The sequence below is a fragment of the Convolutriloba macropyga genome, chromosome 1 (assembly GCF_964194025.1).
Source record: "Convolutriloba macropyga chromosome 1, txConMacr16.3, whole genome shotgun sequence".
NCBI lineage: Eukaryota > Metazoa > Xenacoelomorpha > Acoela > Convolutidae > Convolutriloba > Convolutriloba macropyga.
Window position 1 is genome coordinate 58678503 of NC_134468.1, and position 60948 is coordinate 58739450.

Genomic DNA, 60948 nt, shown 5'->3' on the forward strand with positions numbered 1-60948 from the left:
TCTTTATTACATGTTTTACAAAGAATGAATTATTAGCCGATTTTTTTCTTTGATAGATACCAATCTCTTCTAAACAATTTTAAATAGAATTTCTACCAAACCAATGGCACGGTGATCGTTAAAAGCACGGATCGTCAATAATTTCATTGTTTTATTACAAAAGGACTTTACTTGATTCCCAATAAGGAATTTTGCTTGATCTAATCGAATAGAACGAGTGACTCCGTGATATTCATTTTGCGTGTCCAAAAACTTCAATGCATTAGGTCCATTGTTTTTGATAAATGCATGCAGTGGGATACTTAGAGAAACGATCTACAGCAGCTAAGAAAAATACTTCTCTCCCCTTTTCATCAAAAATTGGTCCGCCAAAACCAATTTGAATTTCTTGATTCGGTTCAAGGCAAGCAATATGAGATTGAAATTGCTTGGCGAGAATGATAGACTTGAGATTCTTGCTAATTGCCGCGAATGGTTTCCACTCTGTTGCTTCAACTATCAGCTCGCGGTTCATGAATGACCACCAACAGTGCGTGGCCATGCATATCATTCCCCAGGTACCTGGATGGCCTCCATGAATATCCTCTATTTAAGGCTTCGCGGAGGACGTTGAGGATGGCTACTTTTTCGTCTACACGGAAGCGGCCAGAAGGATTACGGGGGTCTCTCCAATAAGAGTGGATGTAGGGATTAAGCTCTTTGAGTCGAGTTCCTTTGTTGGTTAAAAAACAGTCGCGGACCTCTTTAAGGTCTGCATCTTTGCTGATGAGTGATGCGATTAATGATTTACTAAAAATTTTTAATTATGATGTTGTCAAATGGAGGATTTGATGGCTAGATAGGTGAGTTCTGACACCAAATAAAACTGCTGGGGAAATGGGAGTAGTTGAGGTAGGAGGGGGATTCGCGGTGCAAGAAGAGGTCGAGGGAGTTGAAGGTTGATTTGCGGTGCGAGATGAGGTTGGGGAAGTGTGAAGTGGATTTGCGGGCGGGAGAACTCATTGCTTCGGACTCTTGTAATGCGTTATTTAGAAGGCATTTTAGTTTGACTTAGACTGATGAAATTAACATCAGAGTATGTGAAATACGAATGAGAGTTTGTTTGAGATTTATCCGACTGAATTCCAGGTTGATTTGAAGCAAAAAGTACTGGTTTTACTTTTGGGTGATGACTGTGGAAAATATTTTAGGAATGTTTCTTTTTTGGCGGGAAATTAGGCTTAAAGAAATGAGTATCACGCTTCACGAAGCTCTTTTCATTCCGATTTTGTAAAAAGTGATTGAATTGAGATGAGCATCGCTTAGCGAGTGAAGTCTTAATTGGTATTTGTGACGCGGGATTTGCATATTTTGATTTGTTTAATTTACAGCTAGTATTTGTAATTTGATTTTGCGGCGCTGAGGATAAATAAAATTCATGCTTGTGTGAACGAGCGGCAAGTGTGTTAATTAAATTTAATGATTGTGGTGCAGGTTCACTTTTAGCTGAGATTTGAGGTGAAAGATGATGTGCTTGTAATAGAGTATGTAAATGAGCAGTTTGAGTAAACTGTAGGTTTAACGAATTCACAGATGCGGAAATAAGATTTAATTTGGGAACAATAAATTCCTCATCGTATGCGGAAATACTTAGCTTTCTGATTTGGATGTCCTGAAATATAATCCAACAATCCCACATTTGCACCTGGCATATGTTCGATATCAAACTGAAATGGTAAAGTTTACCAATCCAACGGGTTAAACGACTATTGTATGACTTATTGGAACGGTTTTCTTTCATTATAGAAAGAAGGGCTCTGTGTTCTGTAATTAGCAAAATGTTTGCCAAATAGGTAACTTTTGAAATAACGGATACAACAAACTACATCAAGAAGTACTAATTCGTTAACACTATTATGCTCTTCGCATGAACTCAGAAATCGAGATGTAAACGAAATCGGTTTCTATCCGACGACTGTTAGCTGATCAAGTGCCGCGACAAGACCAGAACAAGATGCGTCACATTTTACGCGTTTTTCGAGTTGCGGTTTGTGATGACTATTTTCAGTGGCATTGGCAATGCGATTTTCCATTTCCGAAAAGCAATTTTCATGTACATCAATCCGTATAAATTTAGATGACTTTTTCAAGAAAGGACGCAGTTGGTGGCTAATTTGTGCAAGTTAGGAATAAATTTATTAATGTAGTGTACCGAACCCAGAAAAGAGCGAAAGTTGTTTAATGTCTTCGGTGCTTCAAGGTACAAAATAGCTGAGGTTTTGCCCTCAAAAGGCGAAATACCCCATTGTGAAGCATGATATCTGAGCCAATCAAATTCTAATTTAGAAAAAAGACATTTTGCAAGATTATTCATAAGATTTTTTTCGTCCAAACGATTGAGACAATTCAGATTTTATTGTTTGTGCTCTTCCTCCGATCTTTTGATTACAATGAAAATGTCGTCGAGAAAACAATAGGTATTCTTTAGACCAAAGAGGGTGTAGTCCATGTCTTTTTGAAATTCTGCAAGTATATCTGTCAGGCCGTAAAACCCAGTGCAAAATTTATAGGTACCCGTCATATGGCCGCTGATTATATTAAAATTGCAGTGGTTAATTGCTTTAGTATCTAATTGCAATTTAGTGTACGCGTACTTTAGATCTAGTGTGGAGAAATAGGTAGTGTTTTGCGATGCGGGAGCACTAATCTGTTGAGATATAGATTCGATAAGCGTATCAATGTTGGGCAATTGATATTTATTTTTATGAATGGCTTTTTAAAATATTTTTGAATCAAGTAAAAGTTTAAATGACTGGTTTAAAAAACTATCATTGGTGAAATAAAATAGTTATCGGGACAATTAGTGAGTTTTATTATGTGTTTTTCAGCTAATAATTTCTTGAGTTCATTGTTAAGTTTATCCAGTAGATTTATGGGTATATATCTACCCTTCTGGTGTCTTGATTCAAAGGTTTGTGAAATTTTGATATAGCAAGATGGTTTTTAGACAGTCCAATACGGGATATTAGATTAGGGAACGTTAATGCAAAATATTCTTTGAATTCCGAATATGGTGAAATAGTGTTGACTTGATTACCTGAAGACGAGGTTGATTGCGTTACTGCTAGTCCTAATTGGTCGAACAGGTCTCGATCGATTAATAATTTCTGACCATCGGCGACGACCGTGAAAGTAGCCGAATGTGAAGTTCAGCCCTTGCTCGATACCGAAGCTTGTACTTTACCTTCGATACGGATTGGTTTGTTCGAAAAGGTCCTGAGTTGTGGATTTTTGTTATCGTGAACCCAGAAATTGTGTGATATGCTTTTTACCACTTGCAACAAGAAAGACCGATTGAGAATAGTGCTACACGCACTACCGGGGTCCACAATCAGTGTGGTTGAGATATTGCAAATTTGATTGGCATGTTTAATGGTTCTATTTTGGCAATATCGTTTTGAATGAGAACTACCATATTGTTCTCTCCGCTGCTGTAGTTAGATTTGTAGAGTTCTGAAGATTGAAGAAAGGTGAGGAAGGTTTACAGAATCTCCAGGATGCGCCTCTTCTTCCACCGTATTTACATTTCTTTTCTATGGAAGGATTTGGGGCTTCGAAATCTTTTGTTTTCGGCAAATTCTAGCAAAGTGATTTACCAAACTGCAATTATTACGTGTTCTGCCCTTGGTAATTCAGTTAACTCGATGAGTTGGGAGCCATCTTCCGTCACAGTTTGAACAATATAGAGGTGGGCGATTGCCTTGTTTGTAGAATCTGTTTGAGAGTGACCAACTCATTGATCGCCAAGTAGGGGGGACTGGATTGCATTTACGCTAGCCGGAATGAGGGTCTTATTGTGTTGTTGTATTTGATGTTAATTTCGCATCCCGGGTTTCATGTTTATTGCCAATTCCAACGCTTGTCTCGGTGTTACTGTTTGTTTAAGGAGTTCTTTTTGAATTTCTTGATCAATCAAATTGGTGATGAACACTTTACGTATCAGTGTTTCCTCTTTATTTTCAAAGTAACAATTTTCCGTTATTTTTTAAAGCTTTTTATAGAAATATTCGACAATCTCGCCTCAAAGTTGCTTTGTTATAAAGAAAACATGACGGTTGAAGGTGATATTTCGCATTCGTATGAAGGCAGTTACCACAATTTTCAAGAATTCGGCGGTCGACAATGCGCCAATCAATATGTGCGGATTCTTGCAATTCAGGATCCCTCTTCCCTCTACCCCAATTCTCAAATCTAGTAGAGAAACTGTTTTCCAGTCCGCGAGTGGCCAAATCTTATCCCCACACATAAAGTCGATTTCAATCAACCGTTGACATTTGTTCTGCCGAATTATTTTCTGTTGTGCATTACGAGCATTTAGTTCTTGCTCGGATTGCGCCAAAGAACCAACAATTGTCTCCTCATAGATAGGCTCCAAAGGAAGATCTACCATCTCCGATTTCGATCCAAGGATAGTATGAAGAATGATATTTTTATTTGCATGAAGTGCCAACTTATATTGGACTCTCCACTTTTGCCATCGAAAAGGTGGATTGGGTGTCGATTTGTCCCTGAATGGGTCTATTCCAAGCGGTGTTTGCTAGTAAGCTGGCTGCGCCATGTCGTAATTTGTTGTGTTTATGTAGGCTCTTGCAGTGCGCGTGCGTGCTACTTTACGAAATTTAGTTTCGCAACTTCGTTCTCTCACTTAACTTGCGGAGCGAGTTCACGCAGAGAGAAGAGCAACTGATTGTGAATTGAATGAAATGAAGTTATATCTGAAGTGCTTATCAACAAAACATGATTGTGTGATCAGACATGTCTGATCATGAAGCGGAAAACAAAAAAGGTAAATCAATGAAGAGCAACTCGTGACAGGAAGTCTGAACAGGACTGGAAATACGAATTGAAATGCAATTGAAATGAACTAAATAAAAAAATCATATAAATTTTACTGCACCAAATAAATAAAATGAACCTGTATATGCTCAGGTATCACTGGGCAGGGCCATAAAATTAGTTTTCGGCTTGAATTCAGTATTTTCGAGCAACATTAATACATTTGGCACTCAAAAGATCAAAACAGCCTGCTTATTGCTTGCAATGAAATTGAATGGCAGCTTAGTAATCGCTTCTCCTTTCTTTTCGGTCATCAAAAAACATTTCACTTCATATATATTTAAATATAATATAATACAAATTATATATATATATATATATATATATATATATATATATATATATATATTACATATGTATATATAATACACACACACACACACACACACTTATATATATATATATATATATATATATACATTTATATATATATTTATATATATAAACATATGTGTGTATTATATATATATATATATATATATATATATATATATATATACATATATTTACATACATGCATATATATATATATATATATATATATATATATATATATATTTATATATATATATATATATATAAAAATATATGTTACTAACTATGGTACTTTTTGCGACATTTGCCTGTATTTAATTGCCAAAACATCAATATATTATATATATATATATATATATATATATATATATATATATAATATAAGGTGGCTCGGTTATTTGCGTTCGCTCATAAAGTTCCGATCCCGCTCATCACATTTGTGGCATAAATGTCTATGAAATGAGGAAAAGATAGAAAACCCCAAAATTTCAAGCAATTTCCAGGAAAAAAGTGTGTATGACCAAAGATTGCCTCCGCCGCAAAAAACTTAATGGAGTGAAAAGTGCCGCCTTAGATTGATGAGACCAGTCATTATAAAGAATGCAAACCAAGACGAAAAACAAAATCAAACAACAATAACAACAATTATTAATTACATCAAAAACATTTTGTCCATTTAAAAAAAACTTACTAACAAGCTCAAAATAGCGTCAGATAAATTGAAAATAAACAAAATAACTTGTATTTCGCTGGAAAACATATGGCATTACTCTATAAACAATCGCGGTAAGAAATAGAAAAAAGCAAAGAAAAAGATTGGCTTAAATTTTTAAAAACAATTATTTTCAAAGAGAAGAAAATCATTAGATGGCAATTGAAAACGTCCAAGATGTTATACGTTTTTATTTAAAGCAGGGCAATAAGACCTGTCATTAATCAATATTTTCGCGGTTACAAAAAAAACAACAAATAGAGACAACAAAATAAAATCAATTAAAACTTGCTAGAAAATGCAGTCGAAAACGAAAGGCCATATTTGGCCCCCTCCAAATAAGTTGAAATGAGCCCTCTTTGAACGTTAAAATTGTGATATGGGCCTTCTCATTAATGAGATAAGGTAACAAGTAGATCAAAAAGTGAAAAAAGGCAAATTTAAATAAAACTTTTGGTTTTTTTCCAAAAGAATTAATTTCAAAATCATGAAGGCTGTTATCTACAAAACTAAATAATTAAATGGGTTCGTCTATTCGTCCAAAGGAAGCGCTTCAGACCTGCAAATATTCAAAAATTGTCTTACGTCTACATACGAACAAACGTACATAAGAACGTTAAATATAGACAAAAATCAAAATTTAGTTTACTTTTTGTCCGAAAAACCCGTGCTGCAGGCAGTAAATTCATTACGAATTCTTAAAAAAACAAAAAATTTTGTACACTTGCACCCTCCCTCGGCAAAAATGATGTCATATGTGACCTGTAATTAACGAGACTAAGTAACAAATAGACAAAAAAAGAACAAAAATGCGACGTTAAACAGCGTTAAAAAGAGTTTTTTTTTATTTAAAAACAATTGTTTGCAAAGTCATGAAAACCACCAGCTATCTACTCATACAAGAATAAAAGCTCAATTAATCTTTAATGAAACGCCAAGGAGACCTATCATTATCCTGGTAATTTCATACGACTAAAAAGACACATCAAAAACGACAGTTGAAGACTATTGTAAAAAATTCAATTAAATTCTTCGAGAAAGGGTTGTCGAAGCCGTTAGAACCAAAATCTATGCCTTTCAAGACTTTTAAATGTTCAACAGTGCCCTATTTTGAACGTTAATAATGTAATATGTGAACTGCCAATGATGTGATAATGTGACAAAACGAGAAAAAAACGTGAGAAACGAGTCTGTCATACATCATAAATTAATTTAGTGCAGTAAACTTATCATACGATGTACTTAATTTAATTAGTGTACCTATTCCTGAGGGGCATGTGCATAAATCATTATTATTTCACATGCTTGTCTGTTGCTACCATTTTCCCACAACGGGAAAATAATGTTCACATTTTATTATGACTTCTGGAATAACAGTTGCTTTATTCTTCATTCTCTTAGTTTTGCTTCTCGCGTACAGTTGCCCAATTTAACTTATTCTTCATTAACTGTCTTTACAAATCGAGTAAAGTAAACATTTAGTCCTTACGCGATTCGCTAAGCGGATTCATTTGGAAATTGTGTAAAGCGCACTCGCCGCGCAAGTAGGACATAGAACACAAACACAACTCGCGACTCAAGATCAAGTACGCAATCTCCTTCGCGTACGACATGGCGCAGCCAGCAGCTCAAAAATGAACTCCACTTGGCATTAAGCCATTTTGGGATAAACCTAGTGTAGACCCGCCGCTGAAATGGGAAAAGTGGCAGATGCAGGCCAAGTTAGCGCTTCTTGCGATGGAAAATATCACAATAGACACTTTGTTGGAACCAAAACCTGAAACAGTGCAACTACCACTTGAACCGATCTATGAAGTTACGATAACGGGATCATCGGCACAATCGGAGCGGGAAAGATTGGCGCGGAACGCTCAATCAAAAATGAACTGGGAAAACCGGTGCCAGAGACAACTGGAGATAGGAATAATGTGCGGAGACAAGCCATGGGCACAAGCCGATTGAAAGACTGTGTCAATGCTATATCTCAGTTTGGGCACTGAAGGACGTCGAATTGTCTGTAGTCAAAACCCACATCTCAAGATGGACAGTCTCTCAACAGCAGAACTTTGGACAATCATGGAAACAGCATTTATCCGTCAGCGCAACATTACATTCGACAGATATGTACTTCTCACCACGAAACAGACAAGAGGAGAGTCTATCGAACATTTCTTCGGAAAATTGAAAGAACTTTCTGAAAATTGTGAGCTCGGAAGTCAAGAAGACACCCTCATTAGAGACTTATTTATTGCAAATATGTTAGATCCAGAAATTCAACGGGAATTGTTGCGAGAAACTTTAGAACCAGCCCAAGCATTACGTTTGGCCATAAATATGGAACTAGGTCAAAGAAACCAACTACAAATTACAAACTCGCAATCTGCTCCGCAAGTTAATGCAATAATTCCTCAACGATCGTTCCGACCACCGAATCAGCGACCAACAACATCCAGCTTCCCTCGATCACCAAACCAACTATGCAGGAACTGTGGTCTAACTTGGTCAGCTAATCATAAAGTCAAGTGCATTGCGAGAGGCAAGACTTGCAACAATTGTGGCCTTCAAAACCATTTTTCGCGAGTGTGCAGAAAACCAAAATTATCATCAAACAAATCTAATCGCTCTAATGCTGACTCTGTTGAAGAAACTACAATTGATCAAACGGTAAATGCCATACAAAATATGAATTATAACCCGCAATGCGAATCGGATTACGACAGCTCAGATGACAATATGGTCGCCAGCATCGCAAGTAACGTAATTCAGATCAAACCAAAGAACACTATTCTACAAATTGGTAACACCCATGTTGGACTTCTCATTGATTCCGGCAGTGTGTGCAGTATTTTGCCCGAGTCTCTTGCTTCGGAAATTGTGGAAAATTCTCCTCTTGCTCGTTGGTTGATGATAGAGCCTCCCCAGGAACTCAAAACATTTTCCAACGAACCTATAAACGTGATAGGTATGATACAGGCACCAATTGCGAGCAATGGATGGCGACTTGAAGAAGCTGAATTTGTAGTAGTTCGTGATGGACTAAAACCACTAGTGGGAAGAGATCTATTTGACGCTCTTGGAATATCATTAACTCAAATCCCAAAACAGGAAGGTAGTATGGTCAACACTATCACATCTCAATGTCCATTCAAAACACGTATCGCACAACAATTCCCTCAACTTATTACACGTATTGGTCGCTAAAAAATACACATTGTCAAATCTAAATTTCATCGTCATTTCCAGCCAAAACATCAAAAGGGTAGAAGAGTACCCATCAATTTGCAAGAACGAGTGAATACTGAAATTAAGAAACTTCTTGCAGAGGGACATATAGAAAAATTGAATAACTGTTCTGACCAATATTTTATTTCACCTATTGTAATCACAGTCAAACGAGATCAAACCATAAAATTAGCACTAGATTCTAAAACTCTTAACAAAGCAATACATAAGAACAAATATCAAATGCCAAATATTGAAACACTTATGGATTCGATATCACAAATAATAACAAATTACAAAACAGAACCCGCGGAGCAAATATATTTCTCTACTATTGATCTTAAATACGCTTACAGCCAACTAAATTTACACCCTGAAACTGCTAATCATTGTAATTTTAATATTATCAGTGGTGACATGACAGGCACATATCGATTCAAGACAGGATTCTACGGTCTTACAGACATGCCTGCCGAGTTTCAGAAGGCAATGGATTACACCCTGATTGGACTTAAAAACACATTCTGTTTCTTAGATGACATTTTAATTGTTAGTAAAGGTTCAGAAGATGATCACTTTCAACTTGTACTGGATTGTCTTAAAAAATTGGATGCAGACAACCTTCGTATTAACCTTCCGAAATGCCACTTTGCAAAACAACAAATTTCATGGTTAGGATATAATATAACTCAATCTGGGATCTCGCCACTCGAATCCAAAACATCATCTATTATGTCATTACAACCGTCTAATACATTTAAAAAATTACGCTCATTTCTCGGCTCAGTCCACTATATTAGTAAATTTATTCCAAATTTAGCTCAACTCTGCCATCCTTTAAGACCTCTACTTCGTAAATCGACTAAATATGTTTGGACTGACACTCACACATTACATTTTAAAGCAATTAAAACTCGCATTGCAAATCATACCGAAAATATGCATTATAACCCTCAATTTGAAACGCGAATCAAATGTGATGCTTCACGTTCCGGTTTAGGAGCAGCACTAGAACAACTAACAGTTGATGGTTGGAAACCGATATCTTTTGCATCCCGATTTTTAAACAGTAGTGAAGAACGTTATAGTATTAACGAATTAGAACTTCTTGGGGTAGTGTGGTCGATAGAATATTTTAAAAATTATTTGTATGGCAAAGAATTCACTGTTATCACTGACCAACGCGCATTACTTTCCATTTTAAAAGAACATCGATCAAATAAAAGTTACAATAGTAGGTTAGCACGGTGGGTTGACCGTCTCTTGCCTTATCAATTCTCAATAGAGCATTTACCTGGCGCAAAGATGGGCCTAGTTGATTACATATCTCGTAATCCATATCAACCAGCAAAAAGTGTCTCCAAATATGACGAAGAATTTCTAGTTGCAACATTATCGAGCATACATACTGATGCCCAATTACTTCAACAAAAACACAATCTCACAGCTAATTCACTTCATAAATTATATATTGATATTGATGGAGAACATAAAAATTCCACCACCATTACAGCACAAGTTTTAACCATAGATTATGAAGCCCAAAATCCTCAAACTGAAATTTCTGATTTACTCGCTTCGCGAAATAATAGTTCAAAATACTATTCAAAACAAACTTCTACTCCAGACATAAAACCCGCTCAGCGTCTACGCTTAACAAACGTTAATTCAAATTTCGCCCCGCGAAATAATAGTCCAAAATTCTATTCCAAACAAACTTCCAATTTAGACATAAATCCCGCTCAGCATGTTCGCTTAACAAATAATAGTTCGAATCTCGCGGCGCGAAAATACAACTCTAATATCACCCCTTTTAAATTTAATCTGTATAGCACACACGCTCCAGACGTACATTTAATTCATAAAAATAAATCATTCGCGGATCAAATGCGTAACTTATTTATCCATTCCACTAATGGTATTAATTGTACTAGTGTACATGATCAGCGAGTACATTCCAGTCAAAACGATTTCGTACTCGCTAACACATATCCTTCTCCAAAAGTTAACACTTCTAATTTAATTAATACCACCTCTAATCTCGCACCGCGAGTACGCAAGTCCTTTAACAAATTAACACCCGCCTGGCAGAGTCCTTTACTATTTACCCAAAAGACTAAAATGCATTCCTTAGATGACTCTTTTGCAACGCAAGTTACTAAATACCCAAATCATTCTAAATATGCGTCACATAGTCTACCATTTACAACTACTCCTATACAAATTGGGTCTCGAAGACTAGTAAATACAAGAAAAGCGTCACTCGCTTACCAAAATGCATCCAAATTTACTCCTTTAAGTCATTCTCACTTGTCAATCAAAAATCAGCCTCAAATTCCTACCTTTTTTAGTAAGCCACACTCAAATACTTTAAATAACTCACGTGCTCAATTAGTAAACAAAAATCAAGTGCTTTTTGCCCAAACTCAACCTGAAATTCAGTTGTCTTCCTCCTTGTCAATTAACTTAATTGAAAAAACTCAATTCTCATCAACAATGAGTCAACAAGCTTCTTCTCTCAAGGGAAAAACACTCTCCTCTCGATCTACCAGAGCTTCGCCTCGCGTGTCATTCACTGACAATGCAACAACGAGTACGCCACGCAGATCCTCCTCGCATTCAAACTTAAGTACCCCACTAACGGATAGCCCCCAAGTAATGTCGTTTGAACGAGTGGTGGGAAAAGTCTTTAGCAAAGGTCTCATTGCATCACTGACAAGTAAGGATGCAGTTTTAAAAGAAGTGCGAGACTGCATAATTCGGGGGGATGAAGAAAGACTGAAGGCCCTCAACCCATACCTTCATAGTTATTGGCGGGATCTTCACGTGACAGGCGGGTGTGTTTGCATGGACTAGAAGGTGGCAATTCCAAATGCACTCAAAGAGGTCCTCATTGACGATCTACATGCAAGTCACCCGGGTAGCTGGGGGATGATATGTATGGCTCAGCACTGCTGGTGGCCATACATGAATCGCGATTTGCTTGTCAAAGCAATAGAGTGCAAATCTTGCACTGCTATCGATAAAAATATAAAATCTGTTATTCCCGCAAAACAATTTAAAGCACATACACCATGTATAGTTCCAAACCAAGAAATACAATTAGATTTTGCAGGGCCCATTAATAACGAAAAAGCACATGAAATATACATTTTAACATGCATTGATAGATTTTCAAAATACGCTTCTGCGAAATTAGTTGATAATGCAAATGCCTCGAATGTCATAAAATTCTTAGATAATTATATACAAATTCATGGAGTTCCTCGTTCCTTAAGAATAGATCAAGCCCGTTGTCTTATAGGTAACCAAGTAAAAAATTTTGTACAAAAAACAATATCACACTTATACCAGCTCCGGCAAATGATCATCGTGCAATAGGTTTAGTTGAACGACTAATTCGTACAATTAAACAACGCTTGGCATGTATTAAAGACGCACACAAAGAAGTAAATACGTTCACCATTAAAGCAGCATTAAAATCAATTATATACCAGCTTCGCATATGTAAACATAAAACAACTAAGCTTTCGCCATTCGAATCTCACTTCGGGCGTACGGCCAATACACCACTTAGTAATATAAGTACTCAACCCAAATCATCTGACCTAAGTTATGAAAAAATTTTGAATCATTATTTAGATGAAGAAACTGTAACCCCTAACGAATTGCTGCCGGAGGAACATTGGGGAAACAGCCGGAGTGACGACGAAATTGAACGCAATATGTGCAAGGCGACAAAGGATGCAAACAATCGCGAACGGCAAGCAACGGATACTGAATCACGCTTCCTTCGTACCACGCACGCACACCGTCCACTCCCATTGAAAGAACACGCCGTCCAATTAAACATTGCCCGAAAGAAGCACCTTCATAAGAGATCCAAGAAGAATCTGGACGGCTTGTATGAGGTGTTGGCCCCAGGATTGGTAGTCCAAAAGACCGACCAATACACTTCGGTCATTCGCGAGCCGGGTAAGGTGGAAGTGACTGTACGCAATAGCGATATTGCAAAATTTGGTACTCGTGAAGAACGAAAAACCAAATTGACAGACTACATCAACCGCAGAGGACCCCGCACACATGAGAAAACAACGGAAGCTAAGATACTTAGCCATATTAAAGAGTGTACCCGCATCCAGAAAGGAGACAGAAAAATGAAACACAAAAAAAGAGAAACTGGTAGTGGCGTATCTTCGAATAAATCCAACATTGCTCGCGCAATGCGAGTACGCATGCCAAAAGTTCCGGACAATTTCGCTCCACAAGTAATACCCGAAATCCCAGAGGCTGCTCCAGAACAGCCAATTATAACTGCAGAAGTACTTATCGCACCCCCGCACACAAATATTCAGCAAGAAGCACTCGTATCATCTCCTCCAGCTCCAACAACATCTTTAGCCCATACTCTGACACGAACAACCAAACGGAATAGGAAAAGTCCTAAATATTATGGATATGAAAAAGAAGATTCAACAGGTGATTCTACTTATTCGTGTCCTCCGAACTTTGCTCCACCCCGTAGGAAGCGTCGAGTAGGCGACATAGAATCGATTCAACCCTCAGTGATACAAACAATTGTGGATACAGCTACTCGAGTTGAACCGATTCATAACGACTTTCCCTCGCCTATCATAGGACAGGTGTCTCCGATCGACCCCCGTATACGGCCAGCCGATCACAGCACTTCAAATGAACTGATCATTGATGAAGAAGACATGTGAAAACTCTGATACATTAAAACTGATACATTATTAATTATGACTAGCTATGATAACCAGTAAATATATTGTTGATACTATTTAACCTGTGAATAAGTATTATTCTATTCATATTGTTATTAAAATTTTATTTTATGCAATTTTACACTTATACCAGCTCCGGCAAATGATCATCGTGCAATAGGTTTAGTTGAACGACTAATTCGTACAATTAAACAACGCTTGGCATGTATTAAAGACGCACACAAAGAAGTAAATACGTTCACCATTAAAGCAGCATTAAAATCAATTATATACCAGCTTCGCATATGTAAACATAAAACAACTAAGCTTTCGCCATTCGAATCTCACTTCGGGCGTACGGCCAATACACCACTTAGTAATATAAGTACTCAACCCAAATCATCTGACCTAAGTTATGAAAAAATTTTGAATCATTATTTAGATGAAGAAACTGTAACCCCTAACGAATTGCTGCCGGAGGAACATTGGGGAAACAGCCGGAGTGACGACGAAATTGAACGCAATATGTGCAAGGCGACAAAGGATGCAAACAATCGCGAACGGCAAGCAACGGATACTGAATCACGCTTCCTTCGTACCACGCACGCACACCGTCCACTCCCATTGAAAGAACACGCCGTCCAATTAAACATTGCCCGAAAGAAGCACCTTCATAAGAGATCCAAGAAGAATCTGGACGGCTTGTATGAGGTGTTGGCCCCAGGATTGGTAGTCCAAAAGACCGACCAATACACTTCGGTCATTCGCGAGCCGGGTAAGGTGGAAGTGACTGTACGCAATAGCGATATTGCAAAATTTGGTACTCGTGAAGAACGAAAAACCAAATTGACAGACTACATCAACCGCAGAGGACCCCGCACACATGAGAAAACAACGGAAGCTAAGATACTTAGCCATATTAAAGAGTGTACCCGCATCCAGAAAGGAGACAGAAAAATGAAACACAAAAAAAGAGAAACTGGTAGTGGCGTATCCTCGAATAAATCCAACATTGCTCGCGCAATGCTAGTACGCATGCCAAAAGTTCCGGACAATTTCGCTCCACAAGTAATACCCGAAATCCCAGAGGCTGCTCCAGAACAGCCAATTATAACTGCAGAAGTACTTATCGCACCCCCGCACACAAATATTCAGCAAGAAGCACTCGTATCATCTCCTCCAGCTCCAACAACATCTTTAGCCCATACTCTGACACGAACAACCAAACGGACTAGGAAAAGTCCTAAATATTATGGATATGACAAAGAAGATTCAACAGGTGATTCTACTTATTCGTGTCCTCCGAACTTTGCTCCACCCCGTAGGAAGCGTCGAGTAGGCGACATAGAATCGATTCAACCCTCAGTGATACAAACAATTGTGGATACAGCTACTCGAGTTGAACCGATTCATAACGACTTTCCCTCGCCTATCATAGGACAGGTGTCTCCGATCGACCCCCGTATACGGCCAGCCGATCACAGCACTTCAAATGAACTGATCATTGATGAAGAAGACATGTGAAAACTCTGATACATTAAAACTGATACATTATTAATTATGACTAGCTATGATAACCAGTAAATATATTGTTGATACTATTTAACCTGTGAATAAGTATTATTCTATTCATATTGTTATTAAAATTTTATTTTATGCAATTTTAATTTTCTTTGAAGCGGGAGAAATGTCATATATCATAAATTAATTTAGTGCAGTAAACTTATCATACGATGTACTTAATTTAATTAGTGTACCTATTCCTGAGGGGCATGTGCATAAATCATTATTATTTCACATGCTTGTCTGTTGCTACCATTTTCCCACAACGGGAAATTAATGTTCACATTTTATTATGACTTCTGGAATAACAGTTGCTTTATTCTTCATTCTCTTAGTTTGCTTCTCGCGTACAGTTGCCCAATTTAACTTATTCTTCATTAACTGTCTTAACAAATCGAGTAAAGTAAACATTTAGTCCTTACGCGATTCGCTAAGCGGATTCATTTGGAATTTGTGTAAAGCGCATTCGCCGCGCAAGTAGGACATAGAACACAAACACAACTCGCGACTCAAGATCAAGTACGCAATCTCACTCACGTACAACAGAGTCAATACCTAAAAATCAAAAATAAACTTTGAAATCTTGTAGTATCAAAGCCAGAAAACCATAAATTAAGGCTCAAAAACACAAAAAAAAACATTTAGATTGAATAGGAAGAACAGGACGAAGAAGCTTTTTTTCTTTGCTGACACTAAGCTACAAAATCACAAAATAAAAAAAAAGTAGCGATGTTCAATAACCCACAGTTTATTTGAAAAGCAAATACTTTTTAAAGTCAAAATGACCATAGACTTTCGAGTAATGGAAATGGATACATTAATTTAAAACTGTTTAGGAAGCCATTTGGACCTATCAACAGTGAGCTTTGATATGAATTGTTCTGTTCTTTAATTAACATAGAAAAGCTCGAATTTTTTTTAAAAAAAGACCGACTGATTACAATCCGAAGTATTTTTTCGATTATAACAGTCCAAGGTTGGACCAAAACCAGCCCCGCTATTGCTTGTTGTCCTTTTAGAACACCAATTCTGTCGAATTCTTTAGATCTAGATAATTTGTTAGTTAAAAGATCAAAATTAAATGCTGCGTTTTTGATAATCATAGAGTAAAATTATCAAAAACCGTCAAAATTTTGATTCTGGACTACTCTCAATGGAGGTGGAGCTAAAATTAGCTCCCTTTGTAGTTAACATAGATTGTGTTTGTTGTTTTTGGGGTGTGTACTTTCGGCAAAATTAATCAAAGTTGACTAAAAAACTTATTTCGCGCATTTTTTGCTGAAAAAGGATGAATTTTGAAAAATTTAGCCAAAATTTCAGTCAGAAAATTTAAATCAAAATAGTCAACAATGCTTTTTTGTTTCTAAAAATAAAATCAACAGTTCCATTGTTAGCAATTTTTTATAATTTTCAGCAAAATTGACAAAATTTTAAGGCAAATTTGGAAAATGTGAATAAAAACAACGGAAATCCGTCTATTTTTCACATAAGTTAGTTTGTCTGAACTCCAGAGCTCACAAACTTCTAAAACTTTAAAAAGTATTAAGACAACCAAAATATGATTAACAAATCTCTCCTTTTCTGGAATAAGGAATAAGCCGGATTTATATTATGAATAACCTTTTTTAGTATTCTCCGCAGACTCTGACGCTCTAGATTTTTCTTTTTTCCCCTTTTTGTGTGTTGGCGAGACCTGCGCGTGTCTCTAACTGAACCTCCGCTTTAGGTTACTGTTTTTACGACTGTTTCTCACTGCAGTTTTTCCTTTCACAAAATATACTTTTCATGGTTTTTCTCAATTGAGCTCACAACATTTTCTCTCGTCATATCTTTCCGATTTGCTTGGACTACGACGTCTCATGATTTTACGTAAAAAACGTGAAATTCCTTGTTTCACATTTCACTTGTCTAATCTTTATTCTCTAATCTTTTTTCTTTACTTTAGTTGACGGTTTTTGTCTTGGATGAATTGGTTTCTATCTCCGAGCTGCTTTCCGGGGTTTGTCAACCGTCGCCTGAAATTGTCTCAACAAGTTTGCCTGTTCTACATTTGAATACCTGCTGAGTTATCATTTGATAAAGAGGTTAAGAAGGTACGTTTTCCTTTTTCCAATTCTGCAATATATAACACATCGTTTCATTTTGCATTTTTCGTTTAAGCGTTTTTTGTGTGCAAAACCTGTCTTGTGTTCCTGGATGTAGGTAGCCTCGCCGTTTTTCAGGTGTGAATTTTTACATTTTTGTCTGATTCCCAGAAGCTTAAGAGAGTAAACTATCCCGAGTTCAAGATCGTATAGTGTAGCATGACTTACTCCATCCCCGGTGTCCTCTGTAGTGATTGCTTCTAGTCAGTTCGCAACACTATTTTTGGTTCAAAATTTAAAGCCAACTATGTATTTGGCAGTATTAAGAAAATTTGAGGCTGGCAGGTTTTGTTGATAGTTAAGTGATGCGTGAGACCTGTGAGGTTTTGTCCTTCTGCTTTGATGGCTTTGAAATATAAATTTAATTTACCTGCTGTTTTTCGTTTTTAATTGAATTTGTGCTTCATGTTTCTATTTCAGAGAAAATAAGAGATCTTTTTCAATTTAAAAACGTAATGTGATGGAGTATATAGCGCCCACGGTATCATTGGTTAAAAATTCAATGTTGGCGACAATTATGTGCCTCTGCGCTTTTTCTCAAGGTAACAAAAAAATTGTTGTGTGAAAAGTAAGCGATAGTTTGTCTTTTACAATCCAAAGTATTTGGAATTATTGAATTATTATTATGGAAGTATTTGTGCGCTTTTTGTAATGGTCTGTTCACTGTTCACAATTTTTTCGACTTTTTGACGTCAGTGAGAAGTCGAACTTGAGTGGTAATCAATCAGGCTCGATTATTAAAGAGAGCGGAAAACAAGTAGAGTTGAAAGAAATTTTATTATATTACCTTTGAAGTGGAGTGAAAAGTTCGTTTTTGGAAGCGAATTTCTTTTCACGTCAGTCAATGTGACTTCTGTTTTCACACTTTCCTCTCTGGAGCGCTATTAATATGATACATTTTTGTTCTTATTGTGCCTATCTGAGGTTGTTTGAATTCATCACCGGGTTGGTATTGCTTTTTATTATTTTGACGCCTTTTGTTTTCATAAAACATTAGTGAAAATCTGATTTTTTGACCCTTGTTTGTTATATTTCACTTATCTTGTCACATATTATCATTAATAGTATGTCTCATTGGTTGCTAAAGGCGCATAATTAAGCCTATTCATTGTTTGCGATCACGGCTAGTGGTTTTCATGTCGAAGAAACCATTTGTTCTCAAAAATTTTAAGTGAGTTTTTCAGTTTTACAAGTGTTTTTTGTACTCTTTGTTGTCTTTTTATTTGATCGCAATGAACTTGTATCATACGGTGGTAATAGAGATTAATTGATCAATTTAAAAGTTTCTGTTCATAGTTGATCCTTTCTATGGCTTAGTCACTAACTGTTTTTCACAAACTTTTATACCATGTTTTTGTTTTGCAAGATTATTGTTAACTCAGTTGTATTATCTCTTAGTGTCAGAGGTGTCTCTTAATGAGAAGTTTCATCCGTTCATAAGGACGGTTTTGGTGATTGAAATCGAATTAATTGTTCTGTTCACAGTATCTGCTTTGTATGACTTATGCACTGTTCCTTTTACAAAACATTTTTTGATTTTTTGAGTTTTTCTAGAATCTGTTGTGTCTTTTGCTCTTCTGTCTTTTAACGTCCTTAACGACTTATTTTTGCTGGTGAGGTATTTTTTCATGTAAATAATTCCGCAGCTATTGTTATCAATGTTTTTCGTATTACTATAATTGAAAAAGAATTAGCGAGTTTTTAATTTTATTTTAAAATTGGTCATTTTGTTGTTTTTTCATCTATTAGACTCTCCAGGGACAGATTTACTGGGTTGCTCATGAGTACTAACTAAATAAATTTTATTGGAAATTTCAGCTAACATTGCTCAATTTTGTGCATTTGACTCTTCTTTTCAAAAAATGAAAGTAGAATATTTAGGCTTGCAATTTTTTGGTGTCTTTCTTGTTGTCTTACGGCCTAGTCTGAAAATTAGCCGTTGTTAATGGCCTTCAAGTGCCTGGCAATTTCGGTCAATTAAGTGCCTGTAATTATTCGCGAGAAATTTGATTAACTAAGATACCGTTTATTTTCGAAATGCTTAAGTGAATTAGCGAATCTTGCTGTTATTTGTAGTCTTTGTTCCGTTTTTCTTCATTAGAACTGCTAAGTAGATATTTTATGACTTCTATAGTTTTATAGCATGCTGTTGAGGATTCATGCATGTAGTTAGGAGGCTCTTTTTCAACGCCACGACATTACTGACTCTGGAAGATAAGCTGGTTTTGACCTAATTATTTAGTTTATGCCTCTTTTTTTGCTTCGCCTGTCATTGATTCCCACAAGCTTGCTGTTTTGTGTATTCATTATAAAAATAAGTATAGTGAGTTTTTATTATAAGGTGTTGCAATTTTCGGCGATTCTTAGTACACAAATTCTTGGAAAAACAATTTTTCTAATTGATTATAACTTTTATTAATTGTTGCTCAAATACGTTTATGCACTTTGTTGACTGTCTGTTTGGCGTTACTTTAAAAAGTTTAATAGTCAAGTTATTAGTTATTTCCTTTCTCTGGATTGCATTTCAGGACTTGTCATGCTATGTTTTGTTAATTGCATCTCTAGCTGCGGCCTCAGTTTTTTGAATACAAAATTGATCTTGGTTACTTAAATGACGACCCAGATTAAAGCCGATCCAAACTTTTCGCTTATATTGAACTTTGTTTCAGTCAATTGTCAAACTAAATTCTAGTTAAAACTCCGTCTATATTCTGCTCATAACTCTGCACTGGCCGAGACTATTTTTTTCATTGCATGAAATATGTCTGGACAAAGACTTTTCGTGAAAAAGTTTCATGAAGTGACTATACGACAACTTCAGGCAGGTCAACTGACAAAAGTAGTAATAATGATTTGCTCCCTATCGCAGTTAATTAAACTTTTTAGATTTGTTTTAGTATTTATGCCTCCAAAGATTTCATAACTGGAAAAATGATTTGAAAGTTTTTATCTGCAGCGCAACCGGGTCAAAAAAAAATCGGAAGAATATGTAAGATAAGCAGTGAAAAGTTGTTTTTTTTTTCACCACAAACTTCGTACAAAATTTTGCGGTGAAATGCGATAAAATTATAGAATTTCACCGCTAGAGTAAGCAGTGAACTTTATATACTTTATATGTAATTTCAGCACTTAAAACAAATTATCGGCCTTACAAGGGCTCGAACCTCTCAGCTCCTGCATTTCAGTCAATTCTTTTTCACCTATGCCTTTCACTAACTTCTAGATATTTGTTTTGAATTTAAATCAAATTCACTCTGCTTTCTGTAAAACATGCGCGTTGGATTTTTGTAAGATTTGCGAATTGTAGTGGTGGATTCACATATTTTAGCGGAGCGTTGAAATTTGTTGACTTATTATTGCTTATCTGACAAATTAGTCCGCGTTCACCGCTTATCTTACATATTTTATGCGTTGAATGACGGTGACCCTCGACCCGGGCAATGAAAAGATTTGTTTGCAGCTCAGTGATTAGATGCAAAACAAGGAATGTTGACATGTGCTGACTGTAATGTCAATGACCTTGTGGTTTGTCGAACCTACTCGGGGACAAACTTTTAGATAAAGGCAAGATCGAGAACTGCTTTTATTATCGGTTCAAACTCGAGGACAGCAATTTTATTTCGAGCCAAAGTCGAGGACAATTTCTTTTCATAGTAAATATTGGTTGAGGATGGTATTTTCATACCTAATTATGGTCGGGGATGGTTTTTCATAATTTGAGGCCTTGAGTAGAGATATAGAAGCTCAATTTTAAATATCTCGACTTCCGATTTTAGTTGGTTTTTAAATTTTACCAGCCCAAATGAGTTTTAATTAATTGCAGAAAGTTTTTTTTATGTAATTTTTCAATGCAGTGGAATAAATTGTTTAAATTTTTTCTCAATATTTTTCCAATTTCAGTGAAATTGTAATTGTAACTGTACGGTTTCTTCATTTGGTTTGATTATGCGTACGAACTCTGTCGACAGACAAGTAATCTTCTAGATAGTGGTATCTTGTCTCGACGTCTTCAGCCTATTTCTACAAACGATGGATCCATATCAGCTTGGACTAGTTGTTGGGAAAAACCTGTAGCATTTTTATAGGTTTTTGAGGACTAGCCATTTGTATGGTATTATATATTTTTCTTTCTTCAGGCCGGTATTATATATATGTTTTTTTCTTAAGATAAAAGTTGAATAATTCACAGCGTTCTTCTGTCTTTACATTTTTTTTGGAAGGGAGAGCTTGTTTATTTATACTTCTGTAAACAAATATGTTATTTTCGTAACATATTTCATAACATATGTTATGTTTGATTTAAAATCAAACGCTGTTATTGCCTAAATAAACTCAGCTAATAATCACAGTCTGTCTTTGACGCAGAAATTTCACCAGATTTTCAAGCAATAGTTTAATTGGCCGAGTTCTCGCCATTTATCATATCTACAAAAAACTTCACCCTGTTACAACTGGAATCTAAGCAATTAAATCTTTCTGTTCTCATTTTGTTAACTGTTTTGCTGAGCTCTTGCGACAGTTTTTGGATCTACTTAACTTGCCAAAAACTATAGTTTAATAGCTGAAACTATATATAAATCGAATTTTCTCTGTCAGTTTTTTTTACTATAGCCAAATAACAGGTCTTTAAAAATAGAAAATTTGAAGAGTAAATGTAATTCTGGAAGCGTTATATTATGGAATAAGCGCGTGATATATATAAATAAGCATTCTGCAATACACAAAATTAATAATAAATAAAAAATTAATAATCAAAAGCAGTCTCTAATAAACTTATTTGTGCTTAAATGTCATTGAGTTTGTAGTTTACGTATCTTTATATAGCTTCAGAGTTGTTATTGTTTTCTGCATTAAAACTATTGCTCTTCAAGAGTATAGTGAAAAACAGCTGAACAATTTGAGACGTCATTGGAGAATCATCAGGTGAGGTGGATGTGGAGTTTTGGTGGAATTGGTGGAATGTGGAGTGGATTTTGTCAGATAGGGACTTGACCTCGTAGTTGAGTTGTAGGACCTGGCTGAACCTGGTGGGAGGGTTGATTGCACTGCAGGTGACTGATTGTAACTTGGCAACCACTGCATTGTGCAGGTTGTCCAAGTCTTGCTTTGTCTCATCTTGGTTATTAGTGACGTCATCTTCTGATGCAGACGATACACTTTCTAAACAAAAGCATCCCAAATTATAGTAGATTGTCGGAAATAAAAGTATTTAACATTGTTCAGTTTGAAATGGTTGCTCTGTTGATATTTGCCAATTTTTGTTATGTGAAATAACAGTTCGGCTTAAAAATTCTGCTTTAATTAAAGTTATGAAATGTAACTGCTATGAAATGTGACATTTGAAATATTCAAAAAGTATTGACTAAATCAATTGATCAAAATAGAAACGGAAACAAGAGACCCAAAACAGTTCATATGGATACTATCATTCCGCACATTTTATGTGTTTTTCCGCCAACTCATTGACTTGGGGAAAACTTCCTTAAATTTTCACTGTTTTAGCGCAGAAAGCCTTCAATAAAGCAACAATTAGCAGGTATTGTGTTTGACCAACCTATGCTTTTGTGTACGATGTTGACTAGTTTGCACAGTTTCACCTCTGTCCCACTCATCTGAAGCTGAGAGAACTTGTGAGCACACCGCTTCATACTCTCCACTACTACGCTCAAGTTTGGACATGATTGCTAAAACGTATCGAAAGTTTTCTCCCACGAAGCCATTTTTTTTCATTCTCTTTGTAAGCATTCTCTTTAGTATATTCAGAAATTTATTAATTGGTCAGGCATATGCAATTTTTACCAATATGCTATGGTAATACGTCATTTCTTTGAACACAAAAATTCCGCCCGAACTCTTTAGGATCTGTGAAAGTTAAAAATCCAGACTTTTAGTGAGATATCTCGCATCCGTTTTTAAAGCTATTTCAGTGTATGGGAAATTTATTGTTTCAGTCAATAAATTTCAGCAAAAAATTTTGCATTAATAGCATTGCGTTTATAGCGTTGACCAGAATAAGATTGAATTATATTGATTAAATGCTACACTAACCACAAGAAGGTCGGTTAGTTTGGGGTTGTGAGCGAGGGCCACTAATCTGTCCACAACTGAGGGTTCCTGAATAGCGCAGAAAGTCATTGTTTCAATCCAAGATGCTTCTCCAAATGACGAAAAGGAACAGTCCTCGAACTCTGGGAATTTGCTAATCCATTCATTCTAAACATAAACAATAAAATCCTAATTTGAACGAACAATGTTGTTTAGAATTTAATACATAATTTATGATTCACATCAAAACGCATCTATCACTTAAATTGACAAGTGTATACTTCTACCTAAATCATGAACGCTCATATTTATTGTTCCAATCCTTCGATAGCATTGTATCACCGATTTCACCCAACTAAGTTGACATTTTTTTCTATCAAAATGATTCGATTATGATCAAATCTGGTCGTTGTAAGTCTGATAGAGTGAACTAGCAGCTCGGTTTTTGATCACTATTTCACCTTGAGAGTTAGTTCAGTTCTGCTTTGTTTATTACATACCTGCAGTTTCACAATCAAGTTGAGAACACTGCTGAGCTCTGGGAATCCGATTTCGGCTGACTGAATCTTCTCAAAAACGCTCATCAATTTCTGGGACAATTCCTGGAATAAAAGCAAGTCTGGAACCAACTCCATATTATCAAACGCATTTTCGTGTTTGGCTATCTTGTGCTCGTTTGCAACTGGGGAAAATTTTCCACCTGTTGAAGTCGGCGATGTTTTGTCGTCTGCATTGGGGGTAATTTCAGTTATCCTCGGGTCACTGTCGTCAAGTTCCAGACGTGCTCGTTTGCTGACGGGTGGTTGTGCGAAGCTGTGCAAATGGTTACTGAATGTAGCTGCAGCTGCTGTGCTGTTTTGTTGTGCGGTCGATGCGAGGAATGACGGGAGTTGTGGAAGTGGTGGCAGGATTGAGGGTAGCCCTCTAGCGGCAGAATTGGGAAACAGTGACTGGTAGTTGTAGAAGTTTCTGGCCAATGATGTTGAAGCGAGTAAGCTGTGCCAATTAGCGGCAGTTGCGGCGTTCGAGTTGTAGAATAGGTTGTTTGTGTTTCTCAGGTGGTTGTGCATATTAAGGGTCGCGGCAGCGGCGGGATTTGTAAAGTTAAAAGACTGTACAGAATCGGAGGCTGGATTTGGAATTCTGGGAAAAGACGGGAATCCCGAAGGTGGAAAGAGTCCGTTGAACCCAAAGGGCGCCGAAGTGCTGTTAGCGAGAGTGATGTTTGTCCCAATAGACGTTGGCATTTGAGGAGACAAAAGATTACTGGTCAATTGCTGGTGTTCGTGTGACGGAACAGAAGGAAAAGCTCCGTTATCGAGTTCAGTCCGCGTGGGTGATATTTCAATTTGAGTCCTCTTCAAAAGAGACGAATTGTGACTTTCAGCTACTGGAGACAACTTGACTTTGTGACTCGAAGCAATTTGTGACTCCTGGCTACTATTTTGCTGTTGTGTCTGTTCTTGTCGTGGGTTGTTGTTGTTATTATTGTTGTTTACTTGTTGTGAGGATGTTGCGATGGGACTGTCAGTTGTGCTGCTGGCGGGAGAAGGGGGTTGGGTGCCGGAGGATGTAGTTGTAGATGCCGAGGGTGGTGTCGGTGGGCAATCCCAATCCTTGTCCAGGAATGCCTCTCCAGTCATGATTCGCATTATTTCCTTTTCACTCAGCTAAAAGGAAAAGAAAACAATAATCTTTGGATATATTGTTACAATAAAAACATTCTAATTTTAATACTGATCATTTACACTTTTGCTTATACAAAAATTTGATAACATCGAAATCATTAGCACGGTGAATTCAAATTGTACTGAAAGTAGCTGCGCTTGTAGGTTAGCTTTTGTTTATTATTGGAAGTTTTTTTCCAATTTCTTCAAAGCTCGTCTTTGTAAACATAAATTCCAAACAAAATCTTTAACTTTTGCCTCACTAGTTTAGGTTTGGTTTCTACAATCAGTGGTCAAGTTTGAAGGAAACTCAGATTGAAATCAGCTTAAAACAACAACTTTTATACGAATTGACAAGTTCTTTAAATTTAAACATAGTTTCTGTGGTTGCAGAGAAAGTTGAATGCGGTTGTCTGTTTAAACTTGCACTTGGGAATTGGGACTTGAAGGAGGGAAAAGAGGGGGGATTTAATTGCCGGGTGTCCCCATTGACACATTTACGATGGACTACCGGACACTTATTGAGAGGGGGCCAATATACTGAGATAGAGCGGTCCAAGTTATTTGGTGAGGGATAAGTAAGACTATTAAAACACAGTACTATTAAAACATAGTTAGTTATTATTATTATGATTACTATTAACATTAATACGCATTTCTAGCTCAAAGTGGACTGCTGGTATCAGAGAGGTTTAAAAGACGGGTGTTTAAGGAATGGGTGGGGAGGGGGCGAAGGCTGTTGGTTGGTATGTTATTTTGAGGATTGACAGTGCTTTATAGAGAATATATATATATGGTTTGATTTTGCTGGTACATTAAAGCTAGATCGGGTGTAGTGTGGTGGTAGTGGTGGTTGGGTTCTGGGTACCGTTTGAGGCTGTCATTTGTGTTGATTGACTGGGCTGTTATGACAGATTGGGACAAATGTTTCAACGTGAACGCAGACTGAACAACTGCGAACTCCAAGTGCGCCTTGGACCACTCTCATGAATGTTAATAATGACCTCGCGGCTGGCTCACCGAAACAAAAACAACCCACCCCGCCACAAAGCACCAAAACTACTTACTTACTAACCATTACACTGCCACCACTACCCTTTCCATAACTAGTCACTAGTTATAACTTAACAGAATGCTCTCCTTAGCCTACACCCCATTTATTTAAATCCGCGAACGTTAGTCATGCAAATTTCTAAACTCTGCATTAGAATTATAAAGGTCTTTCATAAACAACTTTGTTTAAATAGAAATGGAATCTTGGTACAACAGAAACGGTTGTTTTTTTTCGCTGCTAGATAATGAGCTGCTAGATGAGTTTTTGGTCGGTTATTTTGGTAATAGTATATTATAGCATCTCGTACTTTTTCTTAGTTTATTTTATCGAGGACATTTTAGGCTTAAAAGAGTATTGGTATAGTTGGTTGTTTGTGGATAGGATTGAAAGGGATTTGAATTGAGAAGTACGGAGATTTATTTCGATAACCAGCAGAAGTATCCAAGACCCCGCAGACACAATCGAGACTCAATTAACCAAAAATGCTGTCTCTCATTTGCTAAATATCAAAACTGCCTCTTTCTTTAACGTCCCAGCCCCCCTCAATCAATCAAACAACACACCTGACAATCACACGCCAAACTCAACTAACTTGTGCTGGCTATAACTAACTAACAGCTTATAACTAACTAACTAACTAACTACCTTTCATTCAGCAGCTTAAATCGTTATTTTCGCAGCCTTGCAGTTGATACTTATTCTATGTTGTCTCTCAAAACTCAAACCAAATTCTTCCTGTGACATCTTTCAATTTAATTCTGTCTCCAAAACCACATTTTGAAGGAAACGTAGCCAACATAAATGGCGTCTCACAAAATCTGTGCAAACTATTTGAAAAATTTAAATTAAAAGATTAATTGTAGTTTTATTTGCCAAAACCATAGAAGCGTATTACAGCTTAAAGTATAAAGAATCAAACATTAAATTTTGCGATCATAAATGCATACCAACCAATAGATCAACCTATGTTCTAAAAGGGATTTGTAAAGAATTTCGTACAGCAATTTAAAGAAGTATCAAATAAACGTCACTGATCGTATTAAAATACAAACTATCTTGAATAAAAAGAGACGAAGTTCAAATATAAGAGCATCAGTAAACTTGATTTGTTTTCAAGTAAACTTAAAGAACTGTTCACACTGGCTTACGGCAGAGCTGGCTCGAGATGAGAGTTTTCAAGTTTAACCTTGCTAATCAAATTGGTTATATATGCAATCACACAGCAATATATTACACAAATCATCTTTGTTAAAAAGAAATATAGCTTAAGTAACGTAGTTTTAAAAACTATTTACAACCATTTTCCGAAGACTTTTAGTTCTAAAAATAAGCATCGCTGATTTTTTCGACGTTTCAGAACAAGTAAAATTTGTCTTTTCCGCCCGTATACTTGTTATTCTTATTTTTTTTTTCCTGTGTGAAAATATTGCTATTGTCATTTATTTAAAAAAAACAAAGTTTCGGCGAAGACATTCTTCGTATTCTTAGCGTAGACATTGGTTGTGCTTGCCAAGTACTTAAGCAGAGAGGATGCCAAGTTTTGTGCAGTTGACATAAATTAAGCCGCACCTTGCTTGTAACTGCTAATTTTCGTGAGCTTTTGATCGTAGGTTTAAGTCGGGAAACTTTCCAGAAACTTTCCAACTATTGTACCAAGTTGATTCAACCAGCAAAACTTCAGCAAATGTTGACAAAATTTAAAGAAATGGGCCCAGTTACGACAAATTTTTACAAATCAATCATTCTCTGGATATATTGCATTGTTCGATAAACTTAAGATCAAATATAGTACAATTTGCGAAAGAAAACGTCATCATGATCTGTGCTACCAGCAAATCCATCTATAATTAGCGATATCACCAGAAGAGACACCCAACCTGCCATCTGTGGTAAAATTAGTTCAAGAAAAAATTTAAATGTCGGCCTTGTTCGAAAAAATGGTCACTCAAATCTCACGCGTTTGTCAGTGAAAATTAACTGTAATGGCAGCATAAAAAGACCAACCCAAAAAATTTTACTATGCGAGCTCAATATCAAGGAAAAAATGAGAACAAAAAGATCATGAGTAGCAAAAACAATATGCGCTTTGTAAAGATTTGAAAACTTGTTCTACATTGCGGATTTTTGCTTGCTTTACTAACTGAGTTATAATTTCAAGCTCACTAATCTCATGATTACACCTTACTTAGTAGGACCAACAACCTACATGGGTACTTGTTTCAAGTTTTTCAATTTTCCTAATGATTTTGAAAGAATTAGGAGAAATAAATCTCCAGAGAAAAGGACTAGGATTTTTTAAAGTTTTTTTAAATTTTTTTTTTATTTCTAGAAGTTTTTTTAAAGAAACCGCCTACATACAGATTACTTTACGAAATGAGCCTTATCATGCTTTAAAGCAATAAATGTCTTTCAACTATCTGCTGCAAAATTATAAACAATTGGATATTTTTGTCAGAAGAAAATACTGTCGAGGAAAAACTTAAAAAGAGTACGTAATAGAATGAAAAGCATAATGGGCATATACCGGTACCGAATTTTTATCCGTTCTTATTACCAGATTTTACCCGTTCTTATTACCAGGTTTCACAATTCCTATTTTAATACATTGTGCGTGTGAAACACTTACAAACTTTGCGGATGGAAAAGCGGTGCCCTGTATGGAAATTCCAGTCAGTGTCTTTCACTTATAAACTGGAATTTGACGAGTGAAAACTATTTTCCATCGCAAAAAGAGTTTGACAGAAGCGCATTCCACAAAGAATTGTGCGGCAGATTAATTTCAGTATAATCCCTCATTTTCGTAATCTTAAAAACATTAAATCAAAAAGTTTAGCCACAAAAGGATTAAAATTGTGTGAAATTCCCTTACAGCCGAACGCAACTACATTTCAAATTTATTTGATCCTATTTCTCATTTTAAGGTTTTTAATTGCTTTGCGGAAACCATTTTCACAAAATTTAAGCGCGTTCCGTATTGAAGGGAAATTGGCACCGGAAAGTGTTTTGCATCTTACTCAAATTGATGTTAAATCAAACTATAGTGATTCAATATTTTTCGAAAGTAAGAATCAAGGCATCAACGCAACCTGTAGACGACTTCGTTTTTCTTTGTTTCCTGAGTTCTGTTTGTTTCATTGTTTCGAATAACTAGATGATCGAAGTTATTATGCTCGTAGGTTTTTCAACTGAGTTCATTAGTTTTTTTCCACTTGTTTTTTAACGACTTAGATGCTAAAATGAGATATTAGCATTTAACAGTGTTGGATTGTGGTGACTTTTTGTAGTTTGTTTTGCGTTTTGATATATAATAATTAAGTATTAAGTTGTAAATTGTACAGTGACAAAAGAGGTGACCTTATTAGGTTTATGTGGCTTGTTCATGTCAGACTTGTTTTCCACTCTCTTTGTTTAAACAACTTGACAGCCTCGCCGTTCCAATTACACCGTTTGAAGTTTGATAACTTTCTCCGTTTGATCACGCAGCTATTATCAAGTCAAAGCAATAACCATCCCACCACTATACATCTATCTCGCTACTACACATGAACACATCCTTTTTCACACTTGTGACTTCTGATCACCATTTTTTCATTCACTTTTCTGTTATACTCACATTCTGCTCAGCACTTTTCAGCTTCGGTTTATGTTTGTTTGTTTTGCTCTTGAAGTAGTAAAAATAAACCTATAAAATATGCTTATCAATTACTGACAAATACAAATGCAAAATGCAGCTAAACTGAATAGTTTTTAACAACTTCTCGTGAACGTTGTATAGAAAGCAAATACGCAACTCTGTTAATCTTAGAGTTAAAAATATTAACTGATACAAAAAATGGTTAAAAAAATATACTGGAAGACTCCGGAACCTACTCGAGGTAGATATTAACTTAGGCCCCAGCCCTACTTTATAACACTAACCATTGGGAAACAATAACAGATTAAAATTAACATGAAAAAGCCAAATCTGATAACAAACTGACAAAATATTTTAATTGTCTTCTTAAGTTGCAACTCCGAAGCAACTATTGGCAGAAGAACGTGCAATAGAAATAAATATCATCCAACAATCTACTACCAACTGATAGAAAAAACAACAGAAACAGTATACAGAGAAAACGGAGAAAAGGGAAGCAAAAATAGGGAAGATCGCATTTTTTGACAAATAACTACAAAATGGTAACGCAGTACTTCACAAAATATGTTATAGAAAACGCTTTAAAAATTCTCCCAATCGAACAGTGATGCAACCAATTCTTTTCAGAGACATACTTAACAACAACTAAAAAGAAACCACAAAACACCTGAATTGAAACAAACGTGTATCATTTGTTTCGGTATTACCTGAAGAAAATCACCAGATGAAATCCGAGAGAAACGTTTGCAAGAAGTTTAAAATAAAAAGATATAGGCAAAAAAGTTTAAAACACGAAAATAGGCAGATATAAAGATAATCAAAAGGAGTAGAAAAATGCAGATCAACCACAAAAACTCGACAGCTTCTGTAAAAAAAACGAACAATACAAGAACAAACTGCAAATAAAGCTGCTCAAAATTGCATCCAAAGGATCTTTAAACCTTCAAGCTGAAACAAAACAATGAAAAAGTACTACTACTAGCTTAGATAAGAGGAAAAAATCAACTTTGATCAAAAACGTTAGATTTAGATGGCCATAGGTGGTTAAACAAATCGCTACCTTATCGGAAAATTTTTAACACCTAATTTTCTCGATCTCTCTCACAAAGATGCATGAACAAAAGTCCAATCTAATTTTTCTCTGAATTTTTTTTTAATTCAGCAAATCGGCCAAAAAATTAATTTCAAGGGCGCCATCAAAATTTCTCCAAAAAAACTGTAAAAAAAGAATTAACAGATTTAAAAAAAGCCGAAACTATTTCAGAAGCCACTCAGAGCAGCTGAACTTTACAGAAAATCCTATTTGCAGCCCAAACAACTACTTTCTGTCTTAACACAGCATTTTTTGCATCAGTAGATTTGATCACAAAATTTGGTACAACGTTGTCATAATGCAAAAGATGTGTAAGTCACAATTTGAATAAAAAACCAGCTGTGATTTTAATACTGCAAAATTTCATTTTATTAAAGCATTTGATAACTTTCAGAAAAGACCAAAATTCGTAGAATAGTCATATACTGACAGGCTCAAAAAACTTCAGGGCTAAAATTGTCTTGAGTTAATTGATGAATTGATGGTACGAGCTTAAAATTTCTAGAATTTCAAAAGCAACACTGCGCGAAAAAACATTTATTGTGAAATCACAAGGCAGATATTAAAAATAGAATCCAAATTGATGTTTCCACAACTAAGTAAACTGTAATTAATGACTCATGAAAAAAGTGTTACCGCAGTCGAGAGAAGAGTTAGATGTACTTCTCTTGTTGGAAATTTTCAAGACGAAATGGGTGCATTCAATTGCAAAAGTTAAATTAATACTGATAAATACCAAAAACGCAAAAAAAAACAGAAACATAAAATCGTTTAATGTTAAAACTGAGGCAGAAAAACTATTCGCAGAAAATAACAGCCATTCAAAAGTTGTGACCGGATTTCCAGTAAAATCTGCATTAAATTAAATGCAACAAAACACGTGAGAAAAATTGCAGTAAAAGCACCTCAGAAATCAGCTAAAATCATTTACTCTTTTCATTGAGATGAAGGTAGAGCAAAAAATGCAGGTCTCAGCAGAATGCTAGACGGATACATGTTAGAATCTGGAGAACTTGAATACATTGTACAACTGCACAAACGAAAGGAATCCTAGAATTTTTAAAGTAAAAACAAAATCAGAAAAATTGAAGTAGAAAAAAAATAAGAAAAATTGAAGTAGAAAAATTATTTAGCATTCGATGCTTATCAAAACTAAACAGTCAACCTTCTGTGCAGATAAAAAGTGAAAACAAATTGCAAAGAGTCGAACAACTAAATTATTTTTGCAAAAATGAACAGTCACTTTTATCATTTTAAAATGCACCAATGAAAAAATGTTTTTTTGAACATGAAAGACTAAACGCCAAAACACAATTCTATTATTCATAAAACAAAAGTCCAAATGGTGCAAATTAATGTTTGCGCTGGCTAAAGTCAAAATATAAACAGAAAAACGGATAAAAATTGGCTTAACAAATTGGCTTAAAATTGGCCATAAAAATTGATTATCATGTGTACAACTTTACAAAAACGATGATACATCCTGTTGGAAAGAGGCATTTAAGGCATGAATTATGAGAAAGAAGGTCCCACAAGCACTCTTTATCGTCTTAACGTCCGAAAAATAAATCAATGAAAAAGCAAAAAAAAATAAAAGAAAAATAGAAATAAGTGCACCTTCTACAAATGAAAATTATTGTTAGGCTCTCAAAATCACTGTTGGATAAAATTCAGAGGATTACATATTAAACAGCATAGGTTAAAAATTTTGACTACAAAAAGCATAGTAACAAAAAAGCAGGCCATTTGGTCGAAAAACGACTAACGACGATTATCTATATGCTGCATTCAGTCAAAAACACTTTCAAAGTCGAAAAGTCATTCAATAAACACTGCGCATGATTATCTCGCTCAGCAGCAAAAAAATCCTCTAGCTCAGCAGAAGTCCGTTAACAGTGGGCTCATATATTTGGATTTTGGGTCAAAATGCCGCTTGAACAAAACTATTTCCTGTAAAAAATGAAAAAAAGCAATAGAAACACAATACTCTTCGAGTCGTAAAAATGATTCAAGTCGCCTTACCTACCTCGAATTGTTTGAGGAAAAATATTTACATTACAATTGTTTTTATTAACATATGGCAATAATGGCCTATCAAATGAAAATTTGGACACAACTGCATATAATAATGTGGCTAAAGATTTGAAAAAAATGAAGACAAAAAAATCAATTATGTTATATTTTGCTGACAATGAGGGTAGACAAATTTCTAATATTTTACTTTTTCTTTTATTAGCACCGAATTGTTCAATTTTTAACGTGGTTGATACACGAGTCGCTTGAAAGTAAACTTCCTTCCTCTAAGATAATTTTGATTGATTTGGTAAAAAGTGCAGATCAATGCTTTCAAAAACAAATTTTTAAAAAAAAGAAATCGACGAAAAAGTGAAATTTTAAAGCAGTTTCTCTCCAAAAATTTTTCCGCGTAGAAAAAATTAGTTAAAATGGATTATTATTGTTCAGTTCACAATGTAGAAGCTGTAATTTATAGTATAGGCTTGCCTTCACATTCAAAATCACCTCAAATTAATTTTTTATTATTATTCAAATCATACCCGTGAAATCTGGCCCTTGACACTTTTGCAAAAGTCGCCGTTACGAGGGGTTACCAGTTTGCAATGTTGTGAAGCGCTTCTCAGTTGGCGCAAATGCATTTTCAGCCACATTTTCTTATTTTTTAATTGCGTGCGTGACGCCATTTTTCACTCTTAATAGAAGCGAGTTGTTTGTTCACTCGCGTGATTAAATATTTGATCCCTCAAGAAGTTCCTCACTTTCAAAATGGTTTTCCTCGCCTTCAAAATGACTTTAAATCAGAACGATAAGGTCAACTGAATTTATGTTTATGGCACACAAATGTAAGATTATATGAGAGCAGTTAATAGAAGCGGCAATAAGTTTAACAGATTCTCAAATAAAATATAACTTCTCGGCACTTAATAAAAAGAAAATTTTCTCTGTTCCAGTCTGTTCTTTTCATTATCTGTTTAAAAATTCAGATCTACGAAGCTATTGTGGCTGCATTCTGGAAATCTGCCAGATACGGTTTTTGAACAATTACAGCGCAATTTTCAAAAATTTGATAACAATTATTTGTTCGACCGATGACAGTTTTCCTGCGCTAGTCAAAACACATTACGTCTGGCTGATCATATAATAATCTGTTTGAAACATTTTTTCATGCTTAGGAAAGCAAAGCAGTTTGAGCCGTTCCAGAAGCAGAGGCAATCAATCTCTTCAGTGTTTTGCGTAAATCGATGGTGGCAAACAACTCCACCAAATATTTTAATGATGTAACAGCTGAAAAACAAGCATTCTTCTCATATTAGCCAATGATTCTTCCCAGAAAATTTAAATTCACTAAAATATGCTTAAATGTTGCTATTAAAATTATTTCGGCAATTGATAAAAAAAAGTCAGAAATGTAATTACAACTAGCTTAACTTAAAATAGTTTTCAATACAATCAAAAATTATTTGAGGAAAATTCATGAACCCTCCAATGGATTAAAATGATAGAATAAAATGAAAACTTCATTACATATTTAATTAAGTAATTGACTGTAGTGTGGGAGTAGATGACTTACGTTTGTGGGCCCGACTGTCTTGTTCCGTCCACCAGGCATTCCGTCCTCTCTGATTGCTGAAAACAACAAGCAAATTCGATTGGTAACCAAAAAAATGTTGATCAAGAGTGGTAGTAGAAAATATTACATCTGTCTTCGATAGCGTTGATTTTCGACAGCTTTGAGGAATTCATGTTGTTTTTTTTAAAAAAAAGAAAAAAGAGTAATGTCCTACCTTTTCTGTTCATTCCGCTGCTGAGACACTTGTACAGTCTGCAGTACTGGCATCTGTTGCGCTGTCTGCGTGTCATCACACAGTGACCCCCACCACCTTGCACACCACCACCAGCATGGGAGGTTGCTGTTGGTCCTGCTCCTCCGTGACACTTGTACATCTTCTTGTTGGTAATGCTGCGCTTGAAAAATCCTTTGCAACCCTCACAGCTGATGATGCCGTAGTGCAATCCACTTGCTCCGTCGCCACAAATCAGGCATTGTTTTAGCTCGCGCGTCTCTGAAACAAAACAATAGCTCATTTGGTTTTACCATTTTTCCCTTTATAATAGGAGCAATTTTACATTCAGAACTACGCTCTTGTCACAGTTCAGATTTATGTGGAAATGGATTGATCGAGGTGCATTTTCATTTTTTTTTCGTCGAAAACAAATCAAGCTTCGATTTTCATATCGCCAGAAACTTGATATGCTTCTTATATAAACTTTTGCCAAGTAGACTAACTTGATTTTTATCCGAGCAGTATGTTAATGAAATTGGGATGTCTAATCATTTAACCCCTTTCTGTTGTTTGTTCAGGAAGGCGGGGAAAGCAATTAATGAAGGTTGAATTTGGCATAACTGGGCTAATTTGATGCTGGCTAATTAGTGCACGGGTGAGACTAGGTGAACTGGGCCAGCTGTGAGGGAAAGGGGCTGCAGTGTTGAACTGTTGCAACTAATGTCAAAAGTGACAGCAAAGTTGATAGTTAATTTTTTATTCCAATTTAGGCCCAGACGATCACCCTGCAGAGCCCTTCCCTTAACTGGGTTTCTGTTACAAGTCAGAGCTCATCACTGAAAAACTGCATTTGCTTTATAGAGAGGGATCAACTTCAAACTACCTCGGAGAGTTTTCAAGCTAACATTGTTCTGTGGTTTTTGCTTTGGGTAGTCTTAGTTTATAATCAGGGGTTTATGACCAAGTTTTAATCTGGTTACCCGCTTGTTTATGTTCAGGCAAAAACTCCGAAAAGTTTTGCAAATACAGGGAGATCGTAGATTAAACAGTGAATACTTGCTTTTCCCCTGTTAAGAAACATAACTTTTACTGTTTCCAAGATCACGGAAAGATTAAAAAGGCAAAAGGACGGGGGGAAATTTTCACTTTTCCTTTAATTTCCACTTGACAATAACTCTCAAGTTAAGTTTGCTCAAAAGATGGGCTATTGTTTGTTCATTGAAAGAGAAAGTGGGAAAAATGACTCCTATATTGTGGCCCGAGGGAGACGGTTGGCAAAGTTGAGCAAACTCAACTGTCATCTTTCTAATTAAACTTTGGTCAAGTTAAACTCTAACAGCGAATTCATTTAGCCGTTCTTTCGCTACTTTCAATTCGCTAAATTGTGAACAGCTTCCACATCAAAGAAAAAGTTAATTCAGCTTATGCACTGTGTAACTCCTTCTAATTAATAACACGTGAAAAGATGAAGTTTGTTTTGCTTGGTGGAATTAAATGTGACAAAAACGAGTGAATGAATTATGACAGGGCGTGAACAGGTACTTGACTGGTATTTTGATTAGGATCAAATTGTTCCTGTTCACACTTGGTTTAAATTCAGTATCCAATTGGATCAATTTCAAAGAGAATCTCCGATCTTTTTGTTGTACGCATTCTCACTGATTACCTAACACAGCCGAAGATTAAGTAAGAGGTAAACGACCTGAAGCAATTCCAAACCAACTTTCTGATCTTGCTCAAACTCGTTTGATGAAGATTACGTTAGAAAAAGGGAAAGCCAAGAGAAGAAAGGGTTTGAACTTGTTTATAACAAGCAAGCAGATTAGCTCTGTCAAACTTTATGAACTTGACTTAAAGTAATCTAAATTCCCCCGGCAGTTGGTCTCTTTGATTGGGCTTTTTGATAAGTGGAAAATACATTTATAAAAGGGTGCCTTCCACTTAACTATACAGCGTCAATCAGTGTTCTTTGGTCAATTATTGCCAAATATTTCGCCACAATGTCGTAAAACATAACTTTGAACTACTCAATCTAGTATTAAATAGCTTAATGGTGAATGAAATCTAAAGAACATTGAAGTACTTGGCGTTTTGATCCGCGGAATCACAAACAAACTTGTACAAAGCTCCGGGTTATTTGTAACGTTACGGTCAGTCATAAAAACAAACGGGCAATTGTTTGATCATTCCGCTGCTTTCAACCAATCGCCGTCACCAATGTGTCAACTTTTTTCGAGCAGCGCACAGCCAGTTTTTGCTCAACTGGGGCTGAAACTGTATTTATGTGTTACCATTCTCAAGTATCCCTTTGAAGGCGTCAAGTTGTGATAATTTGTAATTTGGACAGCCCGTTTACATCATGTTGTCATGTGCTCAAGGCTAATTCATTCCCCCTTCTAGAGCTATTCTGCTCCCATTTCGAATCTGTGACATTCCCAAGTTTGCCAATTAGCACTTTACACTTCGCCCAAGTTGGCGTCCAACTGCAAAAACATTAAAGTAGATAGAAACAGTTTCAATAACCCAATTTTTACCCTCTTGCACAACAATCACTATCACGCGCTCAACGCTCTTAAATGAGCCAGCTAATCAACAAAACTGGCGGTGATGGTGGGATTGGTTGTTGAATTGAGGTGGCTTTGCTGTTTTTGGGTCTGCGTAAACAACAATAATAGTATTTTGATTTGTGACCCAGCATTATTTCTTAGTCTCTTTTTCGCTTCTTTCCTCTCTTTCTCTTTTCTCTGCCTCTTGTCTTTCTCTGAGCATTTGTCATATTATAATTTATTGAATGGAGAGCTCTAGCTCTGTTTAATTGAGGAAAAGCCAAATTTTTGACTTAACGCCTTCTTTGCCCACTTTTTGACAGGTAGCGCAAAGCGCACAACAAAAGGCTACATTGACGTGATTTGTAATTAAATTTCAAGATCATCGCGCTTTTCTTTTCAGCTGCTTTGTTTTGTTTAATTTTAACTGACAAACAATTCTTTTAATAACAAAAACTGCTCCTCGACTTTGCTACTGAAAGACGCAGCTAGTGGTATTTCTGCTAATACTGCTACTACTGTTCAGACCGAGCCAACAACAGTCTAAGATGGCTGTACCTCGCTGTACTCTCTTACGTTTGAGCTCATGTGAGCACACACACGTGTGAATGTATTTAGTAATCCGTTCCTGAAGGATATTGTTGTTTTTGATAGATTGAAAAGCGCTGAATAGGGAACAAGTCAGTTGAGTATATAAATCATCATTCACTTTCGGCAATGTTCCTAGCACTGCTGCTTCTGTTATAGTGTTTCATTAAGTCTGTATACGAATTATTATTACTACCACTGGGGCGGTAGGTGTAGTTAGTAGTTAGTGCTAGTGGCGGTGGTTGGGGGTGGTTGTTTGAGCAAATCCCTGCTTAATATCTCCTTATTTCCATCTCAGGATAATCCGCTTTTTTCATCACGCATCGACAGAAAGTTCACGACTGATTCCCTTTTGACTGACGCGTGAACACAAGGCTAAAATCAATGAGAATTACATTCAATTCAAGCCCTGGTCACCAGTCCCGGATTAGCAGAGGGAGCAGAGCTTGCTTTGTATCATACTTATGACTTCTTACAGTCAAACTACTCTCCTTAGCCCCCAATCCAACCCCTAACCCCTCTACCTACTACACTCAACCCTTCTTTCTCTCCCTCTCCTTCCCGCTAAATACTCACTTAGGTCCCCAAAATTGATTTTCAACAAAAAGCAAACTCATTAAAACCGAATAAGAGGACTCAACTTAAATACATTGTGAAAAATCAACAAAGAAAGAGAAAGACACAACAATATATTGCTTTTCTTTTAATAACTCAAAATTAAAATAGCAGACAGCTATATTAGCAATCACTTATTAGTTAGAAAAAAGACACAAAGGACCGTACATTTCATTATAGCGTGATTGTGATAACAAAATGTACCTATTAAGAGATAAATGCGCGTGCTATCGCCAAGAACTCGACCGTTATCCATAGCTTTTTTCCATTGTTACCTAATCGCTATCCGGGGTCAAGGCTCCCATTACGGGATTAGGTAGAATTATTACGTAATACTCTCCAACAATAGACCCTGTCGTGTGTCCTTTCATAGTACGCAACTTTTAAGTTCAACTTAATGTTTTGTTCCTTTGATTTACTGAGATTAGACATTTTTTTGTCTGTCTTACAGCCAGTTGCAACAAGTTATAAACATAGTAAGAGCTTCCAAGTTTTAAGAGCGGTGCATTGTTCTTTGAAAATATAACATATTGAGAGATTTTAATTACCTAATGGGCAAAAGAGATTTCAGCAGAGAGCAGGGTAATATTGGTTTTAAAAGAAGTTGGCGCGGGTCTTTGGTGGGGTATGGGTTGTTTGTTGGGAGTTTCGTTGAATTAATTAACCAAATATTTGGGATGTAGGAGAGGGTGGCTTTGGGAAATAGAGACAAACAGAAAAGTGTCACTTTCGCCCGGAATTAATTTCCTAGCCCCATTCCAAGTTAGATTCCAAGTCAATTGTCCAAATAGATTAACATCTGTCAATCTATCACTCTATTCTTTTTCTTCTCTCTTTCTTTCACTCTCTTCTGATGATAGCCTGGTGAATGATCTCTAGGAATTGTCATTGATGGTACCCCCCCCCCCCCCCCCCCCCTCCCAAACAAAAAATCGCAATTTCTTAGAAACTCTATCAAAACCGATTGGCTCTTTTCTGTTATTGCCCCCCCCCGTCTTATATAGCCAGTCTATTTGCACCCCCCAAATACTTTTTGGTCCTTAGAGATACTTTATTTTAGTCATAATAAATTGCCGGTACCGGTGGACGAATGGATGAATTTTTGTTTGCGGTGGTCAAAAAAATCAGTGCCATAAAGCTATTCCTGTGAAAGAAAAGCGCAAAAATATTAAAAACACGCATTATTCTTTGTCTGCTTACATTATAAGCAAAGTTCAATTACCATATAGGTCTTAATTTCAAAACTTAGCTGCATAATTAAATTGTAAATGCCGTTTGTATAGAATTGTATATGTAATTGTTTGAAATGAAACCAATATGCTATAACATGTATAAGTGGGGGGTGCAAGGGGGGGCAATAGGGCAATAACAGAAAAGACCCAACCGATTAAGAAAATAAAATGAACAAACAGGAAACGTTTCAATGTTAATTCAATAGATGAGATAACTTGATTGCAAGCAGTATTAACTCTAGAACAGTTCAAGCTCCCTCTCGATAACAGCTTGCCGGAGACATCAAGAGAAGAAGAACTGTAAAATGGAAAAAGTTCGGGGCTATGGAAAATGAACAGTGGCCTCAATTTCCAATTTCATCAACATGCTGTGCTTAGGGCGACATTTTAGCCCAGAGGAGCAGAAGCAACTACACATACTTAGATATCAACAAACTACAACACCAACAAAGAACAAGACACCATATATTACGCAACGGCACATTCAACCAAACACCCCCGCTTTCAACCCCCCCCCCCCCCCCCCACCCTCCTAACAGGGTCATTCCCTCCGCGCCCACACATCTGTTTAATTTGTATCTCATTCGAATACCAAATGTGCATGCACATATAATACCCCCTACCTAACAACTGTATGAGAACTACAACTGACATATGCTTCTATAAGCGAGTATTAAAATGACTGGAGGGGCGGGTTCGTGGGGGCAGGGGAGAAGAACATGGGAGGGTTATTTGGCTCAATTTCCAAATTGACACCCCTGGCTGTGAAATTGAATGAAATCATCTGTCAACTTTCTTCAGTCATGCCAATATGTGTCAATATTCTATGTCACACTCTATCCTTCTCTCTCTATTTCAATCAACTTTCACTCATCACTCCAGTCCGTGAAAATCAACAAACAAAACACCTCACATAATTAAAAAGCTGAAAACCGAAATGCGCTCATTGTCATTGGCTATATTAAAAACAGATAAGTAGATTGAATTCATACATTTCATAGTGGAGGCACGAAGCGAATTAAATTTGTTAGGAAAATTAGTTTCTGAAAGAAAATTGATCATATTTATTGCAAAACTTTTGACACTTATTGGTTGAGTCAAAGATTTGATGATGCTATGTCCCATTATGTGATTAAAACGAAACAATTATTTTGAAAATAAGAAAATTATCAACTGCAGAAAAGCTTGTTGGAAAAGCAATTAAGTGATTCTCATTGAAAAAGTGGGTGTGAATTTGAGATTATTACAAAATTATTATGCATTGAAAGACTTCCGAATGCTACCATTTCCTGTCCAAAACCATCTTTTCTCTATTTTTAACGCACTATTTCATTGACGCACTATAGCATCTTTTAACGCACTATTTTTAACGTACTATAGCATCTTTCAAAATTTGATGTTCGTACTGATGAGGATATTTATTTGTAAACTTATTTTTTCGAAAATGAATTGTATCAATGGAAGGTTGAGGAGGCGGATGATGGGCTGAGACAAAGTGACATTAAAAGGGACTTTAAGTGTCCAAAGTCATGCTGCAACAATAGCGGCGAAACAGTTCCGGGGAATTAAAGAGGGAAAAGTGTGTACAACACGTGATACAAGTGTTATCCACTAGAGAAGAGTGGGAAAACAATCAAGGTTGACTAGCAAGTGGAAAAGGGAAATAAAAGATACAAAGAGGAGATAATAGCAGTTATGATAATAATGATGGAATTAATTACTACTACATTATTATAACTACTACTAACTACTGTTACTTTTCCAACTGACTGCCATCTGAGTGCAGTTGAGTGAATTGATTTACATTAGATCAATTGAAGTCATCTTCGCTCAACATCACACACAAGAGGGCTAGGCTCCATTCATTACACAGACAGCAATCCAGCTGTGATAATAAGAGACACTACCCACCCCCTCCCCTTCCCCCTTTAACCTCCCCCTCACTCATCCACTTCCGAAAACAACCCTCAGGTTTACAAAAAATATCCTCCCACACATAAAATTTTTGTTCTCAATTCTTTTCCAAATAATCCGATCACAGCTATCACTGTTACTCCCCCCCCTTAAAATTCTAGCCGTCTTTCTGAGCCCAAATCCGGTTACCGGGTGGAGTAATTGGGCGGAAAAGTAGATCTTCTCTAAGTTCTACTTAAACTCAACAGTTACACTTGTATGTTCATCCATACTTGAAACTGCTCATAAGATTACAACTCAACAATGCCCCGAAAATCAAAGAGTACGCCACAGGCACCCCCTTGAGCCCAAAGGCTTACTTTTGCACGGACACAACATTGTCAGCTAACGCGTGCGTTATTTTGATATGACACTCAAGGATCATTTTCCAACTCAAGGAAGGTTTTTCAATAGCTAATCGTTTTCTCATTGACATATTATCCGAACAGTCTGAGTTATTGGCCAATAACATTTTAGGAGTCGAGATTTAATATTCATAAAAATTAATTATTTTCCAAATTTTCCAAGGTTTTGATCTTTGTATATATTTTTCAACAAATCTCCAGTGGCTGACCCACTCGGAAAACAACAGTCTGGTAAACCTCCTTCAAAAAAAATTGAAATTGAAACTATAGCAGTTGCTAGCTGATTGTCATTACAGACTCGGTGGCTGAAAAAGAAGCAAATTTGCTGAAATAGCGGCATATTCGATAAAAATTAAAATGATAGCTGCAATTCATGCAAGTAATTAGGAACACCTAGTTTGAAATGAAATCTACTTAGAAATGACAGCTAATTCTCCTTACAATAAGAGCAAAAACTCAACATCTCATTTGGACAGTTATGGTATAGAAGTATAAACTTCTTTCGCAGTACTTTTTTTGATAAATAGATTTTTTAACAAATTAACCGACAAAATTTCTTAAAACATTATCTTTTTATTATTCTATAAAAGTTAAAATTTATTCAAATATTTGATCAAAATTACAAATCATTTTGTGCTCAAAACTTTTTTATTTTCTCAGAACAAACGTGCAGAATTCGAAACAATTTTAGACTATTCTTCTGCTTCTCGTTTTTTTTTTTTAAAAAAGTAACAATTGAAAAAGCTCTGCGCTTCAAATATTTCCGAAAAAACAAAGAACAATGACAGGCATTTGATCACTGTTATTGCATGTTGGTGCTACAAAAACTTTAAGAAGTTCTCTAAAATATATTCCAAAACTTATGATCAATTAAAACCAAAATGAATGGTTTAAGAAAATTGTCCATCAACAATAAGAGTTCACAACTTCTTAACGCAATTAATAATAAGAGAGGGATTCTCCAGAACAATTTTATTCAATAAAATTATTAATTAATGTAGTACAGTCGTGTAAACAAGAAGTGAAATCAGTTTTTTTAAAGAGTACAAGAAAGACCCGAAAAAACCATTACTATGCAATTGTTTGGAAGCATTTTAAGTTCAATAAACTTTCTTTCTTTGTATTGAATTCGCAATACTACCCTCGCTCCACCCCATTAACACTTATTTCTCTATTGGTATATACCAAGGCCTTAAATATTACTGTTTTCTTTGTTAATTATGGTTAATTTTGGTTAAGTTTAATTATTTTTCTACACTGCTTATCTCTGTAAAATTTTTCTATGACTAAAATTTTACAGATTTTAGGAGAAAAACAGTGTTTATTTTTTAATGAACAGAAAAAAGCATATCAGATATTTTTTAACATGACAAATACTTGCCCGAAATTGTAAACTTATTTGTTAATGTAAAATTAAGCAATTTGTGTATTCTCATGTACCAACGGTACAAACAGAAAAAATACTGAACAAAAATGGACAAGGAATTTAACGAGTATATAAAACGAGAAAATATGGTCGCCAGTTTTCATAAACGGGTGCAATGAAACCTGGAAAACTGATTTCTCTTGAACAATTTTTCTAATTTAAAAAAAAAACAGGAGGACTTACTCTGGCGTGTTTGGAAAGCAGCCGGAAAAGCGGCAGTTATGAATGCTGCATTTGGTCCACCAGGCTGGGTTGGGGGAGTTGGAAAGAACCGGAACATGGCGTGATGTGGTGAGGGGAATCCCGGAGGACCAACTGGACCACCTGCACCTGCAGCCACAGAAGATCCCGGGAACCCTGGAGGAGGGGCAATTGGTGTTTGACTGGAGTTGACAGCGGATGCGGCCGCCAAACCCGCAACTTGAGCTGCAGCTGCTAGGTTGAACATTTTGGACTGATGGCCAGGCAAAAATCTTTGAATCCTTGTTTTCCAGGAGAGCTAATATTTTCGATTGTTTTCTTGTTCCTGCAGTTTTTTTTTTCAATCAATTGACTTGATGTGCGTCTTCAAGTTAGCTTATTTTTAGTTTTTACCCAAAGAATTTTACGATACAGCTGCTCTAGAACTCTTCGACTTTGTAAATTGGAGTTTTGGGCAGTTTCGGGAAACAGTTAGTCAAATTGTAGCGTGCTGTCTTTGAAGAACTTGACGTTGAGAGTTTCCAAGTTGGCTTGTGTCCGTCCGTCAATTGGAGTGTCTGTGTTAGAAATCCCGCAGGCAGTGGAGACAAAGAGAACACGTCTGATCAAATCTGGTCCAAAGTGAGGAAAAACGAAAGGAAAGACTGATCGAAACAGCAGAACGAATAACGAAACTAGGGAAAAGTGGTAAAATTTGGGAGAATAATTGGGACAGACAATGAGGGAAAAAAGATACAGAATTGCGATTAAGATTGAAGGAAGAGTTTTGATAGGTGGGGGCGACTGAACAAGAAAAGTTGAGGAATTTGGTGAGAGTGAAGTTTCAAAATTGTAATTTTGAAGCCAGTTGTGTCGGTTGGCTGTTGCTGGTGAGACTAGCCAGAGTGGAAAGGTGGTGCTGCTTGCTGCCTTGAGCTGCTTTATCACTTTGGGACTTGGGATAAATGTTGAGGAGCGAGAGGAACCAACTAACGGGCAACTGGCTAAGACTGGACTGGACAGGGTTTTGGATTTGGTGTTGTTTACAAAGCAAGTTTGACTGTTTGCCAAAACAAAAGTCTGTCAGTTTAAATTTGGCCAGATATGCCCAGCTATAAAGTGGTCGCTTTGACAAGTTTAGAGTTTTGAGAGATTGGGCCAGCAGAGTGAAGGGAGAGAGGGAGCAAGGTAGTAGGATATTAAGCGAAGGGATTTAAGGTGAGGGATTTATTGCTTGTACTAACTAACTAGTTATAACTGGCACAGGAGAGCGAGATAGAGAGGAGGAATGGAGGAGGAAAGTGGTAGTAAGTAGTTATTACTAACTAGTCAGCACCATTGTTATTAACTAACTGGTTATAACCTCTCAAGTTGTGTAACTGGATCTGCTGGATTGAGCTCTCAATCAGTTGTCTTATTATTCCACCACTTCTGCTCTTTATTCCATTCAATTACTTCCTGCCGTCTTACCTATCTCCCCTACTTCACTCCATATTCAAATTCTATTGGTCAAAGCTCTCAGCCAATCAGAGAGCGCCACTGACCGGGAGAATAATCAGAAAAGGAAATAACATACTTGACTAAATGATCTTTACTTTGTAGAGAAAAGCCGCAATTTATAGAATGAATGGACAATGAAATCCTTAGGCACATAACCTGTCAACAGGAAAACACAATATTAGATCCAGAAAAATAACAAAAAAATAGGGGATAAATTTGAAGGATATTATTGCATAAAGAACATCAAGTATCAAAAAATGATCAATTTGGCAGAATTTGTTGTCAGAATTTTCGACAGCCATCTTTCATAGAAAATTGCCAACAAGTATATTTTGTGAAATTTTGTTCGACATCTTGTGTAGTTACTTTCAAACACTTCTTGTTTTGGCAATCGATATAAATTGATAACGATTTTATAGTTATCTTGAGGTTTTTTGCGTCATATTTAAAAATCGGACTTTCGACCGATCACCAGCGGTGGGCCTCAAGGATCAATTTTCACTGTGTTTCTTTTTTCCGTTTATATAAATGACCTACCCGAAATAATTGTCAATGAGTGCTTTTTATACGCGGATGACACAAAAATCGTCAGCACTGTAGACAATAAAATGCAGCTGGAAAAAGATATTGAAAATGCTATTGTGTGGAGCAAGGAGAATCGGTTAAACTTCAATTTCGATAAATTTAAAAACGTGCAATTTTCCTTACGTAAAAATCAAAACAAGCAAATTTTGCGTCTTCCCAGCCATAGAAACATCCCACAGGAAATACATTTCAAAGACCTGGGCATATATTTTTCCGAAAATTTGTCATGGGACTATCATTTAAGTTTTGTTCTACGAAAAGCCAATCAGAAGCTTGCTTATCTAAAGAGATCAATTCCAAGTGAAACAAAATTGTCAGTTAAATGCAACCTAGTCAAAACTTACATTATATCAATCTTGTTTTATGGATCAAATGTTTGGTATGCCAGTAAAACTATCGTCAGGCAAATGGAAAAGCTTCAGAGAAAAAGTTTAAAATGGATACAATCAAACAGTCATTTTACTGATAAAGAATACAAGGATTGTCTTCGATCAGTAAATTTACTTCCGATCACATATCAACTTGTCTTTTTGGATCTCGTAGTTTTGAACAGAATTTTGACAAGAAAACTTCCACTTGAGGCAGAGCAATTTTGGCAAATAAGGAATGGACATCCGAAAACACGATCAAACGAGAAAATATTTTTATACTCAAACGAATGTAATCGCCAGCGTTGCCGATCAAATTTTTTCCAACGAGTTACAAACTTCAACAATTCGATGTCACTGGCGCGTGATTTTCCCAACTATAACCCATATTCAAGTCCTCACAAATTCAAAAAAGAAGTCAAAGATTATCTATTTGATTTAGCTAAGAAGAATTTTAATTACAAATTGTACCGAACACTGGATGGACAGTGTTTGAGGGAAACCAAATTCAAGCCCCGTTAGGGACGTACTAAGCTTGGTGCAACCAAGTTTAGTTAAATTCATTATTATTATTATTATTATTATTATTATTATTATTATTATTCTTTTGTGATGTTGACATCAACTCATTCACATTATAGCTGGATTAGGTTACGTTTTTTTCCTAAGAAAGTGGGTGAAAACAGCAGATTTTGTTAGCTATATTTCATCTGTTAACTTATTCTTTAGACTCACTTTTGTAGGGGCAGTCAATTTTTGCCGATCGATTTATTCGATCGCACATGATTGTGAGTGGTATCAATAGAAAACCTGTCAAGCGTAGCCTGTCAAATTACATAGATTTTTTCGCATTTTGTTTTTTCTGAGCTGTTAAGGAGGTTTAAAAAATGTGAACTTGAGCCTAATTTCCGTTGTTTTGTTCACACTTTTCGTAATTATTGCTAAATTTTGGATAAACTTTTGCTATAGAATTATGAAATTGTTGGCGATAGTCTAATTGGTTTTGCGTTCAAAGATAGAAGAGAAATGATGAATAGTTTGAACTGACTGTTTTGGCAAATTTTTTTGGCTAAGTTTTTGAAAATTCAGCGTTTTTTCCTTTTTTTCATATAAAATGGCATCAAATATGCCTTTCTGTTCTACTTTCACCAGTTTACCCGTTGGTGCAGACATCAGAACTGCTGACACAATCTTCTATTGATAAAATATAAGCCCATTTTATCTCCGTTTCACAGACAGTTTTCTGGAAACAAAACTTTTAGGGTATTTCACGTATTTAAACACATATTTTTGTTAGTAATGTATAAATAATTGCGATATATTAGAATTTTCATTTGCACAAAATCTATTAGAGAATCTTTCAGTACAAATGAATTTTTTAACAGCCGCGCATCAAAAGCAAGTACAGCTTCGGTTTCATGGGCAATTTTTTGCAAAAAAGCTTCCTAGTGCAATTTGGGTCTGTCATATTTGAAATATATATAGCATTTTTTCATCCCAATAAAAGCAACGCCTTTTTTCATTTAAAGATTCAATTAATAGGAGATCTGTATGTGTTCCAATAAGATCAAATGAAGCAAACTTTTATTTTATGAATAGTTCAAGGTTGTTTTGAATCCGACAAACTGTTTTACAAATTCTCAATTATTTCATGAGTTTTGCCAGTATTTGATGTTCGTTTTGTAGTCTTATGACTGAGTACAAATAATGGTATGTCTAATTTTGTACCGATGGATATTCTAAATTACTGTCTCATGCTTACAGTTGACACAGAATGGTTTTTTTGGTAATAAAACCCAATGAGTACTCATCATTTATTTTCGATACAATGACTTTTTAAATGACTCCTATATGAATTTTAATAGTTAAATTCAGAAGTTAGTTTGATTGTAATTTGGCCGTATATATATATATATATATATATATATATATATATGTATATATATATATATATATATATATATATATATTTATTTGAAAAATTTTTGTTTGTTTGTTTTTTATATTAGTAATAGGTCAAAATGATTTCAAATCGAAGCTCAATTATTAACAAATCAATTTTACGTGCAAACGGAGGCTGATGAAGATTCATTTTTTTCAGCGCACAGCATATGGTTTTCCGGCTTTAACTCTTTTTGCAAAATTAATCGTAAAATTTTCAGTTCTGACTGCATTCAGTATTAATGTTTATTCTCGTGATTCAGTCTCAGTAAGGACTCGCACAATTGGTTTCCCTAAGCAGTAAAAATTTTGGTTGAAATTTTGTCCTCTAAGTTGTTTGGCCTTACGCCTTTAATAAAATCTGTTTTCAAAAAAAGTAGTCTGAGTGAAAAGAAAAATTGCATTCCCTTTCAAGTGAACCAAAATATAGTTGCCGTTGTTGTTTTTTATTTAAATAATTGTTTTTTTTTATAGTTGACAATAGTTGACAATATTTTCCATAATTGTTTTCAATTGACTTTTTCCAACTTTTGAGGTTCTCTTTTGCTGATTTGTTCAGACGTAAAATTAATGGCTGCTTAGCATTGCATGTTAAGGGCTCTAAAATATGACGTAATGGATTACATTTAATTTTTTTGGTGAATAGGTTTTCACCTTATAGGCTTGGACACCTTTTCCTCTTTCCTCGCTAAATTGAATTGACTTTTTGATCTTGGCCCAAATTTACTCTTTTTGTAGCCATATTGCATTCTGAAAAAAGGTAGCCCTCAATGGTATTGTTTGAAGGTATAAACGAAGACAATGAAAGAATTTACTTGACAACTAAATGTTTTTTGACTTTAGTTTTATTTGCTTTCAAAAAATGTAAACGTATTTTCTAGTTTTGCTTTTTTTTTGTTTTCGCCTTTCCATTCAGTTTATTTAAGAAAAAAATATAAAATAATGCGTTTTGGTCTCAGGTAATGCCGTTGTTTTTATTTGATTTTGTTGTTGGTCTTGTTTCTTACTCTCATTAAAGCGCGTATCCTTGACCATCTAATGAGTTATCGTTTTTTTTGTGAAGTGGTTAGGATTTGGACCGACTTTTTAAATGGATACACCAATTATTTTCGAACAATAACTGTTTTTTTTTATCTCATCCTATCTCTTCAGTTGTTGGAAAATGAATTCAAAAATTTGTTTGAGCGGGGTTGAAACATTATGTGCTAACGCAAATTACCGAGACTTCTTGTTGATTTCAAAATTCACTTCAGACACTCAAAAATTGTCTTAAAAACAATATGCAGACCATATTGATAGGAAGTGGCATCCGTATGGGGTTGACGATGTTCGATTAACGCTTGAAGAATTGAAAAAAACGTCTGGCGATAATGGGCAAAATTTTCTATTTCAGATTTCACAAATTAAGTTCGGAACATTTTTAAAGTCGGAACTTCGAAATCTATTTGCAATCATAAAGTAGTAAAGTGTCCCTGAAAGTTGTCTTCATTATTAATAAGTTAAAAACATACACAAAAAGTTTTCTATTTATTTCACAGTCATTGAGAAATTTTTCACAAAATTTTTCGTAAAATTCAATGTTAGTTTTAGATAATCCTCATTCAAACTATTACATATTTGGCTGTCAGATTTTCATTACTCCATTTTGTGACAAAGATTGATAATTGAAAAAATGTTGCCGACAGAAAAATCTGCTGCAAAATTTTCAGATATAGATATAGGGGCTAATCAAATTTCTATCAGTTTTTGATAAAATTCAACACAAATGATGTTATCCTTCTATGAAACAAATTTATAGTTACAGCCTTGCATGTTTACATGATCAGGAAAGTCACATTAAAAGGCAGCAAATTAGTTAGCATCTCAAAAATTCGTTTTCCAAAAAATTAATTTCAAAAAAATCGCAAATCTTTTGACTTTTGTTATTAAGCTTACTCAAATCAAAACAGACAGAACAAAAAAACAAAATGGTTATTTTTCAAGTTTCTCAGAAACATGCTTTATGAAATTAACTTTCATCATAGAAGTTATGGTTTTGGCAACCATAGGCGCCTAAATGTTGATCCAATGAAAAATATGGTGTTTTCGTTTTCTAAAATAAAGCAAAAAGCTAATTTTTCAAAAAAGTTTGGACACAATTGTCTTTTACGAGACAAACTGACTTCATTTATCCAAACCGATTTTTGGGAGAAAGGACCTATATGCTCAATCGGGTTTTCAGTTCATTCAATATTCGCAGATCGATATGAGTACCAGCAAAAGTTGTGGGTGAAATCAGCAGAAAGCCTGTTCACCGTGGAGTGTAAAATTAAAACGCTCTATCAATGTTTTTTTTTCGAAAAACTATCGACAAAATTTAAATTTTTCGTTTACACTCTTTACACTCTTTTCACATTTTTGGCTTTTTTTTAAAAAAAAAAAGCTAACTTTTGCTCAACTTTTATAAAATTGTCAATATTTACGTGGTGATTTGTGTCTAGACTTTTCAGTTTTCAGAGCCATTTTTTGCTTTTGACTTTTAAGGCCATTTGACAACTTTTTTCGTTTTTTTTCTAGCGGTTTTTTCTCTTTCAAAGGTCTCCCTTTTGTTCTGATGGAGCTCAAATGAAATTGAATAAGTTTCACAGTTTAAGGCATTAATTATTTCAAAATTGTTTTAGTAAACATTTAGTATATTTTTGGGCTTCGATTATATATCCTATCCTTCTGTAGTTTTGTCACACTCTGAGTAACTAACCGTCGTTTTGATTTTGAGCAGTGGAATAAAATGAATTTACCAATGTCTGGAGTTCCTAGCTTTTGGTTTCTACAACGGGACACTGGTTGTTTTCAAAAAGCATGACTAAAAACAGAGTTTGACTGTTTTTGTCTTTCTCTTTAATCTCATTTAGGAAAAAAATAATCAACCAAAAAATAGGAGCCCAATCTGAACTTATATATTTTTTCAATCAATAGCTAACCATAGATTTAACATACCATGTTTAGCATTGATCAAGTTTTAATTTCAATTGCTAACTACTGGGTTTTGCAACTTCGTTTTTCATGTCTTACTAGGGCACAACTTTTGATGTCTGAATTGGTCTCTGAGCCAATAATGATTTTCTTGACTTTCACAGTATGATTTTAAAGAATGTTGTCTCTTTTTTAATTTTATTTTGTGATATTACGGATTCCTAATTATGAGAGATAAAGTGTGGACAGATGATTCTTCTGAACACAAAATATGAAGTAAAATGAATGATTATCAAGTCTCTCTTTTTTAGTTAATTGTACTAAATTGGTTGAAACTTTTTGTTTTAATAAATTTTTAGGAATTTTTTGAGTTTTGGTCTCAAGTATTCTTTTCTGTCAGTTTGTTGCCCTCTGATTGATGTAAGATCTCATTGATTGCAAAAGCAGTATAAGAAAAGTTTGTGAATGGCTGGATTTAATGTTGATAGTTTTTATGACTGAAATTATTTTCTTGAAAAAAAGTAAATTTTGAGTGATGATATTTTTGCGGCCTTGCCCCTCAATCTCACTTATTAAAGATTCATAAGCCAAAAAAGGTTTCATGCGTCATATTTCAATCCAAATTGCTCTCTCAGTTTTTGGCTTATCAACTTTTGAAAACTGTTTTGATCTTTACACTTAAACACATAAATTATTTTGATAGTCGGAAAATCCAATAGGTCTTCAATGGGGAAATAATTAAGACTTCGGAATGTGTTCAATCGACCAGGAAAACTTTTTAAGTTTTTGTTTGACAAAAAAAGTCGGAAAAACATTTGCTCGTCAATATTGTTTTGTCGATGGATGCATCTCACTGAGAAGATGTGCTAGTTGCTTCATACTAAATCCTATGTGCTCGTGATCAGGAGCTTTGTCTTTTGTTTTAATTTACTGTGAGGTTGCATTTGGTTGGCACCGGATTTTTTCAAAAAAATTGAAGTTAAATTCATGAAATTTCATTTTTTCTATTTCTACATATGTTTGTTTATACGAATTGATGTTCAATTTGGTAGTGCAATCTTTTGATATATTCCAGGGGCAATTATTACTTCAGGAGTTACTTCATTCGTGACTTACCTCTTAAATATTTAGCTTGGGTAACCTCTGTTTGAATTCGATCGGATTCTTCATTTCGAAATAATATTTATAAGTGAGTGTTGAGGTCATTTTTTGTAAATTTATGGGCCTAGTTTTGTTCGCATTTTTGTTTCGTTTTGGTGAAACTAGTTGTTCACCTGAGAAAATTGTTGTTTTTTCTACTTGAGACACTGATTTAATGTCTGCCTAGTCGTTTGTTTGGTTGTTTGCTTGGGTGCTTATTCTAGTGAAATAAAAAAATGAGCTCACTATTAGGAGCTTTTTTTCTGTAGATGATTCTTTTTAGAAACTTATCAGAGTTAAACCAACGAAGTTGATCTACTTTAGAAGCAGTCTATCTCTGCTTTAATTGGTAGACAAATAGGTCAATAAAATAAATGAAGGGGTCAGAACATTATGTACCATTGCACAATAGCCAGCTTCATTTTTTATTTGTTTAGAATAGAAATTTTACCATGAAGCTTCCCAAGAAGTCAGGCATCTTCCACCTCTTGTGTTCAATCGTATTTATTATTTTTTGAATTGTTTTTTACAATTAATTCTGGAGAGAGAACAGAGTACGGAGGAAACTGAGATTGGTTAAAATGCATATCATTTTATGTGTTCAAATAATGAATTTGTTGACAGAAAAACTTCATACAACGGACTGATTGTTCTTCACAGTATCTGTAAAGCCTAGTCAAGAATGGATGGTTATCTTGTAGGAGATAACAACTTTTTTGTAAGATTGCTGTAATATGATCACTTTTATGTAAGTTTGCTGAGCAGCAACATAACTCTAATTGAGCTTGTAATGTATTCTCGCAACAATTGATTAAGATATTTGAAAACTGATGAAAAACTGATGAAAAACTGAGAAAATGCTATTGTTGTAGTTATTTGTATTTCCTTTAGGCAAAATAAGTTCTTTTTGTCATGTATTCTACGTGAAATATAATGAAATAAAAATTTTGAAAAAGCAGCTCAGTAAACCATCCTATCAAGAAGTTTTGTCAAGCATCATTTACTTTTTTTTTCAAAATTTTTTGTGCTCTTTTATCAGATCATTAAGACAACTGTACTGGTGGTAATTTTCTCACAAAAGGATTTGAGCAGATATGATTTTATTAACCAATTGAAATGCACCTCACCCGGAACGAACTGTTTCCTTTTTATCAGAATAACAATTTTTTGCCGGAATGTTACAAGATAGCCATTCTTTTGGCTGATTCTGCCAGATAAGTATTTTTCTGGCAGATTGTGCCAGATAAACCCTTTTCTGGTAGAATCTTGAAAGATTGTCATTTTTCTGTCAGATTTTGGAAGTCAACCATCTATCTGTCAGAATCTGACAGATTCCTGTAAAATAACTATCCGGTCTCGATTAAGGAATTGAAGGTATGAGTGATTCTGATAGTGGTCCTCTTTTTAACAAAAAAGATGGAAAAACAAAACCAAGGCATATACATTCAACCAAATTCAGCAAATTAGTTAGCATCTCAAAAATTCGTTTTCCAAAAAATTACTTTCAAATAATCGCAAATCTTTTGAATTTTGTTATTAAGCTTGCTCAAATCAAAACAGACAGAACAAAAAAACAAAATGATTATTATTCAAGTTTCTCAGAAACATGTTTTATTAAAATATCTTTCATCATAGAAGTTGTTGTTTTGGCAACCATAGGCGCCTAAAATGTTGGTTCAATGAAAAATATGGTGTTTTTGTTTTCTAAAATGAAGCTAAAGCTAATTTTTCAAAAAGTTTGGACACAATTGTCTTTTACGAGACAAACTGACTTCATTTATCAAACCGATTTTTGGGAGAAAGGACCTATATGCTCAATCGGGTTTTCGGTTCATTCAATATTCGCAGATCGATATGATTACCAGCAAAAGTTGTGGGTGAAATCAGCAGAAAGCCTGTTCACCGTGGAGTGTAAAAATAAAACGCTCTATCAATGTTTTTTTTCGAAAAACTATCAGCAAAATTTAAATTTTTCGTTTACACTCTTTTCACATCGATTTAATTCATTTTTGGTTTTTTTAAAAAAAAATAGATAACTTTTGCTCAACTTTTATAAAATTGTCAATATTTACGTGGTGATTTGTGTCTAGACTTTTCAGTTTTCAGAGCCATTTTTTGCTTTTGACTTTTAAGGCCATTTGACAACTTTTTTCGTTTTTTTTCTAGCGGTTTTTTCTCTTTCAAAGGTCTCCCTTTTGTTCTGATGGAGCTCAAATGAAATTGAATAAGTTTCACAGTTTAAGGCATTAATTATTTCAAAATTGTTTTAGTAAACATTTAGTATATTTTTGGGCTTCGATTATATATCCTATCCTTCTGTAGTTTTGTCACACTCTGAGTAACTAACCGTCGTTTTGATTTTGAGCAGTGGAATAAAATGAATTTACCAATGTCTGGAGTTCCTAGCTTTTGGTTTCTACAACGGGACACTGGTTGTTTTCAAAAAGCATGAATAAAAAGAGAGTTTGACTGTTTTTTGTCTTTCTCTTTAATATCCTTTAAAGAAAAAAATAATCAATCAAAAAATAGGAGCCCAATCTGAACTGACATATTTTTTCAATCTATAGCTAACCATAAATTTAACATATCAAGTTTAGCATTGATCAAGTTTTAATTTCAATTGTTAGATACTGGGTTTTGCAACTTCGTTTTTCATGTCTTACTAGGGCAAAACTTTGATGTCTGAATTGGTCTCTGAGTCAATAAGGATTTTCTTGACTTTCACAGTATGATTTTAAAGAATGTTGTCTCTTTTTTAGTCTTATTTTGCGATTTTACGGATTCCTAATTCTGAGAGATTTTTCTGAACACAAAGCATGAAGTAAAACGAATGATTATCAAGTCTCTCTTTATTAGTTAATTGTACTAAATTGTTTGAAACTTTTTGTTTTAAAGAAATTTTAGTAATTTATTTTGAGTTTTGGTCTCAAGTATTCTTTTCTGTCAGTTTGTTGCCCTCTGATTGATGTAAGATCTCATTGATTGCAAAAGCAGTATAAGAAAAGTTTGTGAATGGCTGGATTTAATGTTGATAGTTTTTATGACTGAAATTCTTTTCTTAAAAAAAAAGAGTAAATTTTGAGTGATGATATTTTTGCGGCCTTGCCCCTCAATCTCACTTATTAAAGATTCATAAGCCAAAAAAGGTTTCATGCGTCATATTTCAATCCAAATTTCTCTCTCAGTTTTTGGCTTATCAACTTTTGAAAACTGTTTTGATCTTTACACTTAAACACATCAATTATTTTGATAGTCGGAAAGTCCAATGGGTCTTCAATGGAGAAATAATTAAGACTACGGAATGTGTTCAATCGACCAGGAAAACTTTTTAAGTTTTTGTTTGACAAAAAAAAGTCGGAAAAACATTTGCTCGTCAATATTGTTTTGTCGATGGATGCATCTCACTGAGAAGATGTGCTAGTTGCTTCATACTAAATCCTATGTGCTCGTGATCAGGAGCTTTGTTTTTTGTTTTAATTTACTGTGAGGTTGCATTTGGTTGGCACCGGAGTTTTTCAAAAAAATTGAAGTTAAATTCATGAAGTTTCATTTTTTCTATTTCTACATATGTTTGTTTATACGAATTGATGTTCAATTTGTTAGTGCAATCTTTTGATTTATTCCAGGGGCAATTATTACTTCAGGAGTTACTTCATTCGTGACTTACCTCTTAAATATTTAGCTTGGGTAACCTCTGTTTGAATTCGATCGGATTCTTCATTTCGAAATAATATTTATAAGTGAGTGTTGAGGTCATTTTTTGTAAATTTATGGGCCTAGTTTTGTTCGCATTTTTGTTTCGTTTTGTTGAAACTAGTTCAGCTGAGAAAATTGTTGTTTTTTCTACTTGAGAAAATGCATTAAAGTTGATTTAATGTCTGCCTTGTCGTTTGTTCGGCTGTTTGCTTGGGTGTTTATTCTAGTGAAATAAAAAACGAGCTCACTCTTTTTCTGTAGATGATTCTTTTTAGAAACTTATGAGAATTACACCAACTAAGGTGATCTACTTTAGAAGCAGTCTATCTCTGCTTCAATTGGTAGACACTCGGGTCAATAAAATAAATGAAGGGGTCATAACCTTATGTACCATTGCAAAATAGCCTGCTTCATTTTTTATTTGTTTAAAATAGAAATTTTACCATGAAGCTTCCCAATAAGTCAGGCATCTTCCACCTCCTGTATTCAATCGTAGTTATTGTTTTTTGAGTTTTTTTTTACAATTAATTCTGGAGAGAGAACAGAGTACGGAGGCAACTGAGATTGGTTAAAATGCATATCATTTTATGTGTTTGAATAAAGAATTTGTTGACAGAAAAACTTCTTACAACGGACTGATTGTTCTTCACAGTATCTGTAAAGCCTAGTCATGGATGGTTATCTTGTAGGAGATAACAACTTTTTTGTAAGATTGCTGTAATACGAACACTTTTATGTAGGTTTGCTGAGCAGCAACATAACACTAATTGAGCTTGTAATGTATTCTCGCAACACTTTATTAAAATATTTGAAAACTGATGAAAAACTGAGAAAATTCTATTGTTGTAGTTATTTGTATTTCCTTTAGGCAAAATAAGTTCTTTTTGTCATATATTCTACGTGAAATATAATGAAATAAAAAATTTGAAAAAAGCAGCTCAGTAAACCATCCTATCAAGAAGTTTTGTCAAGCATCATTTTCTATTTTTTTTTCAAAATTTTTTGTGGGCTTTTATCAGATCAATAAGACAACTGTACTGGTGGTAATTTTCTCAGAAAATGATTTGAGCAGATTAGATTTTATTAACCAATTGAAAAGCACCTCACCCGGAACGAATTGTTTCCTTTTTATCAGAATAATCATTTTTTTGCCGGGTTGTTACAAGATAGCCATTTTTTTTGGCTGATTCTGCCAGATAATGATTTTTCTGGCAGATTCTCTCAGATAAACCCTTTTCTGGTAGAATCTTGAAAGATTGTCATTTTTCTGTCAAATTTTGGAAGTCAACCATCTATCTGTCAGAATCTGACAGATTCCTGTAAAGTAACTATCCGGTCTCGATTAGGAAATTGAAGATTGATTCTGATAATTGTCCCTTTTTCAACAAGGAAAGATGGAAAAACTAAACCAATGCAAATAATTTGAACCAAACTTGAAATAGTACCAAATTGAATAATTTTTGTGTTCGCGAGGGTTTGAAAGTAATGCTTCAACCTGATGTCGTTAGTTTACAATTTTATCCAGACATTTTCTAAATTTAAATGTCGGTTTTAACAAATAAAACGACAGTCAAGTGTCTTCTAATTTAGCTTTATCTAGAAGATCGGAAAGGTTAAGATAGCGTAGTTTATTCGCGCATTGCTATTCTAGTTTAAAAAATCATTAAAGGATAACTCAAAATTTGTTTGACGTCTGAACTTTTCTGCGCAAAAATTCACAAATTTTATGTAATCGTTTAGAAATTTTTCACGCTTTTCTGACTTCGTATATTTTCATCATTCTTAAGTGGGATTATAAATCTATAGTTTCAAAATCTAAACAATGCGGGCCAAAATTCTAAAAAATTTATGGTACTTTTTTAGTTTTTATCGTTATTCTCTTTTGAAACAAGATCATTCTTGAATGCGAAAAGGAGCATAGGATATCAGGCAAAAATGCGATTAGAAGAACACGTTTCTTGTACACATTAAGCCAAAACTTTGAATTGAAATTTTGCAAACATCAGGCAAATGACAATTTAAACACACAAGAGCGGTATTTCAAAATTCAATTGACGCTATAAAGTACTCACAAGTTCCAAATAATTGTTTTTACATCAAAATGATTAAACAAAGCACGCGTCATTTTTATCATTTTGGCAAACTATTTTTGACCCTCGCTTAAGTTATGGAAAATTCGAGAAAAATGTCGCCATGTATGAACATAAAGAGAAATGCTGCAATTTCTCAATATAAACAAATTGAGACCGTTTTTGTAAGCTACTATTGTGTAGAGAATTTTCGCCTAATGAATACAAAAAATGTGTTCGCCTAATCGAGTTTTCGCAAAATATCCTATGAACCCAGAAAAGAGTATTAACCAATAATAACTAGTCTTAAATTGAAAGTTTATTTAAATTCTGAATTTTGGTTTTACATCCATTGATCATGGGATTTTTTATTTAATCTTTTTAATGAATTATATATTTTGCAAAAATTTTCTTAAAAAAATCATCCCATGAATTTTACAATTGGATACTTCATCAGACACTGTCAGGACAATAAGTTCGTGAAGACCTAATTTTGACGATAAAGAGTTGATCAAACAGTCCTCCCTTTTTCGATCTAATATATAGTTGCAAACATTAAATGTATTTGAAAGATAACTGAGAAGTATTCATGCTTCACTTCGACCAAATGACATTCGAGGTTAGAAATTTCACAGAAACAGAGAAAATTCTCAGCTCTTTGAATTTATTACAATCTCAAATAGAATTTGAACTGCTGTTAAAGCTGACCAGTACTATGAATGGGAACCAGTTTCTCTTAGTGCTGTGCAAAGCCAGAGTACTGCAAACCAGTGCGCCGACTCAATTCTCTTACTCTCTATTTCGGAACTTTTCCCCACGTTCTCTCTTGTTTCTGAAGGTTTCATATCTCTAGTCATTTTTAGGTTGAACGAATAGCTTCGTGTCAGGTTATATTAACACTCATATCTAATGCATAACGTACATATGGCTGTACTATCACCTTTTAACACTAATTAAAAGAAAGTTTTAAATACCTTGATGACATGTTGCGTGAGGATGAGTTCCTTGTGGATAGAAAGGAGACAGAGCAGCAGCTTGTTGGCTTGGAAATAAGTCCTGATTATGTCCGAAGTCAACCAGACCACCACTACCAGGCCCTGCAGCATAGCCTTGTTGGGGCACATTCTCAGCAGATCTCGAGAATAGTCGCAGAAACTCTTGGGTGCCCGTCATTATTGCCTCTGGGGTCAGGGCTCCAGAATCAACAGCTTGTTGGATTTGTTGGTCCATTCCAATAGCCGGATTTGAATGAATGGGATAGTTCTCAGTCAGGGCCGAACCAGAATCCCCGTAGCCGTTCGGTACCAGACCGGTTGTGAACGGTTCCGGAGTTGGGAACGGGTAGTCAGTGCCCAGCTGGTGGAAGGATTTGTCAGATGACATTTGGCGGAATGAATTTTTTGCAGAAGGAAGGGTGAATTTAGCTGGTGGCTTTAATGTACGTTGGTAGAAATTGTTGGGCATTTCCGGTTCAGATTTTACCTGAACTTCGTGAGCGGTCTGGGAATCGGTTTTCCTATCATAATCAGTGTCCTGCGTCATCGCATTCAAAGTTTTCATTGTTAGATCCATGGTCGAAGTTTGCAATTACTAATAACCGTTTTCTGTAATCTGTCCAAAGCAATTAAGGCTTCAAGATTGAAGATATAAGTTAAAATGCGATAAAAATCTGAAGTTGAGGCTTTTTTTTCTGGTTTCTTTACAAAAATGACAAATCGATTTTTTTCTGGTTTCTTTACAAAAATGACAAAAGTTGGTTTTGTGCACCTAGCTCTTGCGTGTACAAAAATTGCTAGTTAAGAAGATTAATTAACTACAGTTAACTATGACTATGCATTTGTCTTTGAGTAAAGTTAGTCCAGCAAAATAATTCAAGAGATAAATCTGCGTTCAAGTTAGTTTTTTTCTGCTTTCGTTCACTCTATGTGGTCTCTTGGCTAACTGTTGTTGGCGTTGGCATTCTTGTTTCAGCACCGAGCACTCTCAAAACCGCAGATGAATAAAATGATAAAAACGCGCAAAGATATAGTTAGGTAATAATAGCAATCATTTGGTTTGTTCACGGGGGTAGATTTTGTCTGTATAGCTGTTATGCGCGTTTAGTAATAAACTAAGAAGGCCACATAACAAGACAGCTCTTTTTTGTAATCTTGATTTTGGTTTGGTTAGTTAGTTTAGTTAGTTATGATAGATAGAAAAGTTACTGTTGTAGTTGTCAGCTAAAAACAAGTACTAGAAGCGCTGCAGAATAGTGCCGCGACCATTATCAAGTTGAAAACTAATTACTGAAGACAATTTCACCTAGTTTATTTATTATTGTATTAAACTTGAGGTTTTAGTCCACTAAGTCAGCTTTGCTGTGCTTTTCTGTTTGTAATAGACCTTTTCGTTAATAATATTATAACTATTATTGTTATTATTATGATTACTGCTTTCATCATAAATAAAGTTATTCTACAACGATGCACCGCTAAGCTAAACTCTTCAAGCTTACAAGCCTGTTAAATGCAACTAAGCGTCTCAATTACTAAAACCAAAAAAAATCAGTTCGCGGCTGGGATAAAAAATTTACCCGTTTCTTCCTTATATTTTCCCCCTTTTTTTTCCTGGTCAAAGTTAAGCTTTAGCAACAAATGTCACAAACTTAAATTCATTTTGAATTTTTTCAATAATGCTTATCTATTCGTGCAATTCAGTTTTGAACAAGTCTGTATTAATAAATTGATACTACGTTAAGTATAAACTCAGTGAAAGTCAACTAACATCAACAGTATCTTGAAAACTACACCTAATTAATATCTTCAAGGTTGTTTTTTATTACGACCACTGAGCACATTAGAGCATTAAAGTATAGCAACGAAGTACAAAATCACGGCTGATTAGCTCAACTTCGGCTTTCATCTTTGGCGAAACTAAAAACAAACAAACAAACAAACTTGCATGT

General features: G+C 35.1%; 1 protein-coding gene across 2 annotated transcripts; it reads right to left on the reverse strand.

Moving 5' to 3' along the window:
- Window positions 1–22180: 22180 nt before the first annotated feature.
- LOC142340894 (uncharacterized) lies at window positions 22181–60209 on the reverse strand. Of its 2 annotated transcripts, none has more exons than XM_075391669.1 (7): window positions 58979–60209; window positions 34849–35127; window positions 34635–34690; window positions 24101–25270; window positions 23604–23768; window positions 23110–23239; window positions 22181–22715 (listed from the first exon to the last, which is right to left on the reverse strand). In XM_075391669.1, exons 1-7 carry the CDS (start codon window positions 59574–59576, stop codon window positions 22372–22374), a joined length of 2742 nt encoding a protein of 913 aa, XP_075247784.1. In that variant the 5' UTR covers window positions 59577–60209; the 3' UTR covers window positions 22181–22371. The 2 variants fall into 2 exon arrangements, with proteins under 2 accessions (XP_075247784.1, XP_075247790.1); XM_075391675.1 differs by lacking the exon at window positions 58979–60209 and adding an exon at window positions 43757–45184.
- Window positions 60210–60948: the final 739 nt, after the last annotated feature.

Excerpts from the sequence above, each read along its gene's own strand:
- LOC142340894 (XM_075391669.1), bottom strand. The coding sequence starts at position 59,576 with ATGGATCTAACAATGAAAACTTTGAATGCGATGACGCAGGACACTGAT. Across the intron at positions 34,691-34,848 it reads CAGCGGAATGAACAGAAAAG|CAATCAGAGAGGACGGAATG; the intron begins GTAGGACATTAC and ends TGTTGTTTTCAG. Across the intron at positions 25,271-34,634 it reads AGACAGTCGGGCCCACAAAC|CTGAGTGAAAAGGAAATAAT; the intron begins GTAAGTCATCTA and ends TTTTCCTTTTAG.